Genomic DNA, 61,946 nt, shown 5'->3' with positions numbered 1-61,946 from the left:
GCGCGCATCATACTGAATACCAGGTTCTTTGAAATTTGGAACCGGTTCTAAAATGGAACTGGTTCTCGATACCCAAACCTAATGAGGAGGTAAGACTTTATTTTTGGTTGGGGACTTTTCAGAGGGAAAGTTTTCAGAACTTGGAATAGGTGTGGTGATGAGATGGTGATCATTGGGATGGCTGCTTGGTTTATGAATGGATAGGTGAGGTGGGTGACAGTTGTGGTGAAGGGTTCTGTTCATTGTTGGCAGGTTCAAGAAAGAATAGTGATTGTGTCTGGTGTGACAGTGTGGGGAATTGCACTTCGGATTGAATTTCCTGGTTTTCAATGTTGAGTATTTTAATGTCGTTTCATGTGGTCCTAATTGTGATTTTGACAGATGTGTGCACACAAATTACATTTGATTTGTAATACTCTTGTACATGAAAGAGGCGTATCTGGGAAACTGAGTTTCAGTGGGCAAAGGTGAATGATTTTAACTTTTGCACCAACTATTTCTGCTGTAATGTGTTCTGATGTGGTCTCTTCTATCGGACATGTGGTGTCAGTGCAGACTACTGTAGAAACTTGTGTGTCCTTTGTCGTGGAGAGAAATTTCTTACTCTGGAATGTTCTAAATGAAATGCTAGTCAAATCATACCAGGAGCCAATTTCAATCATATGTTAGGTTTATGTAAATCCAGAAACCGAGTGACCCTGGAAACGGTTATGCACCATCCATCTCACAGCTGGTTGCTCCCCAAGCAGACACATAAAAAATGCACTAAGAAGGCTGAAACTCCCTTGAAGAAAGCCAACACCAGTCAAAAATATTGTTTTATGTGGTGTAAAATATTCAAAGCGGGTTAGATTGCCACGGGCTGTCCAAGGTAGGGTTCGTGCAGAACAATGGGTAGGTTTTAGTGCAGTTTGTGGTAAGGGACCTCAAATAAAATATATAAACACACACCAAAAATTTATTAAGCTCTGCAATATAACCCACACACGTGATGGAGGCTATACACTAATTTTTCTGTCATTCGGGCCTATCACTGTTACAATGTTGTAGCGTCTGGATAGATCCGGCGTAGTCAATCAACTTTGGAAATTTCAGAATGCTTTTAGCCTGCTGAACTGTGTTTGTAAATCTCACATCGGCCCCGGCCGGTCTGAGAAAGACGAGCACTTTGGCACTTTCATGGACCCTCTGAGGTTAAACAGAGAACCCCATTTCCTAGCTCTTGGGACATCAAAGGGCCCCTCATGTGGACTAAGTGCCAGATCACATTCCAACACACCACACACACACAGACACACAAACATGCATTGAAGACTGTATGTGTAAGATATATAATTATATATAAATGTAACCGCCGTTGTATTGTCAAATTGCATATAGGTATTCCCACTGTATAAGCTTAGCTAGGATTGTAGTGGTACTAGTGTCATTTCTAACGGTTACATTTGACTGTAAACTATAACTTCTTTTATATGCTTTTCTTATGGCAAGTTTGGTCTCATTTTAAAGCTCTTTCCACGTCTTATTCACTAATGTATGTCGCATTGCTGACAAATGCATTGTTCTATTTGTTTAATGGTACTGTGAAGAAAGTACTATCCGATCTGATACCCATAAATTATGCAAATTCAGCCAGGAGACAAGACAAAGGAAACTTTGCCCGCCAAACACTGCCACGCATCTATTGGCCATCCAGCCAAAGAGGTGTGTTAGTTTGGTTTTCCATAAAAGAGGAGCACCAGGATTTTCCTGTGTGTTCTCCCGATTGCCCTGAATCACCTCTCGCCCACTCACGCACGTCTCTCCCGGACGTCACGGCAACGCGCTTCCATCGCACTCATCTCTCGGGACCACCATCTCTCCGGTGAAAATAACTTTCACGTCCTCAGTTCAAACCCTCCCGCGGAAACGGAAGAAGCCAATGAACTGCAGCAGCACTGAACCGAAACTCAGCAAGCAAACTGATGCAAGTATCGTTTCTGAATCTTAGATAATGAATCTGATTTCTGTGCTGGCTCTCAGGACTGTTAGCAAAGGACTGTTAGTAAGTTGCCACCTCTCTTCTCTCTTTCCCTTTCTTTACTTTCACTTCTGTATATATGTATCTGCCCTGTGTATAGCCGTATAACCTCTGTAGTAGTAGTTTTCATATATTAAACACGTTATTCATGCTCGATTGTTTCTTTTGTTCATTCAACAAAAACCAGGTCAATTTAACGTTTTCGATCTAGCACAATCGCTTTAAAGGCTGCTGTCTAATGGACGGAGACAACATGGTGTTAAACTGTTTACATTCTCATAACCAATGCGAATATACGCCAAGATGGGCATTTTGACATAACTGTGTATTTGAACGTTTATGTGTAATAAACCACGAAAATTTGACACTCGTGAGAGGCGGCTATGTGTGTGCGCTTTGGTCGAGAGCACACTGACTGAAGACTGTCTCTCAGAGAGCGAGCGAGTAGTTTTTTCTCCCTAGGACATAGCTTACATTTTACCGTAATGTTCTTGCCTACCTGTGTCAAAAAAAAAGTGAAGTAATTGGGATTTTCCATTCGGCAAAACAGCCACTCGCTTCTGCCGACATCTTCAGAGAGCGACTACACAGCCAACTGGTGCGAAGCTGTGAACTCACGCGCAACTGCACTACAGCTAACGTTTACTTTTACCTTTAGACGACAAATTTAGATTTTAAATTCAATATTGATTTATACACAACTGTTGAACTAATTTACAGTATGTAACGCAAGTACATTATAACTAACTGTAATTAAATTACCCCTGCTGAAAAAACAGCATATGCTGGTTAAGGTAGGTTTTGAAGCTGGTATGCTGGTTTGAGCTGGTCCTATGCTGGTCCTGGACCAGCACTTGACCAACAAAAACTAGCTCAAACCAGCATACCAGCTTCAAAACCTACCTTAACCAGCATATGCTGTTTTTTTCAGCATAATCCCCTACTTTACTTTTTCAGTGGATAAGTAATTTAATTACAGTAACGAGTTACACCTAACACTGGCTGACAATACCCAGATTTATATACATTCAAAACCAGATGAACGCCCTGACACTGATTTTCTTTCACTGATTTTTGTTTCTGGTTGTATTACTGAAATAAAATAATGGATGAGTAATAATTTTCTGTGTTTGAACAGTGGTAAGCGCATTGGCTACCGTCATCAAATTTCCAAAGCTGGTTCTCTGTCTTTGACTTTTGATGGCTCTGTTTTGGAAACCCAAAATAAAGTGAGAAACCTCAGAGTTATTTTTGATGCTAATCTTTTATTTGATTCTTTTCATCTCAGAAACATCGCAAGATTGCACCATATGTTAAATTTTCCTGTAGCAGAAAAGCTGATAAATTCCTTTGACGTAGGAATTTTCCTGAATTCCTGTAATGTAGACTGCTGGTTGTTCCTCAAACACACTTAAGAACTATGGGTGACAGGGCTTTCTCTTCCTATGCTTCTGCCCTTTGGAAAGTCCAGACCTATGGCATTTTTAAAGTTCAACTCAAGACATAAATGAACTCTTAATTGAAGTGAAGTATTTTGAAAGTCTGAAAGTAATCAGTGTTGAGTACTACTGTAAGGTTAATCCTGCCTGGTTTAAATGTTTGAAAATGATTAACAGTTGAAAACATTTGTTAGAAATTTAGACAAGTAATCAAAAATGAATCTAAGGTTAATCTATTACGTTTCCAAAGTAACCTTCCCAATACTGGTGATATCTCTTGTTAATGAGAACACAGCACGTTTCTTGAGTAGCCCAGCCCAGTCCCATAAAAAAAAAAAATTAAAAAAAAGGGGGAGGTGAGAACATTGTGTGGGGCAGGGGAATGCTCCACACTGAATTTTCGCACTGAATCAAAGATATTTCCTTTACATGCTCATTTGTAGTTACTTTAAGGGTTTTTTTTTTATTTATTTTTTATTACCTTAAAAAACTGTAATTTTTCACAAAAAATAAAAACATATTGTTGCAACATTTTAGCAAAATCAATATTGGGTCATGTTATAAAAGATGAAGTGCTATGCACGCTATTTAAGACAATATTGGCTGATTAGAACGCAACACTGAGCTGAACTGCAAATTGTTTGCTCTCTCTCTCTTCACCGTTCCCACATCTCAGACCTTAAATACATAAAATATTACCCTTTATAGACATAGTTTTTAAAGTAAAGAGTAAATGAAGCACTGTACAGTACTTACTGAAACAACAAGTTCTTTATTTACCCTTGTAAGTTCACAAGTACCCTTGTGGCCCCCCACCCCCCATAAAACACTTTCTCATTGGATCTATGCAAATCCCACTGGTAACCTATTTTGATCTCAAAAAGGTGAGTTGTCACTGAAAGGTGAGGAGTTTGCATTTATGCCCATTACCCTGTGCAACTGTGCAGGGTGAGAAGTTGCTTTACAATTGTATAGCAATAGTCTCTTTTCAGCTGTTGCACAACTGTGATCTAGCTGGGAAAAGCTGCGCGACTGTGCAGCTTTATTTGGTATTGTCTGTACAGCCTGTAATTTATCTGGGCTGCGTTTCCCAAAAGCATTGTAAGCATAAGTTGAGCCTAATTCAATTGGTGGCAATGGAGCTACGATCAACTTAGGCTTATGATGCTTTTGGGAACAGCAGCCCTGATAAGATGTTTGAGTTCTCGTGTCTCTTGCTTTGTTGGGGGGTTATTTATGTATTTTATATGTGCAGCAGCAGCATGTCTGTGAATGTATTGGCAGTAGCAAGTCTCGGTACTTGCTCTGTAGCAGCAGCATAGCAGATCTATTCCGGTAAGACCAAATACATTATAATATTGTCATATCCATTACCATGCCAATCTTTCCAAGAGTTGTCATGACACAGATACTGTTTTTTGTTCTCCATCTCCTTCAACGTGCACTTTACTACAGCCATAAGTGACAGACAGAACTTTGACCAAGTAATAATTAACATGGTAAAAACACAGGTAATTTTATGATACAGTAGAACAAGTCATTGTAAACATTATCTTAAGTGCATAAATCTACTTTCTCAAACATTGTGAATAGAGCTAAACATCTGCTGAACCCGGAACAACCCTTTAATAATGATTAACAATCAACTTTAACTACCTTTATATCTAATGCAATAAAAAATCAAGTACAAAACACAGTAAATCAGCAAACTATAAAAAGACCAAGAGGGGCTGTGGGGATGACAGAGCAAGAGCTGGAAACAAACATCAGTGAAGAATGAAGGCTTTAGTATGTATACTGCTGCTGTTGGAAACCTTTGTGTTTGTCGTTCAGCAGCAGGTAGATGGAGGACTCAATGAGACTGAGATCAGTCAACAGATCAGCTCTGAGGACGGAAGACAGAATCCACCTCAAACAGACACTTTGAGAGCTGAAGCTTCAACTGACAGCCAACAAAACTCCTTCCTGGGCTTCCCTGACATCCATGCAGCACTGAGAGAACTGACCGCCACCGTTACAGAGCAGAAAGCAAACATCAGAGCTCTAGAGACGCGACTGAGGGATGCTGAGAAAGCTGCAGAACAGCAGACGTTTATCCTGAAAGAGCTGAACAAGAAAAACGATGGTACCTTACCAGAACATTCACTCTTTTAAACAATATGTCACATAACTTTACATTTAGGTCAGGCAGGTCGTTCAATGTCAACATCTTGTTAGTTCGCTAGAGAAATGAACTCCTTCGCTAAATATATGCACTATATTAGCTTATATATTATATTTTACTTAACCTGTTAATGTCTTGATTATTTAATGTATGTTTAAATCACTCTGTCATGAAAACAAGTTATGTCCGCCACTGTGTAAATGATTATATTTCAATAACAACTTGGAGTAGAAAAATAATTTTATAATTAGATTTAGCAGTTGTGAAGGCAAATATTTACATTTGCATACATTTTTCTTAATTTGAGTGTTGATTATTACAACTAAAATTATTGTTGTTAATTTTAACCTGTATTATTGGAATTGTATTATAGTAATGTGGAATTACGGGTTGCCTATATAGTTTACAGCGTTAGATTAAATAGATTTTTTTTTATTCATAAGAAAATGTTTATTATAATTGAATTTGTTTAGACAGAGACAGTTTTTTTTTTTTTTCAGTAAACCAACGTTTATTAAAACATAAGTAATTTTTTCCCCCGCCCCTGCTGTACCGAACTGTGACTTCAAAACAGAGTTACGTACCGAAACGGCAGTTTTGTGTACCGTTACATTATAAATGTCATTTAACACAATCTTTATTTCTTTACATGAATGAAAGGAAAATAGAGGTGAAACAGTGTGTTTGAATGAAGATAAATTCAGTGTATGTACATTCTCAGCGTAATATGTCACAATATTGCTTATGCTTTTCAATAACAGACAGAGAAATAGCTTTTTCAGCTTCACTGATGCAATCTGGCAGTGGATATATTGGTCCTTCTACCCATAGCATCAGACTAACCTACAGGAACGTCTTCACAAACATAGGGAATGCCTACAACCCAGTTACAGGTAATTATCAATGAAATGGAGTCATAAAACTCAGTTTTAGTAATGAGAACCCTTCTGCTCCATTCAAACCTCTCTACAGTTGTTTAATGTGAATAAGAGAATTAAATGATCTGCCATTTTTCAAAACTATTACACAGCGTGCCTGGTAATTAAGCTGTCATACAGGAAACAGTTGATTCTTTTCTTTATCTCTTGTCATTTACTTTAGGTATTTTCACAGCCCCTGTGAAAGGAGCATATGTGTTCACAATCTCTGTCTATGCTCACGGTAATCAGCCATATCCAGCAAATGTCAGCATTATGAAGAATAATCAGCGGGTGCTTGTTGCACATGCTCAGCAGTCTCAGGGTGCGTTAAACTCCTCCAAAGGAGTTGTGTTGCTCCTGGAGGTTGGAGATGTCGTCTATGTGAGTCATTGGTCTAGCAGCAGGATTGAGGATAACAATAATAATCACAACACTTTCAGTGGTTACATACTGTTTGCCTTAAGATAACAGGACAGGAGCTGTGATTCCAATCATTTGGAACCTTTAGCGTATGATTTAAGATGAAAATCGTCAAGACTTATAAATGAGAAATAATGTTTTAGAAATTTGCAATAGATTACTGTATGAAAGTCAGTATAATAGACTATACTCATAAGCTCTGAGCTGTCTATTCTTGTAACTTTGTATAAAGAGTTTCAGCACTGAGACAGACGGGACCCATGAATATCATATGATGCAAAAGTGTTATGTTAAATTAGAAAGTCTAGAATGTTAATAGATGTGATAACTGAAAATTTGATGTTGATAAAACTGCATTTACTTGTCTGAAATTATCCATGTTTAATCAGATTTATTGTAAACTGTCTACATTTTGAAAATAAATTGATGCTTCAAATTAAGATTGTATCAATTTCTGTGCCAAATACACTCCTTCAGGGTTTATATAAGTTTCTGAAAGTTTTTTTCGATAATGGCCCTGTATGACATCATGAAGTGCGGATTTCCTTGTATTCCTTGTAGTCTATACCAAGACTGCACTCCACAGGAGTTTTCAGCCCTTCTTTTTCAGCATTTCACACCACATTAATTTTCACATATTCCACGTTACAGCACAATGGAGAAAACTTTAGATTATAACATGTTGGATCATGTTACCCCATCACAAATACTGTGCATTTTCAGCACGTACAATAAACTACCAACAAAACAAAAGATTGATAAATGATATAAATGCATATTGAGCCTGTTTAATATATACAATATATACACCACAATTTTGACAGAATGAGCTATTGACCAAAGTACAAAATACTGACCAGTCTTTCAAGTTATACAGCATGTTTTGAAAAACTATTCACAATTACAGGATCGCAACATCCACATCACAAGCAGCCATTCAACGGCACTAATGTTACCGTAAAGGGTTGGTTCACCCCAAAATGACAGAGAAGTTCATATTTATTTCAACATACAATGCAGTACACTTGGAAAGTGCCATACAATAACCAAATAAGCTAATAACACGTTAAAAAGTATTCAGTAATCGACATGTAATTAATGTACCTTTTAAAGTGGGGATTTGGCACTTACTAGCATGAAGAACAAATATAGACACAGACCATGCATAGAGATTCATTTAAGACTCTCTTCGGTACAGAAACGTACCCTGTGTGAATTCTTGTTTTTAATATTGATATTATATGAGCAAGAATGCAATTATTCCCAAATTATCACACACTTGCAAATGTGACATTGATTATATGCAGCAATTCAACAAATAAAGAGGTAATATCAAGTGATGTACATTTTAAACATAGCATTGTCAGTATTGTTTGCTCTATTTTGCAAAAAAAAAAAAAAAAATTGGTTCCAATGAGATTAACAGACCTGGTGTGTGTCTGAAAGCAACACACGTTGATGTTTCGTTAGTGAACGAATCTGCGGCTTTGAACAAATTGGAAAAGTCAACTGCTGAATTCAGAACAGCATACTAGTGTACTACTACAGCTATTTCTGCTATAGAAAGACATGATAAAAGTAGTAACTGTATTATGTGGTTCTGAATTTAGCAAATGATTAATGAGCCATTCATAAATACAGACGGTTGTTTCGTTATTGAATGAATGAATGACTCTCTCATTCAGGCAGTGACTTGCCGCCACCTACTGGCAGTTTTAGTTTAATATTTAAAAGTATCACTTTGTATTACCATCATTTATTGTTTTATCTATTATGTTAATGATGAAATTAATGGAATTTAAAAAAAAATTGGTGAGTTGTGTTAGCACTGTGTTGTCGTCATGTCCGAGAGACGCAGTTTCACAGATCTGATATACTGATACACTGTGATTTCTTCTTCAACTCTTCACATTCACAGACATAACGAACATTAGGTGAACTTGTGTGTTTTTGTGTGCTTTTAACATAACATTGTGTGTATTTGATATTTGGTGCAAAAGGTTTACTCACGCGATGTGTCTGACCGCTTCTTTCCATTTTTTCCCCCTTTTTTTATTGGAATATACAAAGAAAACATGAATCTATACATTCCTTTTTTTCTACTAAAGGTGGACTCAGTATAATTTCAAAAACACTGTTTGGAAGTTAGACGGGCTGACACCAACAGCAAACGTCTAACCAATCAGCATCAGGGGGCGTATGACGGTCCAGGAGAGAGAACGAGCAAGAGGAAGATTTAATAATAATAAAAAAAAAACCCTGCAGAACAAGAGATGGGACACAATACAAAAGAGCTCAAAAGAATATCACTGGAATGAAGGTTTATGACTGGGCAAAACGCTTTAGGACCCATGTTTATATTAGAAAAGCTATCGAACGCTGGAGAGAGATAAGCAGGAAGGCCTGAAAATGCAGAGGCTGCTTTGAACCCGCTTCACATGTGAGTAACACTGGGTTTGAGTGTCATGATTGTCTGGAGCTGCTTGTGCTGTTGGAGACTAACAACAAACTCTTGTTTATATTTACTTTTGTGTACTATACGTTCATTTTTTGCGCTTCCTTGTCATCAACTGTTCATCAACTACGCTTTATTTTTCGTGAAGCTTTTTTGTTGCGCGTCAGCTGTGATAAACAGACATCAACTCTCGCGTTGCGTGTGTAACAGTGGCTAGATAGTGAGAGTTTTGCAGTTATACTACTGCACACTGACGACTGCTAGAGAATGAGGTGTCTGGTGTCATTGTTAGTGCACTCGCCTCGCATGCCAGCAGGGATCGGGCCAGAGTTCAAGACCAACTCGAAGCAGGGTGGTTGAGATTGGAGTGTGAGTTTTGGAGGTGGAGCAATGAAGAGAGGGGTGGGTTTGTCTGGGTTGATATCAACAATAGAAGAACAAATCAACAGAAATATCAACAATGTCTAACAGCGTTTTTCAAAATCTACTGATCCCACCTTTATCAACTACTAAGGGTGGACACAAACATGAAAATGACAGCTTCTTTCTGTGCATGTGCTTCATGTCAGTGCATTCAGAAAACCATTTATCAGGAGTTTAAACCAGAGCTGGTGCCAGATATATAAATTTTATTTAGTTTTCCCTTTTTTATTCAAAATATTCATAAACTTGTAAACCATATCATGAACTATTCAGATATTCCATTTGTCAAATATGTAGAAGTGTATTTAAAGTGAAAGTATTTAAATACCCTCTTCTGGAAAAGAAGGGTGGGGAGCAGCAGCTCATTTGTGTTTAAAGAGACAACCATGAAAACAGCGTTTTTGCTTCCGGCCAAAAAGGGGCATTTACAGTATTTTGAACTGAAACGTGATGCACACATTTTGGGGATACCCGAGTCTTGTAAAACAACAACAACAACAACAATAAACCCATCATGTACATCTTGTAAAAAAAAAAAGCATAATATGACCCATTTAAAGGTGAAATGTACAATATCTGTGCCAATAGGGAATTTGTGAAAATTTAACTTCAAAAATGCAAATTTCTCACCTTTTTGCTGAATTTACTTTTTGCTATTTTCAAATGAATTTGCTGAAGTTTAGTATTTTTTTAATACTGTAATCAATAAAATGACCAGAAAGGTAAAATTACTCATCTTAAATGCTTCAATTAGAAAATGAAAACATACCCCAGAAACACTTCTCCCCCCATTCATGTAAAGATTGCCTTGCTCATGATGAACCAATAAAGCTTTTGTTTTAAGGGCCATTGAATGTCTTTTTTTTCTGTTGTAGGCAATCACTCAGACCCACAAGAGTTCATGGAATTTCTTTACTGTCTTTCCTCAAATGCTGGAGGATACGAGTTGATTAAAATTTCTGGAACAACAAGAAGCCGTGAGCTCGTCCTCATCCCTTGTCCAAATGATGGCTACATTGTTAAATGTCTCAAAGATCCTCAAACCTGCATAGGCCATGCTACAATCTTTATCAGTCCACTTCAAAGACACCTACATCTTTTAAGTATTCTTTAAAATGCTTTTTTATCATAAATTTTGGATAGATTGTGAGGTGGACTTGTTGATATGATTTCAGTTTTTATTTTCTATTTTGATATGCAATCGCAGACTCTTTTATTTTTCCTTTATTAAAAAAAAAAAAAAAAGCACTTCAGAGGTTGAAAATTCAGATATTGTTGTTTGCACAGTATGTGCTGTACGACCTGTTCATATAGTGTATTGGTACGTTCAAGTCATGGCGAAAAAAATTGTATTTACAAGTTGAATGCACATGAACGCCACCACAAAGTCGTAAATACCAGTGGGAAGCTTGGGATTTTCTTTAAGCCCTGGGGTTCGTTCTTCGTACCTCGCTTAATATATCTGAGATGATTTGACAGATGCCAGCTCTTTTAATCATGATAACCGAACTCTGGCTAATTTGGTTCTTCAAACAAATTTGCGGACTGAATTAAAATATCTGGATTAAATTATCTGCAATTACTGCGCCTTCATGTGTTCCTCGAAAAGGGCAGACCCTACGGCCACCACCCAAGCTATAAGCCTCAAAGAGGCCTCCAGAACTATCTAGAGGCCTACCAAGGCTGCTCAAAGGCTTGGAACCAACAACTTCAAACAGAACGGGTCCCTTTAAGGGAATGTGGCCAGGGAGCCGAAAGGAGCCCCAGCCAGTCACTTTTAATGGGAGCATAGTCTACCCTGACTGCCACCAGGGAGGCCGACCTGGTCCTACTTTAGTAGTAACCTAGTCTGGCCAGCAACCTGTCTGTTACCAAAACAGAATCTCTTAAGCACTAGCCTCCAGAGGAGGGGTCCAGAAAGAGGGACTGCAAACTGGCGGTAACCAACTCAGACCGGACGTAGAGACGGGCATCCTGGGGAGCAGGACTCGGCATAGCGCTTTGAACCCTTGCAATCGAGGGGAGTTACTCTGCTCAACCTAGGATCTACAGAGCGCTTCTTACATAAGCACTCTGGAGGCTGAGTACTCTGAATAGGGTCCCTAACAAGAGATGTACCTCCAGCTTCAACAGGAGCTGATCAATCAAGGAAGTTCTTACTAAAAAGAACCTCTTAAACCTCAATGACCAACTCAGGGGCGAGGTCCTCAGCCTTAAATACTGACCTCCCAGGGAGGTCTCACGAGAGACCTTCAACCTTCTGATCAGACCTCGGGAGCGCAGTACTCTAAAGAACGACCCTCAATGCGAGGGGAGTACCCTCTGGACTTAACCGAGACAAGTATTGACCAAGCTCAATCCAAGTACCAGGGAGGCTCCTAAAGAGCCTACACTCTGATATAACTCTAGGGAGTCAGAATACTATCTTAGCTGGAAGTGCTAAGGACCTACTCGACCCAGAGGATCTCCTTCAAGGTGGCCTGCTCGAGGGCCAACTACTTGGTAGAGATCTAGAACTCCAGGGCTAGTATCAGGGAGGCTCCAATGGAGCCTGAGCTACCTGATAACCGTCTGCTCAATTCTAGGGAACTAGGACACTCAGGAACCTAGCTCAACCCAGAGGATCGCTTCCAAGGTGACCCAAGGAGGGCCAACTACTTGGTAGCAAATCTAACTCAGCAGAGATAGCCACTAGAGGATGCAGGCTTGGAATACTCGTTTGCATTGCCATCACGAGCCGTGTACTCAGCATATCGCTTTCTACCCTTAAAACAAAGGAAGTACAAAACTATGCGACCGGGCTGACGAGGAGGCCTCAGTCAGGGCCTACTACTCTAGCATAACATGGCCACAGGCCCGAGGCTAATGCTTGAGCTCTAAGGGAGCATGCTCAACTCGCCCTGAAAGGGGGGAGTACTCGGCACGCTCGACCTGAGCATCACTGGTGTTGGGCACATATGGGGCACAGAGCTCTGGGAGCGAAGTGAGCTAACCCAAGAAAGGCTCAAAGGTAAAAACCTGAGCAAAAACTCTCGCTCCAAGATGAGAAGGCCGTCTGAGCTCAGCTCTGGAGGAATGGAGGCCCCAACAGGAAGAAATTCCACAGGAGGAGCCTGCAACACTCGACTCTGCGACTTGATAATAATCAAGGAGCTTTTGGTGGAGAGATGCTCCAAGCTCAATCTAGACAAAGCTACTACCAAAGCTCTAGAGAGCGGAGACTTCAGCATAGTGCATTCCACTCTCTAAACGAGAGGAAGTCTAACAACGCTCAAGGACAACCACAGGGGAGGCTTTCAACAAAAGCCTACAACACCTGGTTATTTGTCTGTGCCTAACACCACCAGGGAACTGAAGCTCAGCATATCGCTTATACTCTAATATCAAGAGGAGTTTCAGGCTCAACCTAGATACATTGAGGAGGCTGTAAGGCCTGCCACTTGCATTAATAGCCTAATGGAGAAGGTGGGCCCCGGCCGGGGACGACTCTCACGAAGAGAGGAGGCGTACTAGGATCACTAGCTGCTAGTCTTAAGCTGGAGAGGCTCTCCTAGGAGTCGCCTACTACGAGCTACTGCACGCTAGGAGGCGGAAAGCTACAGCTGAACCGCCTCTGTCAAAAGAGACGTATTCCTGAGTACAAGCCTAGGCCGGATACCAGGGCGGCCCAAAAGAAGGGCCAGCACACACGCACTCATGACCTTCCTGGAGCTCAATGAAGCAGGAGACTTCAATAAAAACTCTCAAATGAGAGGAAGCCAACATACTCATCATAGGGTGATTGTCAAGGTGGCCTTGCAGTAGGCCAACGTCAAAGACCTCAACTACCTAGAGCTCAAATGGAGCAGCAGCCTCGAATAGAGACTCTCAAACAAGAGGAAGCCAGCTCACTCATCACAGGATGATGTCAAGGGTGGCCCAGAGAGGGCCAAAACCTACCGTCATGATCTATCTGGAGCTCAGGGGAGCGGAGGCTTCAGCATATCGCCTTCTACTCTCTAAGCGAGAGGAAACCACTTCACTTGACCTAGGGAAGGTATCAAGGGGGCCTAACAAAGGCCAAGCACCTCAACTCGTGATATTACCTAGAGTTCAACAGAGCGGTGGCTTCAACAAACGACTCTCTTTGACAAGAGAAAGCCAGCCTACTCAACCCAGAAGAATTATCAGGGCGGCCCCGGAGGGCCGAACACCTGACATATCAACTACCTGAAGCTCAGATGAGCAGCAACCTAGAAAACCAACTCTCAGATCAAGAGGAGGCCATGCCATTCACTACAGGTGATATTTCGTTCTTAATGTGTTTTTTTTTCTACCCCCTATTAAGACCTCACAGAGAAAAGAGGCACATAGTAAGGGTGTCACGATAACCTTCCCTAATAATGGGAGCTCCAGGGCCCCAGTTTAAATGCCCCAATATATAAAACATAGAATAAACATCCCCTTATTCCTTTCTACAGGGAGCTGAGGTCACTAAATTTGTAATGGCTCTCACAGAGGGAGAGGTAACCTAAAAGCTCAACCTGAGACTTCAAAGAGCAGAGGCCTAAAAGTAAAAGTGGCCTGCCATACTCTGCAGTCTGAAAGGATGCGCTCACTAACAAGCTCTGTGCCGGATCCACAAACGGGTTCAAAAAGATGGAACCAACACATCATTGGTCCAGCCTCAGGCCTGGTGTGAAGCGCCTTAGATATAAAAGAATAAAAGCCCCCTATTATTTCTTTCTATAGGGAGCTGAGGTCACTAAATGTAAAATGGTTCTCACGCCAGAAAAGGCAACCTGCAAAGCTCAACCTATAACTACAGTAAATGGAGGCCTTAATGTAGATGAGGCCTGCCATACTGCTGTAGACTGAAAGGATGCACCAAGCCCTTATGCCAGACCAACAGAAGGGTTAATAATAATGGAACAAAACCCATCATCGGTCCATTCTCAGGCCTGATAAAAAGCACCTAATATGAATAAATGTTGTTAAATAATGTCGGAGCACAGCATAATCTGCCACCGCGTATGTCCTGCCATATACAGATAGGACCGACTTCATAACACATAAATGCAGGTGCAGAAAGGAAACACGCAACTAGGGTTGCCAAAGGGAAACACTCATAGTGCCGACAGAACTCTCAAGCACTGGGCATGCGTGCTCTAACAAAGACACACAAGTCAAGTGTGTTACCAGGTAACTATACATGTATGTGCACACTGACTGAAATGTCTGTAAACAGCCGTTCTTACCTTTGAATAGTGTTTCAAACAAAACAGTCCCTGAAAGACGAAAGAGGATGACTTGTTCTCTAGGTGCTCCTTATGTGCGTTCGGGTCGCACTAGTAGTGACGTCATAGGCTGTCGCCGGCCAATATGATTACAATGATTTGATAGCGTTTCAGACACCGGTTCCCGGTAAGGCGTTCTCCATATGCGTTTTATAAGACAACAGCCAAGCCAAAAAAAAAAAAGAAAAAGAACATAAAAGTTATAATAGATAAAGGAAATGTGCACTGTATTTTACATGACTCCCATTATTTAGGCTATATTCACGATTTCCTATTTGTGCAGGCTTTACATTTTTATTTCAATGTTGTAATTAGCAATTCATTTAATTTTGATTGTTACATGACAGCATTAATTAAAGTTTTTTAAGGGTAAAGATCAAAGATGCGTCCCAATTCGCGTACTTATACACTATTCTGTGATGTTTTTAAGTATAAATAGTGTGAGTAGTGTGTTCACACTGAAAAGTCCAAAAAGAAAAAGTACACTTTAAATACCCGAATGATGCACTAAATTAACGGAAAAAACTAAGTGTGGAATGTCGGACACTTCATGCACTCAACTGTCGCAGCTTTAATTACGTAGTGGAGGGGAAGGGGCTGTCAGACTCCGATGTTAAATGACAAAAAACCTTCACGCACTACATGGATGAGTACATAGTGCATAAGTACATAGTGTATATTGTGTCATTTGGGACGCAACTGCATCTCCTGCGCTGCATCAAACCACTCCCATAAAAGCGTCGCCATTCAAATTAATGCATGCATGGCATAGACTAACTGTAGCCTACATCATGTGTAAGACTCCAATAAAATTATTAGGTAATTATTTCCTCACAAATAAATCTCTCAACGAGAGACAACTGGCGGTGTCTGTATTAGATAGACTACACAACATTATAATATTATTTGCTAATTTATTTTTAAATCATTATTATTGTCCCAGGTTCATTAGGGTATGTTTGTAAGAAAGTAGCAGTGGCTGGGACAAATTTTAAGTATCACCTCCACTTAAAAAGATGCAATTTAATCCTGTTTACATGAAATAAGCCTGCTCCAGAGCAGGTTTGAGCTTACGGACCTGTTGCTATGACAGCAAGTCCAGGATGAGCATCTAAGAACCGAGCAATCCAAGATCATGCCAAATCATCATCAATCAAATCCAGCTAACCGAGTTAGCGACGTACAAAGAACGGAAACCTGATCTTTACAAGTTGGTTTATACAATTCAAACATTTGTGGTAATAAATCAAATTAAATTAAATAAATTTAATAAATGCAAATTAATGCTGTTAATTGAACTCTCTATTCATCAAAGAATCCTGAAAAAAAATCCACACAAATCTGAAGCAGCACAACTGTTCGTTCAGTTCATTTTCTTCATGGGCACTTTGTACAAGAACCTTTTTTTCATTTTAATACTTAATGTTCACAAGTTTTTAAAATCCTAGCCTTGTTCATTTATTGAAGTTTGTTTACTTCCATTTCCTTAAAAAAAAAAAATGCATGATTTAGAAGTGTTTTTTCTTTTTTTCTTTTTTTTGCAACTTTGAACAACAATGTCATTAAGACACTTTATACATTTTCACTGAGTTTTAAACACAAAAGGAAGAATTCCTTCAATGCTGTTTAAATTGTGTTATGTACAATAAATGGAGATCAATCAGATCAATCCGTCAGGCATGCTTCTCATTGTAGGTTTTGTTTACACTCATTCTCAGTCAGATAGGGCACATACAAGTGCCCATGGTAACAATATTGTGCATATTATTTGCTGTGATAATTTGCCATATTACCGAATTCCAGCCCTAGCTTGGGCGTCTCTGGTATAAATTCTGCATAGCATGAAGCGCACTGATAACATATGATGTCTGTGCGAACAGGGTGTGCGTGGGTATCTAAAAACATACGTTTACAGACAGGAAGGACATCATATAATTTTATTCAAACTGAATATTGACTGGCTTATTAGAATGGAAAAAATAAGTAGGCTGTAGTAGTAACGCTCAATGAACATTTGAAATTGAAAAATTGGCAAGGTGAACTTCTTAAAGTGTTTTTCTTTTTTTTCCCTCCATACTATTTTTATTCATATTTTCTGTTTTCAAGTTTATTTTAACTTGAATTACTTAAATTTTAATGTTTTTGTCCTTATATATGATTTATAATCCACTACAGTAAATAATACAATATATACCCTAACCGAAACCGAAATCTTGAGGGAACAGTTTTTCACAGGGTAATTTTCACAACAAAAAATAAGTATCAGCTGCTTTCACAGATTTTCCCAGAGCCTACAGGTCAAAAAATTGATGGACTTTCTTTTCCAGCAAATGTACATCGTAAATGTGATACGTTTACTATACAAACAATAGCCTTACGTTAATAGAGAGAGAGAGAACTATAATTAAACTACATGAAACTACTACTAATAATAATAATTAAATTGAATACTTTTATTTATGTAAACATTTTGGTTTTCAATTTTAGGCTCATGAGTCTTTTTTCTTTGGATTAATTATTCATTAAAATATACAATGAAATTAAAACATTTAGGTCTGTGTATAAACTTGGGGAAAACGGAGGAAATGTGAGAAGTCATATTCAAATTAATTTCAAGAATGAAAATTCATAACATCATCATTAATAAAAATCAATATTTTAAATTTATACAGACATATGCACTATTTGTCTCATATTCAGTAATGTTTTGTATTTTTCTTTACTTTGTTTGTCAGTAGCAGCTAAAAAAACAACAACAACAAATGCCAAAACACAGACCATCGTAAGTATATTTTTTGATTGACTGTTAGACATCCTCTCAGTATTTGCATTTAGATAAAGCAATGGTCATGATAATAATAATAACTGATGTTGTTGTTGTTTTTTTTTTTTGTTACTAAGATATCGGTTTTGTTTCTCACCCTCAGAAATGCACATCTATTCACAAGCCCCCCAAAATTGGCAATGAAATGTGTGCAGACATGCCTAAACCAGACAGCTGTCTCATAAATCTACAGAAGCTCAAAAATTGAAATTTCCCAGTGTAATACATTCACATTCTGTGCCCTCACAGATGGTAATAAGGCCATTCTTCACAAGAAGAAACCCTTATCCCAAATTTGAGGAGGGGGCATCATACATATAAAAAAATGGCACTTTGTCAAACAGACAAGGGCAGCTTTTTGTGCTTGTTGGGCGAACATCAATGAAATTCAAACCAGCTCTACTAAACATGTCAAAAGATGCAAAGAGAGCTGCAGTGGATGTGCTCCACTATCACATTCTGCCACTGGCCAGGAGGAGGACCTATTTTTGAGGAGTGGATATCTCAGTCTCCATGGCAAGGTGGAAAAAGTGAGTGCTGTCTGTCTGTCAATCAATCTATCTGTCGTCTTTCTGTCTCAGTCTATCATGCCTACCTGTGTGTGCTTATATCCTCATTCAGTATTAGCAAATACTGTAATACTGTAGGAATCAGACTTCACTAAAAGCAACCGCTTTTCATTCAGGAATCATACTTCCTGTATGTTTTTGATGAACTAAAATGAAGTAACTCTCTTTGGGAATCAGACTTATTGTATGTTTCTAATTTAGCTATTAAAAAGAACTGCTCATAACAGGCTTTCGCTCAGGAGTCAGACTTCATGTAGGTATGTTTTTGATTCACTAAAAAGAGGCAACACTTAACAGCCATTAGGCTTGTTCGAGATGCATCGACGATGCATAGACCATTCGGCGTATGACACCAAAGTACCGTGAGAGCGATTCAAAAGCATAAGGAGTCATTTGCTCTCCAATCACTCTCGCAGTACTTTGATGTCATACGCCGATCGGTCTGAGCAGCGCCAGTGCATCTCAAACAAGCCTATTAGCTTGAGAATCAGATTTCACTGGTTGTTCTGAATGTTTATGAAAAAAGAGACATTTGTAAGAGTCTTTAACTCAGGAATCAGACTTCACTTCTCAAACATAATTTAATCAGGATGCAAATACAGATAATTAGGGTGATTATGAGTAAAATAACACTATCTCTAACAGTGTTGGCTTATGGTCGCATGTTATTGTCGGAAATTGTTTCAGGTTAAGATGATTACGCAGAACGCTGGAGGAACGTACATGCTGATTGCTGTGACCTTGTCAGGGCTTGAAAATCACGATAATTTTTTTTTTTTTTTACAGCCTCGCCGAACATGCCAGCAGTTCAGATTGCACTGGTGATATTATCAATGACCCTAAGGCAAAAATAAATTTTATTTAATTAATTAATTAATTCATTCATTCATTCATTCATTTTATTTAGTTGTTGGTTGGTTTCTGAAGCATTTTTAAAGCTCCCCTATTATGGATTTTTGAAAATTACCTTTCATGTAGTGTGTAACATAGCTCTAAGTGAATGAAAATTTCTAAAAAGTTTCAAATCTGAAAGTGCACCGTATATAAAGTTATTGTCTCTCAAAAGTAAGAGTCGACTCTGAGTCAATTAAACGAGTCGGATGTAAAACGAATTCGTTGTGACGTCACAATGAAACATTAACATATTGCCCGCCCACTTATTGCGAGTACAGGCGGCAGGGAAAATTAATTTTTTCAACAATACCACAGCAGTACAATCTTTTGTTGTGTTCCCGTCATTTTACTGACGACTTCTTTTCAAACCTCTGGGAGTTTAATGCAGGATTCACAAAACGCTTAGTCTTAAAATATGGATCAATGCCCAGTTTATTTGGACCAGCTTGCTCCTCTGAATCTCAACCTGTAAGTATGATTAATAATTAATGTTTATATTTTCCAGCGATCATTCAAAATTCGTAGTTTTGTATGTTATGTTGTGTAATGTACACCCTAGTCTGTATATCTCCAGCTAACCGGCTAACTGACGTTTCTGTAGTTCTGCTTTTCAGATGTGGGTCCAATATTGTCTAAAAATGTGTTGATTAATGCAGCTTGTCTTATTACTTGGAGTAATGATCAAGGATGGAGCAGGACTTTTGTTTACAAAGTCTAATGCATTATCAGCTATTCACGTTTGTGCTCGTCTGACGTGGGAGTTTACAACATAACTCTGGGCTCGGTTCGCTTACATAACTGTAAAACAAACTGTTTTTTTCCTCTGCATTTTTATTATTACAGTAGAGTGGAGCTCTATCTGTATTGTAATAAGATGTTAAGATGCTAGTCCGCACTAACTAGTTGAAGTATTCTCTCTGTAAACAGTAAACACCCATTGTAATGTCAAACAGATTGTGTACACAGACTAAGTAAAAAATGGCTGTGTCATATAGCCATTTTTTACTTAGTCTGTGTACTCATCTGGCCTAAATGTTTATCTTATGTTAGAGGTTTTCAGCTTCGCTTGGCATTCTGATACAGTTCCCACAAGTGCACCTACATAAAGTATAACAATGATTCTGCTATCACGTCTTATAAATAACGCAAACTAAGGTGACACTTACCATAGAGAAACATCCTACTCCAGTCGTGATTGCGAATCAGTTTCTTGTTGCAGCAGTAGACCAATCACAAAGGATTGGGCCATCTGACCAATCAGAGCAGTGTAGGCTCTTTAGAGAGACTGATTCTTTGAACTGCTTCTATTGAATCATTTACGAATCATTGAGAAATGAGGTGAAATTAAATGTGTATTATGAGAAAACGAAAGTGTTTTTTGACCTTGCATGCATGTAAACCTGTTGTAGGAGACTCCCAAAACAATATTAGGAATCTTTAAAAAGGCATAATGGGGCACTTTAAAGTAGTTTTACTTTATTTTTTATTAATAGAATTATTTATAGCAACATATAGTTATAGAACATTTTGGAAACAGTTTATGGTTTCTTTTATGTATTTTTTCCCCCTATTGTTTTTAACAGCATTGTCTTTTTGTTTTTTAAGCAGTTTTTTTATTTTTTATTTCTATGTTTCAGTTTTTTCAGCAATTTATTTTATTTTATTTACTTTTTTTAAAGAACAGTATTTTTGATATTATTTAATTTACAATTAAATTTTAATGTACTTAAAGAAGCATTATTATTTATTTTTGTTACTATTATTTTTGTATCATATTTTTGTTGAAAGAAAATATTTACTATCATTTTTTAATTTTTAACAAGATTTTTTTTTAAATTAATTTATTTGTTTACTTTTTATTCTTTTTTTTTCATAATGGCAAGTGTGAGCAGTAATGCTGCGATGGCTAGCATGTACATACCAACTTGTTACTTTTCTTGATTCAGTTAGTACTAGTGGCTGAGTGTCTTGTCATGTAATTAATATTCATGACTAAAGCTCAGAAGTTTTTGGTGTATTCATTTCACCTCCATCTTTAGTGCTATTTCTAAATTTCTTTTGTCCCAAAACTCATTTATGAACACTTCTCTCCTGAATGTCCCTTAGTTCAAGTACAGGACAAATACCCAATAATTGTAACAAAGTGGGAAATCAATAAAGGTTGCTGAAGGCCTGGAAAAGGTTGTAAATCGATGAAGCAGAGAGGTGAGGGCCTCAGAGGGCATTTACATTGTCACGAATACTCGTGGCTGGTTTCTATTACCTTTAGACTTGATTAGGTATTGGCATTAAATGTGTGTGTTCACCACATATTTCTCAATGAGTTGACCAGATGAGTTTCAAATGGCTTCAGAGATATTATGAGCACATTTTTCATTACGCGTGTCACACAATGAACACACACTTCTGGACTGGTGACTGCTGGCTTTCTTCAGGTGTTTGTAATGCATACATGTATTAAACAGTTTTGTAAACAGTTGCCTGGAATTGATTCTGATACATTTTAGTCTGTTTTCATTTCCAGAACTTAAGACCTCAGAACAGACTTATAATGTAAGAAACATTGTATCACCTGCAGTTGTTATGAGACACCAGCCATCTGTAGGCTGGTTAAAGGCCAAGTCACATACAAAACCATCTTTTTTTCATTCTAATGACCTTCAAAATATCATTTAGTATGTCTCAAATCAGGAGAGAGAGTCTCATCTAAACACTTGCCTCTTTAAAAGACCTTCATAGCTAAAGGAAGTCAGGAGATGAGAGGATAGTTTATTTTAGCTTAAACTTACAGGAACAGTTCACCAAAAATTAGAAGTTCCAAGTAAATGACAATTTTAAATTTTCTGACTGTTCCTTGATTTCAGTCCCAAGTCCAGGAGAGTGTATGAAGCTGAAGTAATTGTAATTAATCTAAAATTGATCTAAATGTGTGACTTAGGGTGCGTTCACGCTTGTCATGTTTGGTTCGATTAAAACGAACCCTGGTGCGATTTGCTCTGTTAGTGCGGTTCATTTGAGCATGTGTGAACGCTGCCATCCGAACCCTGATGCGCACCAAACAAGCGGACCGAGACCGCTGAAAAGATGGGTCTTGGTCCGCTTCCAAATGAACTCCGGTGCGGTTCGAATGATATATGATTGCAAAACAGGCCAAAGACATGTAAACGAACCAAAAACAGGAAGATGAGACCCTAAAAAGTACAGAATTCTCACACATATTGGTTTTTCTTGTCATAGTCGTGAGTTTGCCCATCACAGCCATCAGACGCGCGTTTCCTCCCAGCAGATCGTTTGTGTGTGACGGAGGGATTCCCGCCGCTGTTTTGACTCCTTTACACATTTTATAAGCTCTTCACGAGTTCCCAGCTGGCCAAAATACCATCATATGCAGGCTATGCACACACAACAAGCGCATTTACCTCAGCACACAGCATTGTTTTGGATGTTCGGTAAGTTCCGTCTCAAAAAAAGCAATACGTCATAAAATCCGACCAATCAGGTTGTGAACGTATCCCTATGCCTTTAGGTTAGGTATCTTTTGGTGCGGTGATAAAATTGCCAATCTGAACGCTAATCGGACCAGGACTAATGGTGCGTTCACACCAGACGCGAATGAAGCGTTAAGCACGAGTGATTTACATGTTAAGTCAATGCAAAGACGCGAATAGACATCCTGCGGCGCGAATAGAGCGTTTTGGGAGTTTGAGTTGAAAAATCTGAACTTTGGCGAAAATTCGCGCCACGTTAACCAATCAGGAGCTTGCTCTAGTAGTGATGACGTAGCGTGAGGAGGCAGAAATCCGAAACAATATGGAGGACAAAATCATCCTCGCTGTACGATACATCTTTGTACTTTTATAGAAACAGGAATAAAAAGGATTTTGCTTGGAAGAAAGTGAGTGAGGAGGTCAGACAATCTGCTATATATACACATATCGAGACTACAAGCTAGCTAAAGCCGGCAAATTAAGCTTATTTGCCATATTTTACAACTACTTTCCTGCTGACGGGTTGATGTGTTTATTCAGAGGAAGTGTGCAGAAACGAGATGAGCCGCCTGGCAGAAGCCCCTCTCATGACGTGAATTCGCGTCTGTTGTGAAGTGAATTTCATGCGTGAATGAAGCGAGTAAACTCAAAATGTTCAAGCGTTCAACTATGCGCGAATAGTGCGATTTATTCACGCAAGTCGCGTCTGGTGTGAACGCCCCATAAATGTTTTTCTTTTTCTTTTTTGGTCCGGACCAAATGAACCAAACAAACCGAACTACAAGTGTGAACGCACCCTTACTGTATAAAGGCCTGTACACACTGGGCCGAATATCGCGCGTGATTATCACCAACGTTTAACGCCTCGTGACTAAACAAAGGGCGCCAATATGAGTGTGCACACCGACGCGATAAACAGCAGGTGTAAAAGCGTAATTTTTTTAAAAACGCCTTCGAGTTCGTATTTTTGGTTTGACATGCCGCGTTAAAAACTGGCCGACCGACGAGATTGGCGCTTTTGCGCCAGCAGCCTGGAGCTGCTGAAGTTACAGTAAAACACGACTTGGTGGCACTCAAGCACAAAACAGTCCTGCCGAGCACACATTGATACCAAGACGACTAAGAGGAAGTAAGTAGACCAGGAAGACATTATTTGCACTGCCGTTCAGCAAAGTGCCATATACTCTCAGGGAGTGAATTTTTGCATGTTCACTCGGCATATCGCCAGTGAAAATCGCTTGGGTACGGACACGGAAAACGCTGGCGATAAGCGCGCGCGATAATCATCCCGGTGTGTACAAGGGTTAACACTGACAATATTTCATATTGTAATTCAGAACAGTTTTTCTGAAAAGGTGAAGTGTCCCTTCCTCTTCACTACTACAGAATGAACATGAAGGTATGTTGAAAGATACAGTACAACTTATTGTTTTACTGACATCTTTCCGCGGTTTAAACACTGTCACGTAGTATTACATTTACCTCAGAAAAGCCATTCAGTGTCAACAGTGTTAGTTCGCTAGAGAAATGAACCGTTTCGCTAAATATATGCACTATATTAGCCTATATATTAATTATATTTGACTTAACCTGTTAGTTAATGTTAGGCCTAAATAAATCCGTCATGAAAACAAGTTATGACAGCCACTGAGTTAATGATTATATTTCAACAACGAATTGGAGAAACGGAAGTTAATGCAAAAACTGCCTTATGTGTAATTTACATGCTTACAATACAAACATTTTTTTATTATTATTTGAGTGTTGATGATTATGTCTAAGAATAAATAGCAACTAAATTTAATCATTTGGGCTCTGTTGTTAATTGTAACCTTTATTATAGTTATGTGCAAGTAAGGGCTCCCTGATAGTTAAAGCATTAGCAGAGACAGATTTTTTTCAAATTTTAATTATAATTGAATACACTTAAAGACAGAGACAAAGTTGGTATACAGTAAAACATTGTTTAATAAAAAAGAGAATTTTTTTGTTTGTTTTCTCACCCGGCTGTACCCGAACCCGTACCGAACCGTGACTTCAAAACCAATGTACGTACCGAACCGTCATGTTTGTGTACCGTTACACCCCTAATATACATATATATTCCCTGAATAGTAGTGGTTCTACACTGATCTGCAATTTTTGCTGATTAAAACACACCATGCTGGATATAACCTGCCATGGTGACATATCCTCTGAAAAACTCCTGAGATTCAACAGCTAATGCAGTTTGTTTCTGTTTTTTGTTTTTATTCCAGTTCAGGGCCCTGGCTAGCTCGTTATGTACGTCAAGTAACATTTGGCAACAAATAATAATAATAATAATAATAATAATTTTATGATTTTTTTTTTTTTTTTTTTTACATTATCCTGCATCTCATTGACTTAATTTAAAATGCTCTTCTCACAGATACATTGAAAATTATCATTGCATGGGTAATCAGCCCATCCTGATGCATGAGTTAGAGCACAGTTTTCTCCTCTTTGTCCATCAGGCTCTTTAGATGACCAGAACCTGAAAATATAGATCAGCATTAGATCAGTGATATGATACTGACTGTGAGAATCATTTATTAGATATTATTCAGTTCAGTGATTTCTCACCCAGAGGTCAGTGTGCTGCCATCAACCCATCTCCATCTGCCCTCCACATCACTGTCAGTCAAACCAATCCAGACATAAGTACAAGACATTTTCTTAATAAAATCCTAAAAAAATAAAACAATTACACATTTATGTCTTAAAGAGAATTAACAATAGACACTTTTCATGAAACAATAACACATTAAACCATAATAACAGAATAAAGTAATAAAGTGTAAAAGAATTTTCTTCTTATAGACTATTATCTGAGGTTAGAAAAGTAGTTTCACTCACTTGTTCCTCTTTGTTGTTTATGATGATCAGATCTGCTCCTCTGTCTGTACAGTATCTTCTGCTCTCAGTCCAGCTCTTCCACGCAGAGGAAATGAAGTAAAGACTGGATTGATAACGAACCCATCCATCTGTAAACAAAAGCAATTTTACTATTAGCACTGATCTACCAAACTTATTTTTAACCAGCTGCATCTAAATAATTCCTATATGTATCCTGTAAAACAAAACTTGTTTGTAGCTCATAATTACCCATTTTTAACAGTTCATTTTTCTCCTGATTTAATTTGTTTCTTTCTTTAATAAGGTCATTGTTATTTGATGATAATCCATCTCTCTCTTTTGTCAATTGCATGGTCCTGGTTAGTAGCTGGCCTCTCTCCTCAGTAAGGTTGGTATTGTTGGCTAGTAGCTGGTCTCTCTCCTCAGTAAGGTTGATTAGTAGTTGCTGCGTCTCTTCTGTCAGGTTGGTAATCATGTTTAGTAGCTGGTTTCTCTCTTCTGTGTAGTTTGTGCTCTTTGTATGGATGTAGACACCCAGCACTATGACTGCAGTCAGCAGAAGAACACACAGCAGCACCAAACACACTGGAGCTTCTCTGGAGCTTCTGATCTTCACACTATCACTTTCTGAACACCACAGACATGAAGATAATTACTCATATGACTCAAATGTGTGTGATATAATGAAATGAGTCTCAGTACCTGTGTGTTGAGGTGTTTGGTGTCTCTTGGTGTCTGAGTTTTCCGTTTCTGTCCTGACATCAAAACTGTTTATAGGATCAACAGTAGCATAGATATTAATTTCTTCTTCATCTTCTCTGTCCATCCCATGTGTACCGGGAATGTTGATATTGTCGTAATAAGACATATTCAGTCTGCTGGAGTTAAATGTGAGACTAGAAGTTGTTTCATTAGGTGGACTGCACTGCATTGCATTTCTGCTTTTGAGCTGTTACTTTTAGACCACTGTGGTCAAGAACATGTGATATCCTGTTAGGATGCTAAAAAAAAATAGCTGACTTTTGTACAGCTTAACTCTTCTTGTACTCATTTACTGCAGTTGATCAAATGTTGCTCTTATATTTTCACCCCTTCACTAATTTCAGTCTTTGTATAACAAACGCATTGGTTAAGAACTTGTTGGTATGGTGAACAAGGCCACCCAGCTCGTATATTAAAATTTTCTAATGACAATTAAATTTTTTAATTGTGTATATATATGTGTATATATATACACACACAGTTGCAAGAAAAAGTATGTGAACCACTTGCAGAATCTGTGAAAATGTGAATTGATTCTTAATACTGTGTGCCATTACCTGGATGATCTATGATTGTTTTTATGTTTTGTGATGGTTGTTCATGAGTCCCTTGTTTGAGACTCATGTGCGCAGAAGTCGCCAACTTTCTGCAGAGTCAGTAGCTACAGACCTCCAAACTTCATGTGGCCTTCAGATTAGTTCAAGAACAGTGCGTAGAGCTTCATGGAATGGGTTTCCATGGCCGAGCAGCTGCATCCAAGCCTTACATCACCAAGTGCAATGCAAAGCGTCGGATGCAGTGGTGTAAAGCATGCCACCACTGGACTCTAGAGCAGTGGAGACGTGTTCTCTGGAGTGACGAATCACGCTTCTCTGTCTGGCAATCCGATGGATGAGTCTGGGTTTGGCGGTTGCCAGGAAAACGGTACTTGCCTGACTGCATTGTGCCAAGTGTAAAGTTTGGTGGAGGGGGGATTATGGTGTGGGGTTGTTTTTCAGGGGTTGGGCTTGACCCCTTAGTTCCAGTGAAAGGAACTCTTAATGCTTCAGCATACCAAGACATTTTGGACAATTTCATGCTCCCAACTTTGTAGGAACAGTTTGGGGATGGCCCCTTCCTGTTCCAACATGACAGTGCACAAAGCAAGGTCCATAAAGACATGGATGAGCAAGTTTGGTGTGGAGGAACTTGACTGGCCTGACCTCAACCCGATAGAACACCTTTGGGATGAATTAGAGCGGAGACTGTGAGCCAGGCATATACATGCTGCACGCATTATGATAGACCTACAAAAAAAATATTTGACTCTTTTTCTGTTCTTAGTATGGCTTAACTTGAAGTGCTGTAAAACAATTTTTGGAAAAAAAAAAAAAATTATTTTAAGGTACTTTATGACATGTTGCCATACGGCAACAACATACAATAGTGCAGTGGTTCCCAAACTGGGGTACGCGAACCCTGGGGGCAGGGTGAAAGGTGGTGACAATTATAGGGGGCCCACAAAATCCAGCAGTTAAACTATAAGCCCCTGTTCTGTGAATAATTCTAATATTTATATTAGTTGTATGCCAGAGATTTTAGTGGAAACCACAGAAACATGCAATTTGATGAAATTAGTTTTCCAAATATCTGCCCTTCACCCCTCCAGAAAAATGGTTTAGTCCAACACGGAGTATTTATTAATTATTCAGTCAGCGATAAACATCTGAGGGACCCAATAAAATAGTAAGTCCCACCCTATCTCGTGAATATGGCCAATCAGTGTTGACGCGGCAGCTAAAGTTAGAGAAGAAGTTGGTGGAAGAGTAGGAGACCGATTGAAAATGAAACGAAAACATAAATTGGTACCAGAAACGCCATGAAAAGAAGGAGAGGGAGGCCAGAAGCGCTGCTGTATCTTAGTCGATCAAGACATTCTTTACAGACAGGTTAGCGTAGCCTATTGTCATGTCGCTGCCCGATTTACTTTCGTGGGAAAAGTACCGTCTACCGGTGCCGGGTGGGTGCTGTCATTTGTTTCATTACCGGCGCTCAAAAGAAAAACTGGACACGAGTCACGACGCATATCACAAGCACAAGCTTATTGTATAAAGCGCTTATACATATAAAAGTGACTTCTGTGAGTTCTGAATGTTTACTTTTTGATTTATGAATTATATCAGACTGATGGGAGAGTTTTATTGGTTTTAATTTAATAATTTCTTGACATTTGTTAGTTTTTTATTAGTTTGTCGTGAATAATTGCATGAGGATTTTAAACAGTATTTAATAAGTTATTGCTTAATTGCATTTTTTTAATGTAATATTTATATAAACATATAACTTTTAAAATAAAGGGTTTATAACTACATTACTATACTCTGTGGCATGTAAATATACATGCTGTGAGGATAATAAAAGATTAGGCTATTAGCTATCTTTGAAATGGCATGTAAATAGACTGTCAATGTGATATGATATTAAAACTAAACTTACTATAATGTCCTGCAGATGTAGCGTCGTCTGATTCGCAACCCCATTCCAAAGATGACTTGGAGGGTCAGTGTGTAAGATACTCATTGGGCATATTGACTTATCATGAATCTTTTTATTGTTTATATTTAGTATTTACTAGTCACATCTATTTTAACAGAACCAGATTAGATAGTGTTTTTTTTTTTTTTTTTTTTTTTAAATAACTATTTGAGTCATGGTATTTGTTATCTACAGAGCCAGGTTCCTCAATCCAGCAAATGCATGAAAGTAGTCCAGCATCAGTTAGTAAAAGTCCAAGTGAAGAAGCTGAAAATAGCACCAGTCAGGACACAGTCACAGACAGCCCAAACTCAGCAAGCACAGGGAGAAATGAAGGCAAGAGTGAAGGAGATTTGACAACTGATCCAGGATTATGGCCAGAGAGGATTACAGATCGTGAACGTGAGGTGATCGTTAGAAAGCTAGCCACTGCCAGTGAGACAGACCTGAAAACTATTATGCCCAAGGATTCAGAAGGAAAAAAATTTCCAGAGTATCTCCAGTTTAGTAAGTCAGCAAATGGGCGAGAGACTGGTTGACGTACAGTCCAAGCATGGATTCATTATATTGATATAGGCGGAGGGTGGTGGGGGCCCACATCAATATTTTTTCAGGGGGCCCCCAATCCTCTAGCTACAGCCCTGCCTGGGGGTACGTGAGGTGACAAAAGGGGGTACGCGAACAAAATGCTGAGTAGTTCATTTAATTCTACCTTAAAATAATATTAAAACCGAGCGTGTTTTTCTAACTGCCAAAATGCCATAAATCCAGTACATTTAATCAAATTACTTACACATTTGCAGTCAAAAATGACTGTATCCACACAAACAGCATGCATATGATAGATTGCGTGCAGATTCTGCTGCCTTAAATCGTGCTAAATTACTGTCGTTCTCGACAATGCACCTTTGTAAAAGTGGGGATTTAGCACTTACTCGCATGAAGAACAAATAGACACAGATAGTGGATTGATTTTGATTTAAGACTCAAACTTTCTCCGATACAAAAACATACCTCGTGTGAGTTCTTGTATTTAATATTAATAACGAGCAAGAATGCAATTGTTCACAAATATCCACATGACTGCAAACGTGACATTATTATACAACAGGTCAAAAAAAACAAAACTTACATTTTAAACACAGTACTGTCAGTATTTACTCTATTTTGCAATGAAATAATCTAACGAAAACCGCAGCAGAATGTAATGCCACACCAGCAGAGGGAGCCCTTGCCTGAATTCTGACTGTGTCCCACTCCCTCTGCTCACTCTACAGTCACTTCCTGTTTGGCAGCCATTTTAAGCATGGCATGACCGAACAGATCTTGCGAAGTATTGCCAGTTCTACTGCCTTACCGAGCGTTTTGTATTTACTGTCTGTTTACCTTGTGTGTGACCATTTACTTGCTTTCCCTAATTTCTGATTATTGGACTTCCATTTTTGACTTGGCTGCCTGTTTGGATTGCTTTTGTGTTTGGCCCTCTTGCCTGCCTTTTCGACACCTGCCTTTGGATTACCCCTTTACATGGATTCCAACACGTCTTCCGCCTCCTCATTACAAAGAACTACAACACACGTCTGTGTTTCGCGAACAATTCTGCGGCTTTGAACGAATCGTGAGAGTCAATGATTCATTCACAGCCACTTGCTTCGTTACTGAAAGAATGGCTACGTTTACATGCACCAATTTTCGTCAATCTGAATGAATTGAATCCGATTGCAGATCTGTTTACATGTACTCTAAACATTGTAATCTGATTCAAATATCCGTTTATATGCGTTTTATATACATTCTGATCAAAACTTTTGCGCACGCGCTCTGCGTGTGACGTCATATCAATCACGCTTGCGGTAACCCGGGTCGCGTCAACAGACGTTGATCATGTATCGACCACAGCCAGAGATAGTCTCAAAAGAATCAAATCTTGGCAATATTAAGAGGATTTGGTATTTCCAATTAATGTAGGCCTGTTACCTTCTTCTAGTCTATTATTATAACTATTAGGTTCGGCTTCTTTTATTATTAAATTAATATTATACATGCTGTGAGGATAATAAAAGATTAGGCTATTAGCTATCTTTGAAAATGTTAAAAAAAAAATTTTTTAGGTCTATTATACAGTGAATTATAGGCCTATAATTAAAATTATTAAGAGTGTAGGCTATAATATTTCCTAACACCGCAGTCATCAATGAAAATTAAGCGCAGCTTTACTTCAAGTTAATGTATTTAGTTATAAGCCCTGTTAGCACAGTTATTAGCAGCAATATTTTGGCTACGACCGTCATTGCACAGACTCGCCTCACGTAAACAAAGGAGATAACAGTGTGCACTACAATGTCACTGGCCAGAATCTCCATTTTCAACCAGAGTTCCTAAAAATCTTCACCCTGGCCGGAGTTTTCAAAAAAAGTTCAGTTTCAGTCACCAGATACTGCGTTTGCGTGTGGACGAACGGCCAAACCGCATAGAAAAAGCTGCGGTTTTGAAAATTCGTGTGGACAGGGCCTAACAAGGAGGCTAAAGGCTGCAACCTCTAGCGTCAGTCGCTAGAGGAGTGAGGTTTACTCGCACAGCGACTACTAGCTGGCCTCCGTTACACTCACCCCCCCTAAACCTCACTCTGGGTCATGGCACCAATGTAACCCCTCACCCAGGTCCTACTCGAACCTGGGTCTCCAGCGTGGGAGTTTTTTTTTTTTGCACATATGCCAATATCTTCTATAATCACTAAGTAAACCACGATGTTGTTTCAGTATACAAGCTTACAAAAATAACTCTTGATATTCTTTAACATGTTATGAACCAGAAAACTACTGTATGAAATGTCAATCAGGTGTTTTGTTGTGTCGTTTGTAGGATTGTATTATTGACTACTCTTTTCAAAGAGGAAGTTAGAACTGTTGAATTGATGTAATGTGTGGAGAGCTGAAAGGGTTAGTTCACCCAAAAATGAAAATTCTGTCATTTATTACTCACGCTCGTGCCGTTCCAGACCCGTAAGACCTTCGTTAATCTACAGTTTCAGTCTGTCTGTGAATGTTCTGACAGACACACAACGCACAGAAAGACGCGCACCAGAATAGAGTTCTCTTTCGCGCTTGAACGAATAACACGCAAAATTATGCCAAAATGTCCATTTCGTCTAGTATACTCATAATGGAAGTTAAATAAGTATTAACTGAACGTAAAGAGTTGTGAGAAAATGGGACACGTGCCAAATCCGCGTCATGTGCAGCAGTGGCAGCTCTTAAAGCGACAGCAACCACTAATGTTGTCTGTCATTAATGTTAATGTTAAGAGCAAAGGTAACAGAGAAAATTACTCACTGCCCTTGACTAAAGAACTTTTGTAGCTTTAATAAGGATTAATATATATTTAATTTATAATTTATCTAGTGCAGACTGTTTGATAACTTTATTTCTGTATATTTCCTGCCACAGGTAGGCCTAAATATGACATTTATTATGTGTTTATGCAGGGTATCCGCGGGCATTAAAAAGCATTAAAAGTCATTAAATGGATTTTGCGAAAATTAAGGCCTTAAAAAGCATTACATTTTATTCCTACAGGCATTAAATTTTTTAGATAGTTTTTAAGAAAATACTATCAGTTTATTTTGAATATAGCCTTCATAATTAATAACTTTGATTTGCTGTCGCAAAATATGTACATTGGTGTGATACGCACACGGAACCAGTTTGGTAATTGCCTCCAGCCGGTGCAAAATTGCCGTAACGCCGGTTTGGACAGCGGTGGCCTGGAGACGGAAACGGTGTTGCCAACCTATCGACTTTTCAGACCCCTTTTGCAACTTTTTTTTTCCCAAGAAAGCGCATTGTGACGAATACAGCGACTTGTTAACCTGATCTAGCTTCCGAGACCCCCTGGTACTGCCGCGTGAGACCTTGCTTTCCTGACGCAGGCGCACCTCTCTCTGCGTCTGCTGTTCAGTGAGTGGCTGAGAGGAGCAGCGCATTCAGTTGAGGCTGTGCGAGTGTGCGCTCTGTCAGAGAACAAATAAAATAGATACTATTGCCTCTAACCCGAGTGATCATTTTACGTGTATATATAGCCAAAATCACATTAAATGTCTTTATATTATGTGTATTTATATTATTTATAGTATTTATATATTATAATGTCTTTATATTACAGCGTCTCTATTATAAATCAGGATTTTAGCTCTGGTTTAACATGTCAGGGCTCGACATTAACGCTTGTCAAATAGTCCGGGTTAAATGGATTTTTTTGAAGGGTAAGTGAAAGAGAATTTGACTTGCCCACCTTGACAAGGAGCCTGATTCAAAATGGAGTTTTTATTGATACAGTTAAGCAAAATCACACGACCAATGCTGTTTTCCTAAATACAATCACGATTAAAAACGTGACACTGATTTCATTACTGAATGATTCAGCGTTTTGAATGAATCGATTCAAAGATTCAATGACCTATTCATAAACAATTGCCTCATTCTTGAATGAATCAGCCATTGTAACGAATCGTTTGAACGAATGACTCAGTGACTCACTTATTAAGACGGTCACTTGCCGCCACCTACTGGTGGTTTAGTTTCATTTTTAAAAGTATTATTTCCCCCCCAACATTTCTTATTTGTATTTTCAAAAAAAAAAAAACCTATTTAAAACAATCCCATAACATTATTTAATACAGTTGTATTTTTTTTTATTGTTGTAGATGATTTAATTTGATTGGAAACAGCCCTTAGTGTCTTATTCTAATTGAATTTATTGATCAAATTTAAGAATTTAAAATGAAAGATGAATTTTACATGAATCATACAACATGAATTTAAAGATGTCAGATGATGATAATCATACAGCAGATTTAAATATGTCAAAGCTGCAATATTCTGAAAGGATATTGCTTCAGAATAAATTTATATTTACACCAAGCAACTGTTTTACTCGTACAAGTGAATGACCGATTTACTTGTCCGAAGGACAAGCACATGACAAGGCTATGTCGAGGCCTGCATGTAGTCTTAATAGGCCGCGTTTCAGTCACCATTTCATATTGTCTGACAATAAAAACAGAAAAATATATAGATGAAACAATTGTATTGGGAATTTGTAAATATATATACACACACACACACACACATATACATGGCATTAAAAATTGAAAAATTGGCAAAAAGGCATTAAAAAACATTAAATTAGATTTGATGAAATTTGTAGAAACCCTGTTATGTGAAGATTGTTTTAAGTTCACTTAAATTATTTTATTTTTTTGGATCTTAATAAATGTTCAAATTCATAGCTTTTAATTACACTGTAATGTTGAATGGCAATAATTCATGTTTAAAAAAAAAAAAAAAATCAATTTTATTGAGACATCAGTAGCTGTATTAGTATCAGTGAGTGATACTAGCCTTCGTTCATAAAAAAGATGCCATTAAACAAGCATTTAAAATATACTGTCTTTATGTTGTTTCTACATTAATTTGGAGAGTAACTGTGAAATTTTTACATAAAATATATTAACTTAAATTAAAAACAAGTTATCAAAATTATCCCAATATAAAAACACAAATACACAGTGAGCAAACATTCAGGCTAGGTGAGATAGTTGTAATGGTAATTGAGGAATATTTATATATGAATAAAAGCCTTAATTAAAATCTGTCATCAAAGTGATCTCTTCAGAAGAAATTACTGATTTCCTAGACTTTCCATGGATGGACAAAAAAATTAGATAATATTAAAAATATCTATATGACAGTAGGCGGTTCTTCCCTGTGGTATTGAAAATCGATCATTTTCAAGGTATCATATCAAAGTAGTATCGTGACAACACTAGTGTGGGGTGCCACAAATTCTTGAAAAATTTAAAAAGGTGCCGTGACTGAAAAAGTTTGGGAAACACTGCATTAGATGACTTGACTCATCTGTTTTCTCTCAGAGAAATATCTACATTTGCATGGATATTTAAAGGGGTGGTTCACTGGTTTTTTTTTTCTAGGCTTGATTGTGTTTATGGGGCACAGTTTAACATGTCTTAATGCTTCATGTAACCCAGGTCACTAATATTTACACCGTGTGCAGAATTATTAGGCAAGTTGATTTTCTGATCATATTTCAGACAACGCTTTGACTCTCGTGAAGACACCGCTTGACTGCTTGCCGCTGCCCGAACAAGAGACCTCTTTACTGAAGTGAAAGGGTTGGCTGGTGCCAGTAACGAACAATGGAGTGCGCTCTGCTGGACAAACTGCGTAATCACACCATTTACAACCATTTTATCTGCGTTATATGATCTGTAAAAATAAATGTTCATATCGGTGGCATATCGGCGCCATATACGCCGATGCAGATATATCGGGGACAGGCTCATATCGGCTGGTTCAGCATTTGCTTCATTGGAAATGTAATTAATGGCGTCAATATTGCCGTGTCAATTTGAGCCCGTATCAGACCCAGATAGCAGTAATGATGAGGAGAGTCAAGCAGAACCTCTGCAAGCATGGCTTTTAATGGACGTTTATGAATGGTAAGTATTTTTGTTTGTGTTTAGATATGCTGTCACTTGTAAATGTTCCCTTTCGATACTTCACTCGTACTGCGTATGGGGAAAAACTCCTTTTTTCCTCGATGCTGAAGCCTTTTTCAATAACGCAGTGTAACTGCACGGCCATTGGTTCAAACTGGGAAACTTCTGGGCGGGGCGACTGGCTATATAAGTGAGCATTTCGCCGTAGGATTTCAGATCTCTCTCCTTCAGCGGCGACAACGCTTCTCTTCGCTGGAACTTCGAGCTGAATGCCTTCGCCTGCTGGAACGAGCTCTCCCGCCGTAGAAGAGGCACCGCAGCGGACCAGCTGAGATCGCCGAACGCCTGCAGCGCTGGCGCCCTCGTAGACTGCCACCCTCAAGCGCCGCTCTCGAGCTGCCTGCTTCCGGCCGCCTTCTCAGCGAGTCTCCTACCTCCATCCGGGGTGTCAAAGTGGGTGTTGGGGATAATAAATCAAGGCTACTCACTGCAGTTCGCCCGAAGACCCCCGCACTTCAGCGGGGTGATTCCCACTTTGGTAAATCCGGACGACGCTCATGTCCTCCGCACCGAAGTGATGACTCTGCTAGGGAAGGGAGCCATAGAAATAGTTCCCCCCTCAGAGAGTGAATCGGGGTTCTATAGCCATTATTTCCTTGTCCCCAAGAAAGATGGCGGTCTCAGACTCCTGAACCTCTCCCTCATGAGACGGAAGTTCAAGATGTTAACATTGAAGCAGATCCTCACGTAGATTTGCCTCGAGGACTGGTTCTTCTCGCTGGATCTGAAAGACGCTTTCACATCCAGATAGCCCCCCATCACAGACGATTCTTGAAATTCGCTTTCGAGGGCGTGGCTTACCAATATACAGTCCTTCCCTTCGGGCTGTCCCTAGCTCCTCGCACTTTTACGAAGTGCATGAACGCGGCGCTTTCCCCTCTTCCGCCTCCCGTTTTGCAGCTCGGCCTTCTGCGGATGCGGCCTTTGCAATTCTGGCTGAAACTCCGGGTCCCACCTCACGCTTGGCGGCATGGCCACTTTCGCATCAGGGTCAATCAGGCCTGTTTAACAGCCCTGAAACCTTGGACGAATCCTACATTGTTCAGTCGTGGGGTACACCTAGAGGCAGTTTCCAGAAGGATGGTGCTTTCGACAGATGCGTCCAACTGGGGTTGGGGCGCTCTGTGCGAGGGCAGACCAGCCTTCGGCTCGTGGTCACATGAGGAGAGCCATCTCCATATCAACTGCCTCGAGATGCTGGCAGTGAGTCGAGCCCTTCACTCCTTCCAGGCGATCCTGAAGGGACGCCATGTCTTAGTCCAATCGGACAGCATGACAGTGGTGTCCTACATAAATCACCATGGCGGCCAATTGTCCAGCCGCCTCTGCGCACTGGAAAAGCGCCTCTTGGAATGGGCATTACCCAGGCTGAGGTCGCTCAGAGCGACGCACATACCAGGCAGAACGAATCTTGGGTGCAGACATGCTATTGGAGCAATGTTCCCTCAGACGAGTGGCATGCTCCACCCCCAGACGGAATCTGGGAGATGTTCAGGAAGGCAGAGGTTGACCTCTTCACCTCAGAAGACAACTCTCATCGTCCAACTTATTTTTCGAAGGACACAGATGCGCTGGCCCACGACTGGCCCAGCCTTCTTCTTTATGCCTTTCCCCCGATCGCTCTGATCCCTCAGGTCATCAGGCGAATCAGGGAAGACAAGCACAGAGTCCTCCTGGTGATCCCACTCTGGAGGAGCCAAGTTTGGTCTTCGGAGCTATTCAGGCTTTCCATGAAAGCCCCATGGCCGATCCCCCTGAGACGGGACCTCCTCTCTCAGGCGAACAGGACGATCTGGCATCCCCAGCTGGAACTCTGGGCTCTGCACCTATGGTCCCTCGATGGGAGCCTTTAAAACTCCCCAGGGACGTGCTAAATACCATTTCTCAGGCGAGAGCCCCATCTACGAGACGCCTCTACGCCCAGAAATGGTCGGTCTTTGTCGATTGGTGCTCTGCACAAAACGAAGACCCTGTCGAGTGTGACGTATCTCTGATACTGTCATTTCTCCAGGAGCGTCTGGATAAGGGCCTCTCCCCTTCCATGCTCAAAGTATACGTAGCAGCCATTGCAGCGTTTCACACTCCGCTGGCCAATCAGCCTCGTTGTGCGTTTCCTGAGAGGTTCTAGGCGGTTAAACTCCCCACGTCCTCTCACTGTTCCCATTTGGGACCTTTCCACGGTCCTCGGAGCATTCAAAGGGCCCCCCTTTGAGCCGCTGCGGTCAGCTGACCTTTGGCCATTAACACTCAAAACCGTTCTGCTACCTGCACTAGCATCGGTCAAGCGTGTTGGCGACCTGCAGGCCCTCTCCATGAGCCCTGCATGCCTTGAGTTTGGGCCCAACGACTTGAAGGTAATTTTAAAGCCCAGGCATGGCTACGTCCCTAAATAGCCTTTGTGCAAATCCAGCATTGAACTCGTGTAGATTCTGGAAGCTGTCTTCCATAAACTGTGCAGCACAGACAGCAAAATTAGCATTATAATTGTCAGGAACAGAATTAAACATAAATTTTAAACATTGTTCCCGAAGTCCAGCGTCCCTAGAAAGAAGACTTGTATGCACGCGACATGGCCTCGCCCACTTTTTTGTGTATTCCCGGGGGCAGTGTTTATTTTAATTGCAGGGTTTATGATGTCACCAACCCAGGAAGAAGCTTGTGTAGTCCAAACCGGTCGTAATTGTAGGCATTAAACTGCCATAACTTTAAAAGACAATATCTCCGTTCAGTGCTGTAACTTTGCGGAAACTGTTTATGCTCAAGCAGCAACATTACACACTAACTCAAGTTAAAAAAAGTGAAATTGCAATGAACCACCCCTTTAAGGCTAATCGAGTAGCTAGTTTAAAGCATGTGTTTTTTCTTCTCATATTGAGTCTTAGTTTTTTTGGAGAATAGTTGTTGCTGGGGGAATTGATGGCAGTGAAGTGACGGATAGTCCTAATTAGTTTAAAATGATAAACAAATAAATAATATTTGCATAAAACAAATATTGAAATGGTTTATTTTATATCACAAAAAAAATATCACTCATCATAGCTTTAAATGTTTTTTCATATAGTCAAGTCAAATGAATGAAAGACATTTGAAAATCTAAAAAAGGCATTTGAAAAAGTAAAAAAAAAAAGTTTTAATGTGGCTTTCATATAACAATGGAAAAAAGTTAATCTGATTTAATTTTAAAAAAGTACAATACAAAAGAAAAAGAATACTGGCAGCAGTTGCTTCATTCTGAGCATGTCTTCTAAATAATTCCTTGCTTTCTATTTCTCTCTTTTTTACTCTTTCATTTTTATTACATAATCCTGCAGTTCATGATTTATTTTAAAATGCCCATACAGATCCATTTATGAGTATCATCACATGGGTAATCAGCCCATCCTGGTGAATAATTTATAACACAGTTTTCTCGTCTGTGTCCATTGGGCTCTCGAGGATCCCAGAACCTGCATCAACAGGTCAGCATTAGATGTTTAGTGCTGCTTTCTGTGTGATATGATACTGACTGTGAGAATCATTTATTAAATAATAATAGTTCAATTCAGTGATTTCTCACCCAGAGGCCAGTGTGCTGCCATCAACCCATCTCCATGTGCCCTCCACATCACTGTCAGTCAGCCCAATCCAGACTGCAGCACCACCAGATATTCTTTTAACAAAATCCTGAGAAGATTAAACAATAACACATTAGGGCCTTTCACACCAGGAACTCTGTTATAAGGACTAGCCAGCAGGGTGGTCCCCCAAGAACTAAATTTTCCCCTAGTGACATTTTCCTGATTGCATTCGCACCGCCAGTAGGAACTCTGAAGTGACGTAAGCCATCATTTACGTCTTGCCACTCTGGTTGTTGCGCAGGACTTTTATTTTTATGGCACTTAGAATGCCAGCGCCTGAGCACACAGAGCTCCCATTCTCCATCTTCACTATTTACGATCTGTTTAACAATCCTGTATAATACGTTATAAGATAAAACTGTTAAACAACGAAAGCGAACAGTATACGAAAATGTATTATAGTGTTGGTCGTGTGGTTGATGCCCAGTGCTGTTAGCTGAGCAAAAATGCATAATCATGTTTTGCTTAGTACCTTCTATCACTGTTTTCCATGTTTGTGGAGTAAATACATAGGCTATAAACTGTGTGTTTACACAGCTTTTTAAAAATGGTGGGTGCCTGTGTTTCGCATGCGTTTGGCCAATGAACATACACTTACGTCACTAGGAGTTCCTATTGTGCTGTTAGACCCTACTCTGAAGTAGGAGTCGCCCCAAAAGGCGTTCCTATAACTAAAATTGTTCCCAGTTCCTGTGGTGCTAATTCGCAAAAAAGTGGGTACTTCCACCAATTGTTATAGGCACTATGAAATGTCCCTATTTACTGTATGTCTGAAAGAGAATTATCAATGCTCTTCCTATAGACTCAACCAGTTACAAAATTAGTTTCACTCACTTGTTCCTCTCCGTTGTTTATGATGATCAGATCTGCTCCTCTGTCTGTACAGTATCTTCTGCTCTCAGTCCAGTTCTTCATCTCAGAGGAAATGTAGTAATAACTGGATTCATAACACATCCATCCAACTGTAAACACAACCAGTACAACTATTAGCACTCTATTCCCATCACACTGATCTACCAAACTTATTTTAAACCGGTTTCACCTAAATAATTAGTAATGTAAATCATTTTAGTTTTAATATACTTCATGATTACCCTTTTCACAAAGACTTTTAGACTGTTCATTTTTCTCTTGTTTTAACTGGTTTCTTTGTTTAATCAGGTCACATTTATTTGATGATAATACATCTCTCTCTTTAGTCAACTGGATGCTCTTAGTTAGTAGCTGGCCTCTCTCTTCTGTGAGGTTGGTGATCTTGGTTAGTAGCTGATCTCTCTCCTCAGTAAGGTTGGTATTGTTGGTTAGTAGCTGGCCTCTCTCTTCTGTGAGGTTGGTGATCTTGGTTAGTAGCTGATCTCTCTCCTCAGTAAGGTTGGTATTGTTGGTTAGTAGCTGGCCTCTCTCTTCTGTGAGGTTGGTGATCTTGGTTAGTAGTTGGTGTGTCTCTTCTGTGAGGTTGGTGATCTTGGTTAGTAGCTCATTTCTCTCTTCTGTGTAGTTTGTGCTCTTTGTATGGATGTAGACACCCAGCACTATGACTGCAGTCAGCAGAAGAACACACAGCAGCACCAAACACACTGGAGCTGCTCTGGAGCTTCTGATCCTCACACTAGCCATTTCTGAAGATGACAGACAATGTGTCTTAAACAGTCAAGTGACAAAAATGTGTGTGTTAGTTGTTGTTATAATGAAATGAGTCTCAGTACCTGTGTGTTGAGGTGTTTGGTGTCTCTTGGTGTCTGAGTTTTTTGTTTCTGTCCTGAAATCAAAACTGTTTATAGGATCAATATTAGCATAGATATTCATCTCTTCTTCATCTTCACTGTCCATCCCATGTGTACCGGGAATGTTGATATTGCCATAAGATGACATTCAGTCTGCTGGAGTTAAATGTGAGATTATTAGAAGTTGTTGCTTCAAGTGAACTGCACTGCTCTGAAAGTGTTCTGCTTTTGCAAATGTGGTCATGAACATGTGATATCCTGTAAAGATAAAAATTGATAATATCCAACCACCTTGTTTTTTTTCATACCACTGTGGACTCAAAATACTGTTGATTTTGGACATACAGACAGACTCGGTGTGAAAATGATTGATGCACTGTAACCTCATCCGCGTGCAGTGTGAAAGCTGGGCATGAAAAAAAAAAAGAAGAAAAAAAATGGGTACGAAAAACAAAAAAACTCACCACATACACACTTCAATGTGTGAATGTGTGAAACAGGCGTAAGACGTCTTTACTATATCACAGCATATTTGCATGCTCATGTCAGGCGACTATCAGTTAAAAGCTGACTGATGCCATTGTAAAGCACATTAAGTGCAATATTTATTTGCCAGACTGATATGCTATTTATGCTATATATATATATAATATACATATATACTGCTGTCAAACAATTAATTGCATCTGTTACGGTTCAGAGTGCATCATCGGCTTCATCTTGTTTTCTGTGTGTGTATCCTGTCATTTTCTGCAGCTCGTGACCTGGGCAGTCATCGCTGATTTTGCAGCGCAGGTGCACATATCACAAGCTGATTTCCCTCACCTGTCACTTGTTCCCGTTCCCCTTATAATCTCTGCTGTCTGCCCTTTTTTGTCAGTTGATCAGTTCATGCTCATCTCATGTTTGTTTTTGCTTCGTTCTGTTTGTGTTCTGTATTGTACCTGTTTCGCCGTTTGTGCCCAGGACGCTTAGACGAGGAGTGACAGCTGATCGTTGCCTTTGCTGTTCTCTTGGACTCGTCTCGTTCCCCGTCCAGTGTGGGCACTGTACCTTGGGTGGTCTCCACAACTTGTGCTGTCCGCTGAGCAGTTACGGACAGCTATGGAGCTCCCAGACATTCTTTATTTTTTTTTTGTTGTTGTTGTTGACTTGTGTCACTACTTTGGAGGTTGCTGTTCCCAAAGTTTAATAAACACGCATCCTTTGCATTTGAGTCCTTTGTTCAACGCTTCTGACAGCATCCAAAATAAAAGTTTGTGTTTACATATGTGTGTGTACTGTATTATGTAAATATAAATGCACACGCACATATATAACAAAAATATTATTTATATATAAAATATTTATATATAATAAACTATATATAAATATATATCTCTGTAAATATTTCTTAAATACATGTATATGTGTGTATATATATATATATATATATATATATATATCTAACATTACATTGATATAAGACACTTGAGTTTACGTCAAACGGCCTATGAGTTATGAGCAGTTTTGCGTTTTTGATCACAGTAACGCCACCTATTGGCCAATCTGGATCATACTCTATCAACCTCAATTGAGACCTATCATCTGGCCAAGTTTCAAGTCTCTAGCACTTAGGGTTTGGTCTGCATGATTCGTTTTACGGCACAAGAAAAATAATAAAAATCCTTACAATTACAATAGGGTTCCAGCACTTTGTGCTTGAAGCCCTAATAAAATGAAATACATACCAAAAAATAAAATTGCATAACAAATAAAATAATAAAATACAATAAAATGAGTCAAGGAAAGGCCCTAGCGAACAAGTGTGTTTTTAGGTACTTTTTTTAAAAAGTGCACAGTAGGGGTACAACTGACTAGTCGACTTTAATGCTCTGCTGTGACATTTTAAGCTTGACGTCGACTAGTTGCTGGTCCTATAGAGGGCGCAACAGCATAAGAAATCTTTGAAGGCCACATTTACACTCTGTTTTCAAAATGACAAATAAATGCATACTCTGAGAGCGCTTCACAAGACATGTGATTATACCATCTGGGTGCTCGAAATTGAATGGGAGAATGCACGTTTTAAACAGCTTATTTTAAGTTAATCACCGTTCTAAATGAATGCATTCTGCGCTGTAACGCACACACACAGTATAGCTCGTAGACTCGTTCGTACATCACGTGGAGATCGCACGCACAGAATCGTTCAGTAGCGCGGAAATGTATTGTCAACACTGTTGTGTGATTTCTGAATAAAATAGCTTAGAAACTGAAAAGTTCTAGCATATATTTCTCAGTAACTAAATCCCACAGCTTCACTAATGTAGAGAGACACTGCAAGGTAAAATGAATTCACACACGTAATCGCTCTCACTAATGCATTCATATAAATGTAATCTTTACTGTGCTACTTTATCTGTATCCGAATTAGAACTAGGGCTGGGCAAAAAAAAAAAAAAAAAGATTTTTAATCTTAATACTAAATCGTGCGCACGTTTTAGTAAATCGACGGAACAAAATAGTAAATTGTGCGCATGTTTTAGTAAATCGAGGGAACAAATTAATAAATTGTGCGCACGATTTAGCCTATTAACAACCTAACAAAGAATGTGAACTGAACTGAAAAAAATTAACATGAATTTCAGAATGTCATTATCTTGTGAGATTTAGTGGAGTCAACACATTTGTCTATACACGTTAGCCAGACATTTTGTGCTACTTGATTGCAAAATTTATATGACTGCAGTCTTGTATGAATGTACATTATTTGAAACATATCTCAAAAGCACTTTTTTTAGTGGTGAAACATTTGAATTGAAAAGAAAAAAAGTGCATCTTTAAGTGAAACTTTTAACCTGCTGTGCTAAAAACACTTTAGAGGAAGTGAAACTAATAAGTGGTTTCTGTCACTGAGACATTTTCTCACATAAGATGTCTTTACTATATCACAGCATGTTTACATGCTCATGTCAGGCGGCCATCAGTTAGCCTAAAAGCAGATTGGTGCTGTTGGTAAGCGCACCAAGTGCAATATTAGCATTATCAAGAGATATAAACTGGTTTCAGGTCAAGTCACTGTGGATATAAAGACTTAACATTCCCTAAATTTTCACTTTGTCCTCAAATAACGTCATAGGAAATGCTTTTTGTTGTCTAGGAAGTGAATATTAGCCATTAGCTTAATGCTAACATCAGTCTGTTGTTCTTGATCTCATTATGAGATTTATTATAAATGTTGAGTAATGCTTCTAGCCTATACATATTAAAACAACAACAAAAAACAAAAAACACAGAGAAGCTACACACATGAAACAATAAAATATAACAGAAAAAAAAAATTGCTAAATGATTTAATAATTTATTACAGGACTTGTAACTTACAAAAAAAGTAGAACTATATTTTTTGCAAATACAAGTACAGTTATTTTGCTTCCTGTTAGTGATGACATTACAGATTTTATTTTAAGATGTTTTTCTCTCACATATCCATTTAAAAACAATATTACATGGATAATCATACCACCCTAATTGATACAGCATAGCACAGTTACCCTCTTTGCCCATGGAACCTTTGGGCTGTCCAGATGCCCAGAAGCTGAAACTAAAGAACAGCATTAGTTATTTAGTGTTGCTTTCTGTGTGATGATACTGACTGTGAGAATCATTTATAAGATATTAATCAGATCAGCTCAGTGATTTCTCACCCAGAGGTCAGTGTGCTGCCATCAACCCATTTCCATGTGTTCTCCACAGCACTCTCATTCAGACCAATCCAGAAACCAGTATCAATTTTAAAAGACTCCTAATAATAGAATAGAAAATCATTTTGTAACATGTTAAAGGAACACTCCACTTTTTTTGAAAATAGGCTCATTTTCCAACTCCCCTAGAGTTAAACAGTTGAGTTTTACCGTTTTCGAATCCATTCAGCCGATCTCTGGGTCTGGCGGTACCACTTTTAGCATAGCTTAGCATAGTTCATTGAATCTGATTAGACCGTTAGCATCTCGTTAAAAAATGACCTGCTGCACCCATGGTACGGCAGCAAAGTTCCTTGATTATTACGCCGGAATGAGAGTGTAGTTCCTAGCCATATCGGCCTAGAAAATCGCAATTTTTCATTTTCCGTCGGTCTTAGTACACGATGTAACTACTGAAGAGTCAAGTTTTAAATAGGAAAAATATCGAAACTCTTTGGTCATTTTTGAGCGAGATGCTAACGGTCTAATCGGATTCAATGAACTATGCTAAGCTATGCTAAAAGTGGTACCGCCAGACCCGGAGATCGGCTGAATGGATTCGAAAACGGTAAAACTCAACTGTTTAACTCAAGGGGAGTTGGAAAACGGGCTTATTTTTAAAAAAAAAAGTGGAGTGTTCCTTTCACTAACACACGTCTAATGTTAGTAAATGAATCATGAATCTGAATCAGTCAATCAATGTTTCACACACTTGTTCCTCTCTGTTGTTTATGATGATCAGATCTGCTCCTCTTTTCGAACAGTCTTCTCTACTGTCAGCCCAGTTTTTCATGTCAGAGGAAATGTAGTATAAACCGGATTGATAGCACTTCCATCCATCTGGTAACACAACCAGTTTAGATATGAGTTATTTGTTCTAATCCACACTAAACTGAAACTTACTAATAACCACGTGTACACACAACATAAACACTGCATCTTTTTTTAATGCTAAACATTTGTGTAGTTTTAGTGAAGCTCAAGATTACCCATTTGACGAAGGTGTTTTGATAGTAGTTTTTTCTCCTCATTTAACTGGTCATTTTGTTTAGTCATGTTGTTATTGTTATTTACTAATTTATCTTTCTTTTTTAACAAGCTTTGGATCTCAACAAGTAGCTTGTCCCTTTCTTGGATGTATTTTTCCTCACTGTTTTCATACTCATCAGTCTTTGTTCTGAGTTCGAGACCCAGCAATATGATCGCCTCAACCAGGAGAACACACTGCAGCACCAAACACACTGTAGCTCTTTTGTATCTTCTGTTCCTCACAGAATCAATTCCTGAACACCACAGACATGAAGATAAATGTTTCTTAATTACTCACATGACTAAAATGTGTGTGTTAGTTGTTACAATGAAATGAATCTCAATACCTGTGCTGTTCCTCTCGCACATTTTCAGTCGTTCAGAGTCAGATTGTGTAATTTCCTTGTGTGTGGACAACACAGCTGTGTACTGATGCTTTTAGAGTTCGACTTTAACTACACCACTGTGACCGCACTGAGCAGTCATATCCTGCTTATATAAAAAAAAGTTTTGCAGATAAACAGCAACGATTTATGATAAAACATTTTTGTACACTACTAGTAAAAGTAGTAATGTCGTTAAGCTTTTGATATAAATGTAATAACATTTCTTACTTCTTGTGATTTAAGTTGATTATTTTTCTCTTAAATGTGAAGTGTGAAGTTTCCGCATTACTAGCCTCACTATATAGAATTTAAGAAGGGGGAAAAAAAAGCCACACCCCAATCTCACTCCATTTGTTGAGTTAATCTATTGAAAGACATTCAATAATGTTAATATTTGGACACTTTAATTGTGAATATGGTGGATGAGAAGCTGCACACCTGTATCACTAACAAAATATAATAGAATCATAAATAAACTTACTCAGTGTTTTAATGATAAAGATGATTTATTACTTGAAACTTGAAGAACTGTGTTTCAGAACAAAAAGTGAAATGAGACAAAAACCAATGTAAATTAAAATGTGTTCTTCTCACAGATCCAGTTAAATGTTTTATTACATGAATAATCAGCAAACCCTGATGGCAGATTTATGGCACAATCCTTATCACCAGTGCTATCACTTGGTTCTCCATCCCTCCAGAACCTGCAACAGATCAGCATTAGATGTTCAGTGCTGCTTCAGCTATCACTCTAAGAGCCAGAGTGCATCAATGTCAGACAGGCTCTAGTAAGTTTTATAATTTTAGAATATTTTAAATCCTAATGTTAATATTTCCTGTGTCACAACCATGATATGTCAACACCCTCTTCCAATTTCTGAGGAAATTATTTGAAATTTTCAGATCATTTTATTCTCCTAAAGCAGGTTCTATTAGCATCTAGCATCAACAGAGAAAACAAAATGGCTACTACATAAACTCCATTTGTTTTGTGAAAGAAATGCCTAATATGGCAACACCGTCATAAGATTTTCTGATAGGCCAATGACGGAGTTGACATTCAACATGAAGTCATCATATTTTTGTGGTTTTCAAGTCATTTTTAATTATATTAAATAGAAAATAGTGTTTAGTTTTTTTTTAATATTGTAGAAATACTAAAAATGTGACCTGACAGCATATATTGCTTTTGTGGATTGATAGTCATCACTTCTAGTGTTTTACTTTTAGCATTTTCTAGAATTTACTTTCCAAATCGTCACTGGACAATAGCGTTTTATTGAAAGTGAAAATAAAATAAAAACTCCCATATCATGGAGAGGCATGTTATAAAAGTGTTCAGTAGGCCTGGTGCCGAGTTTGGTTGATGTAGTTTTAGAGGAGTGATTTCTCACCCAGAGGTCATGTTTGTGCCATCAACCCATTTCCATGTGTTCTCCACATCACGGTCAGTCAGACCAATCCAAACTTCAGTGCCACCTGGAACTCTTTTTAAATACTCCTAATGAATCAAGAAACATACTTAAAGCAACAAATATCATAACTGTTATCTAAGTAGGCCTACTAATTGACACATTTTTACAAGAAATTAATTGTACAGTACAAACAAATTTCATGTCGGAGCGGGATTTAAGCATGACCGGTACATGAGTCCGCTTCGCTTACATACTCTGCTCAGAATGTCCGCAAAGGAAGGTGTTGTCAGATAGGTTATGTTTAGACTGCAGGCAAATGTGGCCCAAATCAGATCTTTTGCTCACATGTGACTCAGATCTGTTTTTGTCATGTCAGTGTGAACAGCACAAACCACATGGAATCTGATCTTTTCAATTCCGATTTGTGCCACTTCCATATGTGGTACTAAATCCAATACAGGGGTGTGTTTCCCAAAGCGAACTATGGTCGCAAGTTCCGTCGTTACCAATAGAGTTCAATGGGACTTACGACCATAGTTGACTAACGATGCTTTCGGGAAAAACACCCCAGATCAGATGTTTTGCAATGCGACCTCAGTCTGAACAGTCAAATCAGAATTCATGCGACTTTTACGTTAATCTAGAACAACATTCGTCGCAATTCTGCACTCATAGGAGTCACTTCAAAGATTTTACATACCCAATGTGGAATGAATGTGTCAGAAGTCATAAGTATTACAGTGACAGCTCTATGTACATGCAAAGCACGAGGACTCGTACTATAAATGTCATTTTTATCTCTTTTATTGCATCCTCATCTTTTTTTTATTTTTTATATATTGCCTGTGCATACATTTGCTGGCTTCAGCAGCAGATCACACTATAAATAAATGTGTAATCACTTACTTTAATGTCCTCCATGTTTACTTCCGTATGACAGTATGCTGCGTGACACCTTTTTTATCATTTTGCACATGCGGGTCAGTCCACGACCATTATCTGTTCACACTGGAATCTGATATTGGCCACATTTAAAACAACAATGTGAACACCTCTACAAAAACATTGGATCTGAGCCATAAATCGGAATTGAGTACTAAAGCTCGCAGTGTGAACGTGGCCTTGGTTGCTCCAAACTTACAAACCCGATTCCAAAAAAGCTGGGACACTGTACAAATTGTGAATAAAAAAGGAATGCAATAATTTACAAATCTCATAAACTTATATTTTGTTCACAATAGAATATAGATAACATATCAAATGTTGAAAGTGAGACATTTTGAAATGTCATGCCAAATATTGGCTCATTTTGGATTTCACGAGAGCTACACATTCCAAAAAAGTTGGGACAGGTAGCAATAAGAGGCCGGAAAAGTTAAATGTACATATAAGAAACAGCTGGAGGACCAATTTGCTACTTATTAGGTCAATTGGCAACATGATTGGGTATAAAAAGTGCCTCTCAGAGTGGCAGTGTCTCTCAGAAGTCAAGATGGGCAGAGGATCACCAATTCCCCCAATGCTGCGGCGAAAAATAGTGGAGCAATATCAGAAAGGAGTTTCTCAGAGAAAAATTGCGAAGAGTTTGAAGTTATCATCATCTACAGTGCATAATATCATCCAAAGATTCAGAGAATCTGGAACAATCTCTGTGCGTAAGGGTCAAGGCCGGAAAACCATACTGGATGCCCGTGATCTTCGGGCCCTTAGACGGCACTGCATCACATACAGGAATGCTACTGTAATGGAAATCACAACATGGGCTCAGGAATACTTCCAGAAAACATTGTCGGTGAACACAATCCACCGTGCCATTCACCATTGCCGGCTAAAACTCTATAGATCAAAAAAGAAGCCATATCTAAACATGATCCAGAAGCGCAGGCGTTTTCTCTTGGCCAAGGCTCATTTAAAATGGACTGTGGCAAAGTGGAAAACTGTTCTGTGGTCAGACGAATCAAAATTTGAAGTTCTTTTTGGAAAACTCGGACGCCATGTCACCCGGACTAAAGAGGACAAGGACAACCCAAGTTGTTATCAGCGCTCAGTTCAGAAGCCTGCATCTCTGATGGTATGGGGTTGCATGAGTGCGTGTGGCATGGGCAGCTTACACATCTGGAAAGGCACCATCAATGCTGAAAGGTATATCCAAGTTCTAGAACAACATATGCTCCCATCCAGACGTCGTCTCTTTCAGGGAAGACCTTGCATTTTCCAACATGACAATGCCAGACCACATACTGCATCAATTACAACATCATGGCTGCGTAGAAGAAGGATCCGGGTACTGAAATGGCCAGCCTGCAGTCCAGATCTTTCACCCATAGAAAACATCTGGCGCATCATAAAAAGGAAGATGCGACAAAGAAGACCTAAGACAGTTGAGCAACTAGAAGCCTGTATTAGACAAAAATGGGACAACATTCCTATTCCTAAACTTGAGCAACTTGTCTCCTCAGTCCCCAGACATTTGCAGACTGTTATAAAAAGAAGAGGGGATGCCACACAGTGGTAAACATGGCCTTGTCCCAACTTTTTCGAGATGTGTTGATGCCATGAAATTTAAAATCAACTTATTTTTCCCTTAAAATGATACATTTTCTCAGTTTAAACATTTGATATGTCATCTATGTTGTATTCTGAATAAAATATTGAAATTTGAAACTTCCACATCATTACATTCCTTTTTTATTCACAATTTATACAGTGTCCCAACTTTTTTGGAATCGGGTTTGTAGTTATGGTCACAAACAAACATTCTCTTTCACTCACTTGTTCCTCTCTGTTGTTTATGATGATCAGATCTGCTCCTCTGTCTGTACAGTCTCGCCTACTCTCAATCCAGCTCTTCTTTTCAGAGGAGATGAAGTAAAGACTAGATTGATAGCACTTCCATCCATCTGTAAGTATAGTACAACAATTAGCTCTTTATTATTAACTTATTTATAACAGGTTACCCAAAACATACATGCTATATTCTTTAAATATCGAATAGTTGTGTAGTTTTAGTTTTAGTAGTTTTTTATTACCCATTTTATGTATCTGTTGCCACAGTTCTTTCATCTTCTCCTGTAATTCATGTTTTTCTGTAATCAGGGTTTCACTATGATTTGATAAATTCCTAGTATGCTTTTCCAAGATTAATTTTAACTCTTTTAACTCATTTATCTCTTCTGTGATGTTTTTGTACTTGATGTAAAACTCATCAATCTTTTTACTGAGTTTGATGGCCAGCACTATGACTGCAGTCAGCAGGAGAACACAGAGCAGCACCAAACACACTGGAGCTGCTCTGGAGCTTCTGATCTTCACACAAATCCTTCCTGTAAATCACAGATATGAAGATAAATATTTCTTCAACACTCATTTGACTTAAATGTGCATTTTAGTTATGTTACTATAATAAAATGAGTCTTAGTACCTGAGTGTTGAAGTGTTTGATGTGTTGCGGTGTCTGAGTTCTCTGTTTCTGTCCTGACATCATGACGGATAGTTGGGTCTCTGCTGGCATCAGTGATCATCTCCTCACCATCTTCTCTGTCCAGTTCTCGTATCTCAGTGCTACTATTGGCATGAGTCCTCTTGCAGATTTTCGGTCTTTTGGAGTCCATTGTGTAAGTTGCTCGTGTGGACGCTGCTGTGTACTGACGCTTTTTAGAAGCTAAGCTTTAACTACACCACTGTGACCACACACTGAAGCAGTTATATCCTGTCTGCTTATATAAAAAAAAAAAAATGTTTTGGTGAAACATACAGATCAGACTTGTTTTTTTTCACCTTCTTCTTGTAAGTTAACCCTTTGATAGTAATATTATTTAAACTTCTTGCTACAATCTGAAGAGTATTGTAGAGCGATGTGTCTTAATTAAACAAAAAATAAAACACTGAATATCAAGATTACCTGTTTCATTGAGCCTCTTCCCCAGTTCATTTCTCTCTTGATTTAACTGGTCTCTTTGTTTAGTGAGGTTGTCATTCTTGGATAATAATCCTTCCCTTTCATTTGTCAAGTTTGTGTTCTTGCTGAGTAGCTTGTCTCTCCTTAGTAGGTTAGTAATCTTTGTTAGTTAGTAGCTGCTCTCTTTCTTCTGCCAGGTTAGTCATTTTGGTTAGTAGCTCTCTTTCTTCCATGATGTTTTTGCTCTTGAAAGTAAGTAGTCTACCCAATATGAAACATTGCCTATAAATATGAAAATTGCTGCATTGTATTTACAGTAGATTTGTTTGTTATATCATATTTATAGTCGTTTTCTTTTACGTGTGTAGTTTGCAGTGTTGAGCATTATAACCAATCACAGACGTTTTCGTTGAGTTTAGGAATACAATGTCCAATAAGAGGCATTGTGATTAAGTCACCGCGCAAATGCCGGTGTTATGACAGTTGCACGCGCTGCACTGACTGAATTCTGAATCTCACTCACGCGAATTCTCGTTTATCATCATAAACAACAAAATGCAGAAAAGATGCAAGCAAGAGATTCATTTAATGCAGAAAAGATGCAAGTAAGAGATTCATTTTGCAGTATATACAGTTTCATAGGTTATATCGGGAGTTTTTGCGAAAATGCATAGGCTTATAACCTAACTCACATTAGACTGAATGGACCGCTTCGGGGTTCTTTGATCATTTCTTAATGTAATGGCTATATTCCCAGTTTGAAAAAACGTTTTGTTTTTTTATGCTACTGAAACAATCAATATTAAGTCTTCTTTCACAAGTTCACCTAATAAACATCTAAAAAATTACAGCTCTTTAGCCTATCAAACACCACATAAACCTTTTTAAACTGTAGTTTAAAACGAATGCTTGTATTTATGCTTATTTATGGGGAGTTGATAGTCAATAAATAAATAAATATTGGTTCTATATATCGGTTATCGGGCACATAAGCATGCAAATAACTGGTATCAGTATCTGTTATTAAAATAAATACTGGTCGATCTCTAGTCTTGGTCCGCTTCCAAACTAACTATGGTGAAGTTTGACTGAAATATGAATGCAAGGTGGACCAAAGACATCTAAATGAACCAAAAACAGAATGGGATTTCAAAAGATGTGACACAGTACAGGTGTCGGAACCGGATCTTCGTTTGTGGGTGTAAAGCCAGGAATTCCTGGCGCTTTTGACTTTACACTAGTGTTGTCACGATACTGAAATATCTAAAACTGTCCCAATACTCCTTTTTCTGTCGTAGTCTTTATTACTTAAAATGTGGATTTTTTTTTTTTATAATGAATGAGTACATGTGTTTTCAATTCAAAAAGATGTTTAATATTAAATTTAGTTTATTACAGAATAACAATTAAAACAAAAAGCTGTCAAAGCATCAGCAAGTTAATTTTCTCTTTATATACCGAAAGGAATGTATGTATATGTGTGTGTTTTTATATATATATATATGCACACACACACACACACACACTATCAGACTATATAAGTATATATATATTCTTCGTACTGGACTGTTACACTGGTGATGTAGAACTGAATAGTGTACAAATAATAACTGAAGATCACTTCCTTCAGACTGGAATCTCATATGGTATGGCATGATATGGCAGTATACTCTGTGAAGTTCACTTTGCAAGTCATTTCTGGAGTCCAATTTTGAACATTATATATGTCACCCTAATTAAACACACCTGACACAACTCATCAGCTCAACTCAAGAAACTCCAGAACATGAAATGGTGTCTGACAAAGAAGACATTCAAAATGCTCGATTATGGCAAAAATCACAATCATGATTATTTTGGTCAATATTGAAATCACAATTATTTAACACGATTATTGTTGGGTGATATGATCAAACTCTTATTTCATGATATGAGTAATTTTAAATGTCAGTGAAATTTCACAATTATAGCAAAAACTCATGTTCCACAAAATAAACAAATAAAAAAATGATCCACTGACAATAGTATAACCAAAACAAATCGTTCAGAAACAATTTCACTATAGTAAAACACTAAAAAAAAAGCTCACTGGAACAGTTATAAAAAAATATCAACACTTCAGAAAGAAACAGTTATATACTCTACTCAATGATTTTAATATATTCATCTTAAGTATTTCTCCGAGAATCTGCACTCACTGACTGTACACTAGCCTACACCTGTTGTGAAGGAATTCGTGTATATAAGACCCTGCAAAGTTTTTTATGTTTTAATTTTTTTTAAAAACGTATGTACATTTATAACACTATAATTAGTATTATATTATCTTTGCATCAAATTACAAAAATCTAGTTAACGCTGCTGTGAGGGTGTTTGTAATACAGCAGCTATGGGAGTGATGGTAAAAATGACATCTTTCTCTCTTCTGACTGCCGTTATCAATCGCTCTATTTTTTTTCCTCTTTTTGAAAGTTGTGAAAAAACTATTGTGGAGGTTTTCTTTTGCTATTTGAGCAAATGGAAACACAAAAAATATATTTAATGTATTCTCTCATTCACCACTATAGAATTTTACTCAACTATGACAACTTCCGCTTCTGAGAAACCCGGAAATGTGAAAAGGGTCAGTTGGTTTTTGCTTGGTGCACTGCTGACAAGTGTTCTGTGTGGTGTTCTGCACCAATAAGTTAAAAAACCCTGATCTAGATTTTATATACTGCCAAATAAACACAGAGCCGACAAGGAGAACATATGTGGCCTAAGAGGCAATCTGGTGCTGAAATGTGTTGCTAATTTGAAATCATGCTGACTGCTTGTTGCCACAGTTATCAGTGACGGCAGAGACCTCTATTCTGGTGAAATCACAAAATAAAATCCCTGCTCATGAGATGTTATAGACCGAGCTGTGGTAGATTGACCTGTAGGGGGCAATCTAATGCCGTTTGACTTGGCTTAAATGCAGCAAAGAAGAACATGTTAGTTGTAGATAGATTCCACCTGTGATATTAGTTATTACATGATATAAAATCACTGATGAACATATTTGATTTTAATGAAGGAAAAAAGGGATTAGAACCCAGAAACTTTGACAGGAGTTCTACAGTCTGTGTACATAATCACTGTCATGAAGAATAGGTAGTAATTAATTTGCTATAGCACAAAAAATTGTAATTACTCAAAAAAGGAGTAAGATGCTCACAACTTTGCAGCATTCAAGAAAGAATTACTTGCTTGGGTATTGGCATTAAATGTGTGTGTTCACCACATATTTCCCCAATGAGTTGACTAGATGAGTTTCAAATGAGATATTATGAGCACATTTTTCATTATGCACGTCACACAATGAACACACGCTTCTGGACTGGTGACTGCTGGCTTTCTTCAGGTGTTTTTAATGCATACATGTATTAAAGTTTTGTAAACAGTTGCCAGAAATTGATACATTTTAGTCTGTTTTCATTTTCAGAATAGTTGCCTCTTTAAAAACAGTTGCCTTTTTAAAAGACCTTCATAGCTAAAGGAAGTCAGGAGATGAGAGGATAGTTTATTTTAGCTTAAACTTACAGGAGCAGTTCACCAAAAATGAGAAGTTCCAAGTAAATGACAGAAGTGTTGCTTTTGGCAAAATATTCATGTATGATCAGCAATTTTCAATCAATTGGTCATTTTCATCAGTTTGTCTCTGCTTGTTTGCAGTGCAAGGGTAAATAAAAACTAGTTCTTTTAATAAGTACAGCATTTTCTTTATTTATAGCATGATGTGTGTAAAGGCTATGTTTTATGCATTTGAGCTGTGGAGAAGAGAGTTTTAGTCTAGTATTTGCTGCATTGTCATAGCCAATACCTGTGCACACTTTTTGCCCAATATATTAAACAACAGTAAATACTGAGTGCCCACATATAGTTACAATATACTTTGTAACCTGCAAGTTGATGATAAAAAATTTAATGCAATGCACTTACTGCCTCAGATGCAGCCGTTAATGACTGACAAAACACAAATCTTCAACATTTGCTGGTGAAACACCTCGTAACTCCATTTAAACTTGATTTAGGAAAAAAGGTTAATAATATAACGACACACGCAAGTGTCTGACCATACATAAAGCCACAATAGCCTACTAACTTTGACAACAAAGCTTTTAAATGTTTACAAATATATATTAGGGGTGTAACAGTACATGTATTCGTCCCGAACCGTCACGGTTCGGTTCATGCAGTATGACGACGAATACAGGCAATCCACACTCCAATCCAGAAGGGGGCGCACACAGTAATGCTTTTTAGCCTAACGTATTTTTTAACCAGCATTAACCACGAATAATCGCAATAAGCTCTGTTTTGTTACTTTCAATAAGAAACGAAGTGCCATCTTTCAAATTCTGTCCATTTTATCATGAAATTTAAACAATAAATGCCGTTTTGATGCTTTTTGATGTGGCGTGACAGATCGCCGTATAGGCGCTTTAGTTCAAACGGCAGCACGGAGCGCGAGTGACTACCACACTACTACAGAATGAACATGAAGGTATATTGAAAGATACAGTACAACTTTAAACCGCAGAAAGATGTCAGTAAAACAATATGTCACGTAGTATTACATTTACCTCAGAAAAGCCATTCAGTGTCAACAGTGTTAGTTCGCTAGAGAAATGAACTGTTTCGCTAAATATATGCACTATATTAGCCTATATATTAATTATATTTTACTTAACCTGTTAGTGAATGTTAGGCCTAAATAAATCCATCATGAAAACAAGTTATGACAGCCACTGAGTTAATGATTATATTTCAACAACGAATTGGAGAAACAGAAGTTAATGCAAAAACTGCCTTATGTGTAATTTACATGCTTACAATACATACATTTTTTTTTTTTTATTATTATTATTTGAGTGTTGATGATTATGTCTATACTTAAATAAATAGCAACTAAATTTAATTATTTGGGCTCTGTTGTTAATTGTAACCTTTATTATAGTAATGTGCAAGTAAGGGCTCCCTGATAGTTTACAGCATTAGCAGAGACAGATTTTTTTCTCCTTAAGAAAATTTTAATTATAATTGAATACATTTAAAGACAGAGACACAGTTGGTTCAGTAAAACATTGTTTAATAATTTTTTGTTTGTTTGTTTTCTCACCCTGCTGTACTGAACCCGTACCGAACCATGACTTCAAAATATGTATATAGTACGTACCGAACCGTCATGTTTGTGTATCGTTACACCCCTTATATATATATATATATATATATATATATATATATATATATATATATATATATTCCCTGAATAGTAGTGGTTCTACACTAATCTGCAATTTTTGCTGATTAAAACACACCATGCTGGATATAACCTGCCATGGTGACATATCCTCTGAAAAACTCCTGAGATTCAACAGCTAATGCAGTTTGTTTCCATTTTTTGTTTTTATTCCAGTTCAGGGCCCTGGCTAGCTCGTTATGTACGTCAAGTAACATACAATATCTGGCAAAAAAAAAAATTATAATAATAATAATTTTGTCTTTTTTTGACATAAACCTGCATCTCATTGACTTAATTTAAAATGCTCTTCTCACAGATACATTGAAAATGATCACTGCATGGGTAATCAGCCCATCCTGATGCATGAGTTAGAGCACAGTTTTCGCTTCTGTCCCCATTAGGCTCTTTAGATGACCAGAACCTGAAAATATAGATCAGCATTAGATCAGTGATATGATACTGACTGTGAGAATCATTTATTAGATATTATTCAGTTCAGTGATTTCTCACCCAGAGGTCAGTGTGCTGCCATCAACCCATCTCCATCTGCCCTCCACATCACTGTCAGTCAGACCAATCCAGACTTTAGTGCAAGACATTTTCTTAATAAAATCCTAAGAAAATAAAACAATTACACATTTATGTCTTAAAGAGAATTAACAATATACACTTTTCATGAAACAATAACACATTAAACCATAATAACAGAATAAAGTAATAAAGTGTAAAAGAAAAATAACAGTTTTCTTCTTATAGACTATTATCTATAGTTAGAAAAGTAATTTCACTCACTTGTTCCTCTTTGTTGTTTATGATGATCAGATCTGCTCCTCTGTCTGTACAGTATCTTCTGCTCTCAGTCCAGCTCTTCCACGCAGAGGAAATGAAGTAAAAACTAGATTGATAACGAACCCATCCATCTGTAAACAAAAGCAATTTTACTATTAGCACTGATCTACCAAACTTATTTTTAACCAGCTGCATCTAAATAATTCCTATATGTATCCTGTAAAACAAAACTTGTTTGTAGCTCATAATTACCCATTTTTAACAGTTCATTTTTCTCCTGATTTAATTTGTTTCTTTGTTTAATAAGGTCATTGTTATTTGATGATAATCTATCTCTCTCTTGTGTCAATTGAATGGTCCTGGTTAGTAGCTGGCCTCTCTCCTCAGTAAGGTTGGCATTGTTGGTTAGTAGTTGTTTTCTCTCTTCTGTGAGGTTGGTGATCTTGGTTAGTAGCTGGTCTCTCTCCTCAGTAAGGTTGGTTAGTAGTTGGTGTGTCTCTTCTGTCAGGTTGGTAATCATGTTTAGTAGCTGGTTTCTCTCTTCTGTGTAGTTTGTGCTCTTTGTATGGATGTAGACACCCAGCACTATGACTGCAGTCAGCAGAAGAACACACAGCAGCACCAAACACACTGGAGCTGCTCTGGAGCTTCTGATCTTCACACTATCACTTCCTGAACACCACAGACATGAAGATAATTACTCATATGACTCAAATGTGTGTGATATAATGAAATGAGTCTCAGTACCTGTGTGTTGAGGTGTTTGGTGTCTCTTGGTGTCTGAGTTTTCCGTTTCTGTCCTGACATCAAAACTGTTTATAGGATCAGCATTAGCATAGATATTCATCTCTTCTTCATCTTCTCTGTCCATCCCATGTGTACCGGGAATGTTGATATTGTCGTAATAAGACATATTCAGTCTGCTGGAGTTAAATGTGAGACTAGAAGTTGTTTCATTTGGTGGACTGCACTGCACTGCATTTCTGCTTTTGAGCTGTTACTGTTAGACCACTGTGGTCAAGAACATGTGATATCCTGTTAGGATGCTAAAAAAAATTGCTGACTATTGTATAACTTAAATAACTCTTCTTGTACCCATTTACTGCAAATCATTATGAAAAGTTGCCCTTATATTTTCACCCCTTCACTACAGTTTCAGTCTTTGTATAACAAACGCATTAGTTAAGAACTAGTTGATATGGTGAACAAGGCCACCCAGCTGTATATTAAAATTTTCTAATGACAATTAAATTTTCTAATTATATATAAAATGTATATATATATATATATACACACACACACACACACACACACACACTCACACACAGTTGCAAGAAAAAGTATGTGAACCACTTGCAGAATCTGTGAAAATGTGAATAATTTTAACAAAATAAGAGAGATCATACAAAATGCATATATTTTATTTTATGTTTAGTACTGTCTTGAGTAAGATATTTTCATAAAAGACGTTTACATATAGTCCACAAGAAAAAAAAAACTTATTAAAAAAAATTTATTAAAATTACCCAGTTCAAAAATTATGTGAACCATTGATTCTTAATACTGTGGATGGTCTATGACTGTTTTTATGTTTTGTGATGGTTGAATGTGCAGTTGTTTGTTCTGAGCAGTTAAACTGCCAAATATTCTTCAGAAAAATCCTCCAGGTCCTGCAGATTCTTCAGTTTTCAAGCATTTTTTTGCATATTTGAACCCTTTCCAGCAGTGACTGTATGATTTTGAGGTCCATCTTTTCACACTGAGGACAATTGAGGGACTCAAACACAACTATTAAAAAAAGGTTCAAACATTCACTGATGCTCCAGAAGGAAACACAGTGCATTAGGAACAACAACAACACAAAAAAAAAAAAACAGTTGTGGATCATCCAGGTACACAGTATTAGGAATCAATGGTTCACATACTCTTCAACAGGGTCATTTTAATAAATTAAGCTACTTTTTTTTTTTTGTCTTGTGGACAAATGTAAACATCTTTTATGTAAAATATTTTACTCAGGACAGTACTAAACAAAAAATAACATGCATTTTGAATGATCTCTCTTATTTTGTTAAAATAATTCACATTTTCACAGATTATGCAAGTGGTTCACATACTCTTTCGTGCGTTGCCAAAAGTATTGGGACACCCCTCCAAATCATTGAATTCAGATGTTCCAATCACTTCCATGGCCACAGGTGTATAAAATCAAGCACCTAGTTATGCAGACTGCTTCTACAAACATTTGTGAAAGAATGGGTCGCTCTCAGGAGCTCAGTGAACTCAAGCGTGGTACCGTGATAGGTTGCCACCTGTGCAATAAGTCCATTTGTGAAATTTCCTCACTACTATATATTCCACGGTAAACTTTTAGTGGTATCATAACAGTGGAAGCAATTGGGAGCAACAGCAACTCAGCCACGAAGTAAAATCGGAGAGCGGGGTCAGCTCATGCTGGGGCGCACAGTGCGCAGAAGTCGCCAAGACCTCCAAACTTTGTGTGGCCTTCAGATTAGCTCAAGAACAGTGCGTAGAGAGCTTCATGGAATGGGATTCCATGGCCGAGCAGCTGCATCCAAGCCTGACATCACCAAGTGCAATGCAAAGCTTTGGATGCAGTGGTGTAAAGCACGCCGCCACTGGACTCTAGAGCAGTGGAGACGTGTTCTCTGGAGTGACGAATCACGCTTCTCTGTCAGGCAATCCGATGGACGAGTCTGGGTTTGGCGGTTGCCAGGAAAACGGTACTTGCCTGCCTGCATTGTGCCAAGTGTAAAGTTTGGTGGAGGGGGGATTATGGTGTGGGGTTGTTTTTCAGGGGTTGGGCTTGGCCCCTTAGTTCCAGTGAAAGGAACTCTTAATGCTTCAGCATACCAAGACATTTTGGACAATTTCATGCTCCCAACTTTGTAGGAACAGTTTGGGGATGGCCCCTTCCTGTTCCAACATGACTGCGCACCAGTGCACAAAGCAAGGTCCATAAAGACATGGATGAGCAAGTTTGGTGTGAAGGAACTTGACTGGCCTGACCTCAACCCGATAGAACACTTTTGGGATGAATTAGAGCGGAGACTGTGAGCCAGGCCTTCTCGACAACATCAGCGCCTGACCTCACAAATGCGCTTCTAGAAGAATGGTCAAAAATTCCCATAAACACACTCCTAAACCTTGTGGAAAGCCTTCCTAGAAGAGTTGAGGCTGTTATAGCTGCAAAGGGTGGGCCAACTCCATATTAAACCCTACGGATTAAGAATGGGATGTCATTAAAGTTCATGTGCACGTAAAGGCAGGCATCCCAAAACTATTGGCAATACAGTGTACATACATACAGTATCTCACAGAAGTGAGTCCACCCCTCATATTTTTGTAAATATTTTATTATACCTTTTCATGTGAAAACACTGAAGAAATGACACTTTGCTACAATGTAAAGTAGTGAGTGTACAGCTTGTATAACAGTGTAAATTTGCAGGTCCCCCAAAATAACTCAACACACAGCCATTAATGTCTAATGTCTAAGTTAAAATGTCCAAATTGGGCCCAAAGTGTCAATATTTTATGTGGCCACCATTATTTTCCAGCACTGCCTTAACCCTCTTGGGCATGGAGTTCACCAGAGCTTCACAGGTTGCCACTGGAGTCCTCTTCCACGCCTCCATGATGACATCACGGAATTGGTGGATGTTAGAGACCTTGCGCTCCTCCACCTTCCGTTTGAGGATGCCCCACAGATGCTCAATAGGGTTTAGGTCTGGAAACATGCTTGGCCAGTCCGTCACCTTTACCCTCAGCTTCTTTAGCAAGGCAGAGGTCGTCTTGGAGGCGTGTTTGGGGTAGTTATCATGTTGGAATACTGCCCAATTTTATTAGGAAACATTGTTATGAACTGGCAAGCTTGCCAAGATTGTTGTGGTTCTTCAGATACCTTATCAATTTGTGAGTGCCATAAACTGTTTGGCGCTGGTACAAAGTACTTCCTGCGCCTTCGTGAGTTGAGCTGAAGGGTGCAAATTGAGACTCCATAAGGATCCACACGGTGCATGGATTCCTGTACATGCTGTCCTATAATATGCAAAATAAATCACAGAATTAGGTGTGAATTACTTAAAATCACTAACTACACTAATCAGGTTTTCAAGTCCCATAATAAATTTACAGGCAATAAATAAAGCAACATCTTTCCAGCATTATTAATAGATCAGCAATTGACCAGAAGCCTGTTGGTGAATTATCCCCTGACCCAATGAATCACTTACTCTGTATGTGGATACCCTGTGCATTCAAGTGCCCGACCATCATTTTATATCCACAATTGGGATGGTGCTGCAGAATTTGGGTGACAGTTTCATCCAGATCATTGTCATCCATTGGAGTAAACAGATTGTAGACTCTGATCATTAAAAACATCAAAGTCAATTGACACAACAATGACCACTGTACAAACAAAAAAACATGAGATTAGCTGCCCTGTATGG

General features: G+C 38.4%; 2 protein-coding genes and 3 long non-coding RNA genes across 9 annotated transcripts in view; 1 reads left to right on the top strand and 4 right to left on the bottom strand.

The window, feature by feature from the left end:
• The first annotated feature begins 5,192 nt into the window (after positions 1 to 5,192).
• LOC127510712 (uncharacterized) lies at positions 5,193 to 7,410 on the top strand. Its single transcript, XR_007929704.1, has 3 exons — positions 5,193 to 5,584; positions 6,385 to 6,516; positions 6,725 to 7,410. It is a non-coding gene; the product is annotated as an uncharacterized LOC127510712 (long non-coding RNA).
• A 17,371-nt stretch (positions 7,411 to 24,781) lies between these two features.
• On the bottom strand, positions 24,782 to 58,459 carry LOC127510687 (CD209 antigen-like protein C). 4 transcript variants are annotated; one of them, XM_051890605.1, is made up of 5 exons: positions 58,219 to 58,459; positions 57,724 to 58,143; positions 57,475 to 57,602; positions 57,193 to 57,296; positions 24,782 to 25,407 (listed from the first exon to the last, which is right to left on the bottom strand). In XM_051890605.1, exons 1-5 carry the CDS (start codon positions 58,382 to 58,384, stop codon positions 25,278 to 25,280), a joined length of 948 nt encoding a protein of 315 aa, XP_051746565.1. In that variant the 5' UTR covers positions 58,385 to 58,459; the 3' UTR covers positions 24,782 to 25,277. The 4 variants fall into 4 exon arrangements, with proteins under 4 accessions (XP_051746565.1, XP_051746567.1, XP_051746563.1 ...); XM_051890607.1 differs by lacking the exons at positions 57,193 to 57,296; positions 57,475 to 57,602; positions 57,724 to 58,143; positions 58,219 to 58,459 and adding exons at positions 25,497 to 25,600; positions 25,770 to 25,897; positions 26,019 to 26,396; positions 40,946 to 42,208; XM_051890603.1 differs by lacking the exons at positions 57,193 to 57,296; positions 57,475 to 57,602; positions 57,724 to 58,143; positions 58,219 to 58,459 and adding exons at positions 25,497 to 25,600; positions 25,770 to 25,897; positions 26,019 to 26,396; positions 26,472 to 27,093.
• LOC127510695 (CD209 antigen-like protein C) lies at positions 38,089 to 40,904 on the bottom strand. 2 transcript variants are annotated; one of them, XM_051890626.1, is made up of 4 exons: positions 40,334 to 40,904; positions 40,074 to 40,201; positions 39,179 to 39,285; positions 38,089 to 39,068 (listed from the first exon to the last, which is right to left on the bottom strand). In XM_051890626.1, exons 1-4 carry the CDS (start codon positions 40,854 to 40,856, stop codon positions 38,942 to 38,944), a joined length of 885 nt encoding a protein of 294 aa, XP_051746586.1. In that variant the 5' UTR covers positions 40,857 to 40,904; the 3' UTR covers positions 38,089 to 38,941. The 2 variants fall into 2 exon arrangements, with proteins under 2 accessions (XP_051746586.1, XP_051746587.1); XM_051890627.1 differs by having other exon boundaries at positions 38,929 to 39,285.
• LOC127510720 (uncharacterized) lies at positions 44,696 to 46,192 on the bottom strand. Its single transcript, XR_007929720.1, has 4 exons — positions 46,065 to 46,192; positions 45,678 to 45,971; positions 45,401 to 45,528; positions 44,696 to 44,750 (listed from the first exon to the last, which is right to left on the bottom strand). It is a non-coding gene; the product is annotated as an uncharacterized LOC127510720 (long non-coding RNA).
• A 2,465-nt stretch (positions 58,460 to 60,924) lies between the features above and the next one.
• Positions 60,925 to 61,946, bottom strand: part of LOC127510725 (uncharacterized) — a 3,599-nt gene continuing 2,577 nt past the window's right edge. Inside the window, exons 2-3 of the long non-coding RNA XR_007929726.1 lie at positions 61,728 to 61,861; positions 60,925 to 61,533 (exon numbers count right to left, since the gene is read on the bottom strand). This is a non-coding gene — a long non-coding RNA (uncharacterized LOC127510725). The remainder of the gene's footprint in view (positions 61,534 to 61,727; positions 61,862 to 61,946) is intronic.

The sequence above is a fragment of the Ctenopharyngodon idella genome, chromosome 4 (assembly GCF_019924925.1).
Source record: "Ctenopharyngodon idella isolate HZGC_01 chromosome 4, HZGC01, whole genome shotgun sequence".
In the NCBI taxonomy this organism is placed as follows: Eukaryota; Metazoa; Chordata; class Actinopteri; order Cypriniformes; family Xenocyprididae; genus Ctenopharyngodon; species Ctenopharyngodon idella.
The sequence above is the reverse complement of the archived record's forward strand: the minus strand, read 5'-3'. Positions and strand labels throughout refer to the sequence as shown.

What these genes read in the sequence shown, in the direction of transcription:
- LOC127510687 (XM_051890603.1), bottom strand. Translation starts at nt 26,700, where the DNA reads ATGCAGTGCAGTCCACCTAATGAAACAACTTCTAGTCTCACATTTAAC. An exon ending in AAATGAACTGTTAAAAATGG is followed by an intron (nt 25,898 to 26,018) that starts GTAATTATGAGC and finishes TTTTGTTTACAG; the next exon opens with ATGGATGGGTTCGTTATCAA. An exon ending in TAAACAACAAAGAGGAACAA is followed by an intron (nt 25,601 to 25,769) that starts GTGAGTGAAACT and finishes TTATTTTTTTAG; the next exon opens with GATTTTATTAAGAAAATGTC.
- LOC127510695 (XM_051890626.1), bottom strand. Translation starts at nt 40,856, where the DNA reads ATGGCTAGTGTGAGGATCAGAAGCTCCAGAGCAGCTCCAGTGTGTTTG. An exon ending in TAAAAGTCTTTGTGAAAAGG is followed by an intron (nt 40,202 to 40,333) that starts GTAATCATGAAG and finishes TTGTGTTTACAG; the next exon opens with TTGGATGGATGTGTTATGAA. An exon ending in GGCAGCACACTGGCCTCTGG is followed by an intron (nt 39,069 to 39,178) that starts GTGAGAAATCAC and finishes CTGTTGATGCAG; the next exon opens with GTTCTGGGATCCTCGAGAGC.